Source organism: Pinus tabuliformis, chromosome Q (genome assembly GCF_031772625.1).
Source record: "Pinus tabuliformis cultivar Carrire ecotype Pingquan chromosome Q, CPIR1, whole genome shotgun sequence".
NCBI classification, from domain to species: domain Eukaryota; kingdom Viridiplantae; phylum Streptophyta; class Pinopsida; order Pinales; family Pinaceae; genus Pinus; species Pinus tabuliformis.
In genome coordinates this window covers 1,075,454,758-1,075,526,846 of record NC_142296.1, presented here as the reverse complement: position 1 = coordinate 1,075,526,846, position 72,089 = coordinate 1,075,454,758, and positions in this window count along the sequence as shown.

Here is a 72,089-nt window from a genome sequence, read left to right as displayed (position 1 = left end):
ATGACAATAGAAACTACAATCATTTGGCTGGTCGATTTGATAATCGCAGGAGTTTCTTCAATGGCCAATGGTTCTCTTGCCATAACTTTGGCCACAAAGCAGCTCAATGTGTTGCCTATAAGACAAGCATGACTAGAGAAGCTCAAAAACAAAGAAGTATGACTGGAATTATGAAAAGAACCTATAACAACTTTTCCGCCCTTGAAAATGAAATTGAATGTTCTATTTGAAATAACTTCGGTCATGAAGATTCTGAATGGAGGAGCAGGTTTCGGCAGACAACTCAGAAGGAACAAGCCTCAAGTGCCAGAACATGGAGAATGAAGGAACCACAACCAGAAAGATGTGGGATAGCCTTTTATGCAGAAGGACAAGAAAATCAATGGTACATCGACAGTGGATGTTTGAAGCATATGACAGGTGATAAGTAAAAACTTCAATCATATAGTGGTTTAGAAAAGGGAAAGAAAGTTTCTTTTGGAAATGATACCCCTGCAGTCATAAAAGGAAAAGGCACTGTTCAGTTGAAAGAAAAAGTCAAAGCTGGAAATGTTCTGTATGTTGATGGCTTGAAGCGTAATCTACTGAGTGTCAGTCAGATGTGTGATCAAGGAACTGAGGTAATATTTCGATGAAATGGATGTAGTGTTCGTGATCTTGATACAGGAAAAACAGTGATCAAAGGCATAAGAACTCCAAATAATTTATACATATTTGAAGAAGGACAACAACAATGCTATTTGAGCAAGAATGATGAAAACTGGTTATGGCACCGAAGGTTGGGGCATCTAATCTTTTCACAGATAAGGAAAGCATGTAAATACCAGGCAGTTCGTGGTCTTCCAGACATTAGAATTCTAGACAATACAATATGCAAATCATGTCAGTTTGGTAAGCAAACCAGAACTAACTTCCCTGAGAAGGAAGGATCAGTGAGCAGGCCTCTTGAACTAGTCCATACAGATATATGTGGTCCATCTAGGACAAAATCACCTCAAGGAGAAGAATACTTTATATTATTCATTGACAACTTCTCCAAGATGGTTTGGATAGGACTTTTGAAGCACAAATACAAAGAATTCGAAAAATTCAAATCGTTCAAAGCCTTGGCAGAAAACAAATCAGATCACAAAATTAACTGCCTCAGGTATAATAGAGGTGGGGAGTTTACCTCAAATGAATTTTTTGATTTCTGTGAAGAACATGGAATAAGAAGGGAATTCTCTACAGCTAGGACTCCTCAGTAAAATGGAGTGGTGGAAAGGATGAACAGAATGGTTCAACAAATGGCTCGTGCTATGCTTGATGAGTCTGGAACACCCGCAACCTTCTAGGGTGAAGCTGCATTTACTGCGCTTGTTATTCTCAAAAAAACAAATGTCCGTGTAAACAGCACTCAAACTCCTCATGAGCTCTGGTATGGTGAGACTCCTTCGGTAAAACATTTCAAAATCTTTGGAAGCAAATGCTATATTAAGAATAATGATGAACATCTTGGCAAGTTTGAACCTAGAGCAGATGAAGGCATACTTCTTGGTTATTCTCCCCACATCAAAGCATATAAGTGTTACAATAAAAGACTTGGAAGAATTGTTGGCAGCATTGATGTAGTGATTGATGAAGAAGGAAATATTCCTAGGCAAGTAAATTATGAAAATATCGAAGAGGATGAAGACTACCCTTCAAATCAGACTGATGATGAAGAAGAACCTCAAGAGGCACCACAGGAACAGATAAGGATAGAAGAGAAGACTCCATCCAGGTACGTTCAGAAGAATCATCCAGAATCTCAGATTTTGGGGCAGAAAGAGGTAAGTGTACAAACAAGAAGAACAATTCCAGAAGCCTCAAGCTATTTGGCATTTCTCTCCTCCACTGAACCACAAAATGTAAAAGAGGCATGCAAAGATGAATGCTAGGTCAAGGCAATGGATGAAGAACTTGAGCAGATCAAAAAGAATAACACTTGGGGGTTGGTTCCTAGACCAAAAGATAAGAATGTCATGGGGACAAAATGGATCTTTAAAAACAAGTTGAATGAAAATGGGGAAGTGATTAGAAACAAGGCCAGACTTGTTTGTAAAGGGTATGCTCAACAAGAAGGTATAGACTTTGAAGAAACTTTTTCTCCCGTTTCTAGACTTGAGGCCATCCGAATGTTCCTTGCTCTCTCAAGCTTTCAGAAGTTCAAAGTATTTCAAATGGACGTGAAATCAGCCTTTCTGAATGGAGACTTAGAAGAAGAAGTGTACATTGAGAAACCAGATGGCTTCATCCTTGGGAATAATCCAAATCTTGTCTGCAGACTAAAAAAGGCTCTCTATGGTCTTAAACAGGCTCCAAGGGCTTGGTACTACCGTTTGGACAAATATCTTCATCAACAGGGTTTTTCGAAAGGATCAGCAAATAGCAATCTTTATATAAAAATTGAAAATGACAAATTGCTAATACTTGTTGTGTATGTAGATGATGTTATCTTAGGCAGCAATGAAGAAGCTATGAGTCAAAGCTTTGCCTTGGTGATGCAGAAAGAATTCGAAATGTCTTTGCTTGGAGAACTGACATATTTTCTTGGATTGCAAATCCAACAAAATGAAGGTGGTATCTTTTTGTCTCAAACCAAGTATCTTAAGCAGATCTTTAAGAAATATGGCATGGAAGATGAAAAACCAGTATGTACCCCTATGGTTACAGGATGCAGCCTCAGTGCAAATGATGAATCAGCAGCAGTGCATCAACCAACCTATAGATCCATGATTGAGGTCTTCTTTATTTGACAGGTACTCGACCAGACATCATGCATGCAGTGGGAATAGTTGGAAGATTCCAGGCAAATCCTAAGGAAACCCATCTTCAAGCAGTAAAGAGAATTTTCAAGTATCTTCAAGGAACTCAAAACTATGGCTTATGGTATCCTAGAGATACAGATCTCACTCTACATGCTTATACAGATCCAGATTGGGCTAGAAGCATGGATGACAGGAGGAGCACAAGTGGTGGAGCATTCTTTATGGGTTCTAGATTAGTATCTTGGTTCAGCAAGAAACAAAGTTTTATTGCTTTATCTACAGCTGAAGCGGAATATGTGGCTGCTGCATCTTGTCGCACTCAACTCCTTTGGATGATGCAAACCTTGCAGGATTTTCAAATCACTTGTACACCACCTATCTCCATCTTATGTGATAATACAAGTGCAATCAGCATTTCAAAGAACCTAGTTATGCATTCAAAGACCAAGCACATACCTATCAAATATCATTTCCTCCGGGAACAAGTGCTGGAACAAAAGGTCAAGCCGGAGTATGTTCCCTCTAAGGAACAAGTTGCTGATATACTCACCAAACCACTGCCCAGGGAAACTTTTGAATACCTCAGACATAAGCTGGGTGTAGTTGATGCATCATCTTGCTGTTAAATCTTTTCTGTTTCAGAGAAAAATGGGGGTACGCGAGTTTCCTAAGGAGGATCCACGTACATACGCAGGTTTGTGCAGAGACAATTGCGTATATGGAGGTTTGATGGATATCAGTAGGGACATGCTCTAGTTGAAGATAATCTGGTATGGGTCTGACAGAGACCATTTGGCATAGGTTCAGGGGGAGCAGATAAGCTTCTAATGATGCATTGTTGGCATTATCTCAGAAGCTTTTGGTTCTAGTTGACAACTGTTGTTGGATTCAGGTGGAACAAATGCAGAGGGAGAAGAGAAGGAAATCATGGTTGCTGATCTAAATGGTGATTAACAGATGTTTCTGCTATCAGTTATTGTGACTTTCATAAGCCTTGCTCTAGATATTTCGTCTCTATGTCATGTATCTCTTTTATGGTGTCAAGGTCATGTAACGACCTATTTTTGGTTCCCCACTATGCCTGGGATGAAGATGTAATGTATTTGGTTTTCACATGTAATTCTCTGATGTATCCCCACTTGGTTGGGTGGATGATCCCCACTTGGTTGGGTGATGGATGTATGTATTGAGTCTTTTGGTGATAGGAAGGTCTTTTATGATGTATAAGTCATCATTCTTCTTGTAAAACATCTTTTTGTAGACCTTGCTTATAGTCAGGGGGAGCATGAACAACACACTTCAATAGAGCAGAGACTTCAGCATGTACTGAGAGGAAGCATGGACAGAGTGGTACACCTTGGCATATACAAACGGGGAGCTCATTCAGAGATTTCAGCAGGTACTCAGGGGGAGTATGGGCAGTGGAAAGTTTATCTAGGAAAGAGATTATCTTGGTCCACCCTTTGCACTTGATGACAAAGGGGGAGAGTGATTGGTTGTTGTTGCCATCAAGTCCAAAGGGGGAGATTGTTGGCATTATGATACATATGTTGTACTTGATGGCAACCCACTCATATCAGATGATAAATTATAGTGCAGCAAAGTTCACACACTTTCATGAAGATAAAAGTTTCTTTCATGTAGAGAAAACTTCACGCACTTTCATGAAGATAAAAGTTTCTTTCATGTAGAGAAAAGTTCACGCACTTTCATGAAGATAAAAGGTTCTTTCATGTAAAGAAAATTTCACGCACTTTCATGCAGAGAAAAGTTTCTTTCATGTAGAGAAAAGTTCACGCACTTTCATGCAGAGAAAAGTTTCTTTCATATAGAGAAAATTTCATGCACTTTCATGCAGAGAAAAGTTCCTTTCATGAAGAGAAAAGTTCACGCACTTTCATGGTTGGCTCATGGTATTAGTCCGACAGTTTTTGATCATATGGTTTTGGTCCGTGGTATTGCATCCAAAAGTGTTGACCCCAAGTATTGGGTTCATGGTATTGTGTTATTATGGTTTTGGACCGTGGTATTGTGAAAGGCCTAAGACTATAAAAGAGGAAGGAGATCATTTGGCAAGGCAATCAATCTGAATGAATTGAATATCTAATAAGTGCTAGATCTGAAATATTTGTGATTGGGGTTATGGTGCAGATCTGGATCTGAATGAAGGAGGAACCTTAGTGCATAAAGAAGGATAAGTTCTATTGATGGGTTCAGTGAAGTGAAAGAGCATATACACATTGGTTCAGTGAATGATAATGGAGTATACCCAGATTGTTTGATGCAGATATAATTGATGATTGATTGATGTTCATGGATCCAGTCTGAAAATTTATGAAACGAGGTCCCTGGAAGAAAGAGAAGGTTGTAGCCTTCAGTAGGCCAGCACCTACATACTAGTATCTTGGCTAGTACAAGAGCTAAGTGGGTTGTAGCTCCCTTCCAGGAGAAGCTGGAGAACGAGAGAGGGTTGTAGCTCTCTGCAGGTTGCAGCCTGCGTACTGGTAAAGGACTACGCCAGTACATTGTAAAAATAAGTTTCTAATTAAAAGAAGATAGAGAAGAATTGCAGCAGGTGGTTTTCACCATCATTGGGTTTCCACCTTATATCTTATGTTCTTGTGTGTGTGATAGTCTTCAGATCTTTTTTACTGTCTCTGGTTACTGGTTATTTGATTCTGATACACATATTAATAATCAACTTCTGAAAGATAAAGTAAATTATAAGTTTGCATTATATATGCGGGTTTCCTTCTACATAGGTGCGTATATACGCAGTTTTAATTAACTGAAGTAGCGTATATTATCTGGATTTGAAGGAGGGAATATTTGACTTGATAATACTAATTCACCCCCGCCCCAAAGTATTATTTCCAACATATATCATGTTTTAAATGTTAAGGTTCTATTTAAAAATTAGGTCATGATCGCGGGCCTAGTTGAGAAGGGATTAAAAGGTGGAGGAAAAATGGAAGTCATTGAAAATACCCTTTTCTCAAGAATAGGAATATGGATGATAGTAGGGTAGAAAAATCAATGGCCAACATGGAAGATGACATTGTCCCATCTTCCATTTGTTTCATAGAATCTCTCCTATCTCTTAACATAATATTGTTAGGTATGGAAGATCTAGAATCTATAAGTTTTTGTTTTATTAGATTTTTCTCATTATTTAACAAAATTTGAACCTGGAATACATTAACATAAAACATTTTGAAAATTCACCTTTTGGGAAAAACCAAAAATAGATGTCAGTGGGGCAAACAAAATCACAATAGATGTGCCACATGATATGATAGCTAATGTGGCTATCGATGTGGCATGCTAATGGGACAATATAGATATGGTTGGATAATGTTTCAAATTGATATGGCATGCTGACTTAGAACAAGTTGTATGAAGAAGATGATGTGACGAAAATTGTGATACCTAAGTGAAAAAGATGATGTAGAATTTAGATCTCAAAATCAAAAGATTTGGGAAAAAGGACTTTCTAGGTTTTTTGGATCTGAATAAATTTGAAAATTGTATTTCTAGATAAGTCTAAAAGAATTGAAAATATAAGTATCTAGATGAGTGGAAGAACATATGATCAAATATGGTGTATTCGTGACATGGCAAGGAAAATTTCGATGTGACATAGATGATGATGTGTTCTAACATTAACCGTACATGGTGGTGACATGGAGCCAACAATGGGGATGACATGGGGGTGATGATGTGAGGTATGAGATCTAGAAATATAACTAGTTGTAAATAAGGGCCTTTCTTGGATCCAAATGTTGATAGAATCTAAATGCATCCAAAAGATATAAAATATATTAATTTCCTTTTTCTAATAGTCACAGAGAGCTTTCCAATTTGTTTAATAGAATCTAAATGTCCATAAGATTTTTAGTCCATTAGTTTAGCATTTCTTACTGGTATTTCCTATTGATTGATAGAAACCAAATCTAGAAGTCAAAAAATATAAAACTTTTGGAAAATGCACCTTTTAGAAAAGCCTATATCCATATGCTAGTGAGGAAAATAGCATGGGAACTCATGGCTTGGTAGGTATAGTTCCTATCTTGAAGAGAAGACATAATGTGATGGCAACAATGGGCAGAAAATCACTATACGTTGGCCATGTGTTAAGATGACATGGGAAAATATGGAGTGACACATTGGCAAGATTACCAAGTGTTATCCATGTGTTGGTTGTATGGATGTTGAAATGGTATAAAGTGGAAAATCATTTGAGGGCCATAACTTTGTGTCTATAGCTTGGAATGAGGAAAAATTTATATTATTGATTTTAGGCATATGTGGTTCATTTCTTTTGAGTTTAGTCTTAGAGTATTCACAGTAGAAACCATATTTGTCAACGTTTCAAATCCCAACAGGGATCCATCATTGGAACCAATTTGAATGATGATAGAAGAAGAGCTTTGTGATAGGATAAATAGTTAAAGAGAATATTTTTATTGAAGGTCGGCTAATAATTTTTATTTTTATTTTTATTTTTATTTATAATAATTATTAACAGTAATGAAAGTTTTTATCACAATCTTTAAATAAATTGCTTCCTATTATTTTTTATTATTTTTTATACATTTCATATTAGTTGAATATTGCAATAGTTAATTAATTGAATGAATTTTATAAAAAAAATTCTTGATTTTATCTTAGATGATGTGACTAATTAGTTCATTAATTCTAATTAAAAACTAAATTTTATTCTAAATAATAAATAATAATAGTCATTATTATTATTACTATAAATAAATTATTATTATTATTAATTTTAAAGGTTTAATAATAGATAATAATAATAGTTAATTAATTTGAATATAGTTTAAATTTTAATTATTATGTTTTCAATTCTAAAAGAATATAATCAAAAATTAATTCTTATTATAATTAATTAATAATCATTATTATCCTTATTATAAAATTCTTTATTAATAATCTTTATATTCTTTATTTTGAAATGATAATTATTATTATAAATATTTAATAATAATATTTATTACTAAAACTATCTTAATGAGTGGAAGAGGATGGTGATGACAAATAGAAAATTGTAGATGGTCCCAGAAGAAAAACTAATAATGATAATAATTGATACCCCACCTTCATAAGGTGACTTTGGGGGTCTTGTATGCTACCTTTTACCACTATATTATTTACTTATTTCTTTGTAGGTTTTGATGATTCCCTATGGTAGGAATATTAATTCATTGTATATCATTTTCTCATCTTTTCATATCAAGTTTGATAGTTCTACAACAAGCTCAAGATAATTAAATTAGTGATGCTTTTTTTTCTTTGTTTTCTATACAAATTTTAGTGTCTGTATGTGTATAATTTGTTATATTCATTTTTCTTTCTTAAACTAAATTAGTTATTTGTGACATCCCCTCACTTGAAGAATTTAATGTAAATATTGTATATAGGTGTTTTCCTTTCGGAATGTGTAAAATATGAAATACATATGAAGAATTTAGTTATCAATACTTTATTATTGATAATGAAGTATTATAAATCTATATTTATGATTTTTTTCTATAAATAAAGAGGTTTGGAAAATTAATTTTGGAGTACATTTGGATGAAAGAGTTGAGGCTGCAAATTGGCCAATAAGACTAATTACCCATCAATAATTCCTAGGCATCTAATCTAGATGATTATATTTCTTGTCAAATTACTAAATTGGCCAATTAATTGTTTCCCTAAACCACATGATGTTGCCTTTATAAGTGGGAAGCAAAGAATCATTAATGAGCTAGTAAATACCTACCACCTGTTGGTTAGGTAGAGGTAGTTACCAACCACCAAAATAATGGAAGATGGGTAATGCATAAAAATATTTTTTTCTTCTTGCTTTTGTCTCTCATGTTGTAGAAAAGGAGAGACTCAAGAGAAGCAAGTGAGAAGAGGAAAAACGAGCTATAGACCTATACTTGAGGTGAAGAGAAGCAAGTAAGAAGAAGACAAAAGAGTTGCAGACCTATACTTTAGGGGATATCTTTACGAGGAAGTATCAAGGTTGGAAGGAGCTAAGTACTCAATTATTAATTTTCCACATATTTTTCAAGTCACTATTTAGAACTTTTAATTGTGTATGATCTTAATGTGAACCAAAGGAAAAGAAAAATTAAAAGTTATGTTTATTTTCTAGTATTATTTATTTCTGCATCGTGAATATTTAAAAGTCTTTACAATAATATTCAAAATAAATCATTTATGTTATTATTTTTACGTACCTAATTTTTACATAGAGGTTGATACATGGAAGTAGATATGTTGTTCATTAGAAGAATATATATAACATTTTCAAAAGAATAAGAAAGATTAGAGAAATAGTTAAAAAGAAAGATATATATATATATATATATATATATCTATATATATATATATATATATATATATATATTCTTATATATATGTGTGTGTGTGTGTGTGTGTGTGTGTGTGTGTATATATATATATATAATTTCTTTTATCATATATTGAACAAGAACAAATATTTGTAGCCATTTATGTAAACAAAATTACATGTCAAATTGATATCAATATGCTATGAGCATAATTAAGAGAAAATTTTAGTGTTACACACATATAGATATTCATTTTCTTAATTACAAACATAGTTCAATAATTTAATTTCATTATATATATATTTTCAAAAAAAATATTTTGGAAAAGAAATAATGTTAGAGGCACATTCAACCTCAAAGAAATTTGCAAGCAACAAAAAAATTATAGAACATGAAGGTTCTATCCATAATGGAAGAAAAAAAATTTATTACAAAAGAGGCTTACAATATTTAATAAGTTACTTCCGCTCATGAAGAATCATATATTACAAAGTCATTGAAGAAAACTAATTAATAAACACTTCATAATATTAAAATCCCATTAAAAAAAATAAAAAAATAAAAAAACTCCCATACTGGACCATTCAATGAAACAACACAAAAAAATATGAATTTCAATATGGCTAAGAGAATAATGTAACAACCCCTGGTTTATTTTCTATGTAAAATAAATATAAGACCAAGGTCAAGGGACATATATTCCAAGCTTAACGATGCACAAAACATCCTAGTGGGTGTCCCTTTTGGTTTATTTATGGCTAAGAAAATTGGCAAAGGCATTGGAAAAGGAAAAGAGGCAATATTTGGCATTTTATTTATGAGAAATAAAGGAAAATAGGAGAAAAGGAAGGTGAAGAGACACAAATTTGCATGAAAGGGAAATTAGATCAAAATGAAGGAAAATGAAGAAAATAGAGGACTCAATGATAAAAGGGATTTTGAGGATCATTTCATGGCTTTTGACAACTTTGTGGTGGAGCTCTCATTTTGTTCTCTCATTCTCTCATACCCTTTCACACTTAGATAATTCTTGGAGCATGCTTGGTGCACTCTAGTATTCATTTGGGTTTGGAGAAAGAAGGAAAAGGAAAAGAAGGGAGTGCAAGGAAATAGTTGGATCAATAACTACAACTAGATTTCTTAGTAGGTAACAAGTTGCATGTGTTACTTCCTTTCTAATTCATGGATGCATGATATATGCATGTGATTAATTGTTTATGTGTTATCATTCACACATATATTTTCCTAGATTTAAAGTAGTTTTAGCTTTTCCTTTCCATTTGCTAGATAACCATGGTGTTGTGGGTTTTTCCACTTGTTGGCTTTTTAATTGCTGCTAAGGTTCCTGATAGCTATGGGTTGGAACAAATACTCTAGAAGCCCTAAAACAACTTGGGTTGACTTACGAGTCATAGATCCTAGTTTGGAACAAATGCTATAGAGCCCTTGTTGGGTTGAGCTACTAGTCCCTTGAGCTAGATTGGACAAACGCTCTTGAGCCCTGGAAGGCTGTGGGTTGAGTTACTAGTTCTTGGATCCCTAGATAACTTGGGTAGAGACTGATCTGGTTGGTGTTAGTGATGTATGATCATAAAAGTGGAATCACTGTGGTTGAGGGTTGAGGTGGCTTGGCCTCTGGAAGTCCTAGTTGGGTTCTCTTGGTTTATTCCATAAGATCCCACATTTTATGGTTGGAATATGGCACAAGGATGATCGGCTCAAAGAAATATTTGGTTTAGCCCATTCTATGGTTGGGTGGTACATGGAAGTCCTTGACTTGGTTGATATTTTCATATATTGATTAGAGATATTCTTCTACTATGATTTATATATACTTGTATCGATTATATTGGTGATATTATGGCCGAGTTTCCATGATTCCTATGCTAGTTATCGTTTGGTTATATCATGCGTACCATCTATGGCTCCTATCATGAATTATTTAATTATTGATTGGTTGATGAATGCATGGACTAAAAAGTGTTGTTGCGGCTATGTGGAGGGGGAATAAAGCCTTCTTGGTGAATCACAAATGAGTCTCAAACTAAAATGATCAAATATTCATTCATGACTTCTAACTTACATGTTTTCCATGTGTTTGACGAAATGTCTAGTGTTATAGCCATTTTAGGTCAATTTTCTGATTCAAGATTGAATGTTTAGGTTTTCTCTCATGTTACTTATGAATCTAGAAAGTCTCAGGGAATTCTAGGCAGGGGTCTCAAGGTTGGACTAAAAAGGTGACACAAATATCGGGACTACATGATCAGTATTGAAGTGTTTAAGCCATAAACACATGGAGGCAAGCCTGTGAGTTCAATTATAGTCTCATAATGATGTGCATGCCTTGTTGTGGGAGTGGTTGTGGGCCCAGAGTAGAGAAAAAGGGTTCCAACTTAGGGTTTGGTCACTTTGGGTGGTTTTTCAAACTCTAAGTGACCTATAGTCCATGTAGGATGTCAATACATGGTTAGTCAGTAGGACCTACTTTCTTAACTGGAGCTAGGAGGTTGGGTTAGGTCATAGTGACACTCGACTCATGTTTACCCTAGAAGGCTTGTGAAATTGGGTAAATGTGAGAGGAGGAATTACAGGGTTGTATCAAAGCTAGTTTCCATTCTCTTTGGGCTATATCTGATACCACAAGGTGGTATCATAGCCTCCATGTTCAAACGATTGGACTGGATGGGCTAAATGTATATAGTTATGCATGCATAGTAGGTTAGATATGCATCATGATGGTCGTTATGTAGCTTGTGTCATCCTGATGTTATTTATGTGTGATGATGTTGATATGTTGGCTGAGATGGAGCAAGAGATGTAGATTATCAGAGCAGGGTTGAAATGTTAGACCTTAGGGTAAGAGAAGATATCATGTGTAGGAATTTAGGTATGATGGTTAATGATTTTTATTTGCATTATGGTTATATACATGCATATCATTCTATTATTGTTGTAGTTACATGCATGATAGATGCAAGTTGATCAATGTCATCATATGCACATCTGTCTGATAGTCATGAATGACAATAACTTGTTGTTACATGCATTGCAATCATACACATGATGGTTATGGGAATTGTATATAAGATATTGATGTAATATGTATCATGCTATTTTGGATTAGCTTGTGCAAATGGTTATGGTTATGATATTCAAGTACAAGTCGATACATTTGTGATATTGTGTTGTACTAATATGGACTAACTTAAGCAAATGTGATAGCCTCCTCTGAGATGAATTGAGGTATGAGTTTGATGATGTAATATATTTGGTTTATCTAACATGGCATGTTTTTAGGAAATAGAATATCAGGGATGAATAGTAGAGTAGTGGACTACGGTTCACATAAACCCCTTTCCAAGAATGTCGTGAAATCTATTGAATGGAAATGTGGCATGATTATTTGGTATGTTTTCAAGTACAAAATGTATGAGAAATGAAAATCAAGTTTTGGCAAGTGTGGTTAAATTTAGTAGAGCTTTGGAGAATCCATTTTGATAGTTCGACATTGGATATCACACCATTATAGTAGTTGTCGCATTCTACCTTAGTGTGGACCATGGATAGTAACAGGTTATGTTTACAGGTTGTTTGAATATTTGATCAATTGCGTGATATGTGTATGTGTCTATAAGGTTTCATGAAGGAATGATCTAGTTCTAATATGGTTGTACTAACACAATATGTGTTGACACAAATGATATGCACTTGAGTTCAAGTGGGAGTTAGTTTTTATATTATGACTAATGAATGTGAGTTGATTATGACATGGTTGTTAGTCTTGGTAAAGGCTGACTTCAAATTAATAGACACAATGTCTTGATCTTTGGAACATGTGAATGACATGTGTGAACAATTGTAGGGCACATGCTTGGTATTAGAATGACAGGGTAATAGTTGATTTGTTTATATAACTAACAACTGGGTGACGTGATGATGCATAATAAGACTCAATTATAGCAAGGAAAAAGGTAAAAGAGAGGAATTGCCTGAGAATCGCTTTGGCGATGTTTTGAAACCACAATTTGAAATGAATGAGTGATTTTCATGAATATAGGAAGTCTTCTTAACCTTGAATTTGTGTAACATTATGTGGATATGTGTTATATCCATGCACATGTATTTAGTAGATATAACAATTGGTTTTTAGCTATAGCTATATTTTTCAAGGAACTGGAGTGGCTTGAGAGATGATATATGTACATTATCTGTTAGAGGTCAGCGTGTTGGGTACAACAAGGTAAGGTAACTGTTATATTGTTATGTTTAATTATTCACTGACAAATGTGTGTTTATGGAATTCTGATGCAAGGGATTGCATAGAAAAAGGGACTACCATGAAATATTGAAGAAGTCCTGGGTCGAGGTTTCCCTTGGAAGCATTGGGAACCCATGGGGTTTATTCATGGTGTTTATTGCTAGTTCTGTTCTTTTGGTATTTTGTGATTTTTTTACACTTGGTTTTCAATATTATTTATGTCCAGTGCATGACCATGCCACTTTGTTTGCACTTTCATATTTCTATTGGTTTTCATGGTATTATTCTTGTTTGTTTCTTGTTCTTTCCTTTTATGTTTTGAGGGTCTTAGGAACTGGTTGGGGGAAGAGGAAAGCTAATGGAGCTCGAGAAGAGCTGAATGAAACCCAATAGGTAATATAAGACTGGGATGAAGCCTGATGCATGAGTAAAGGGAAACTAAAGGAAAGAATATGACAACCATTTAGACTGGTTGGGTCCATTGGGATAAATGAATGGTGGTAGGAAAATCATGAGAAAGGCAACAAGAAAGGTAAAGTAAATCAATTTGAGGCATCATATGCCTTGGCAATGTTGGGAACTATTGTTATCAATGTTGTTAATGTTGTGCACGGTTAAGGGGAGTTCTCTTAACCTTGACCTTATGACATTTGGTAATTATGTTGTGATCATGATTATGGTGATGTATACGTATGTATGTCAGTCTATGACAGGGTTGTTAGGGATCATTCTTGTGGAGGAATGATTACTTATTCAGGCGAATGGCATGAAGAGGTTCCTAGTTTTATAAGAAATCAAGTGGGAAGAGTAGCCCTAATAGAATTATGAGGTTAGCATCACGTGGATAAGGTTTGATATTATAAGATTATAAGTATGCCTATATTTATGTTACAACAAGCAACATTGAAGGATACATCAGCAACATGAAAGCAATGTAATTTGTGACATGATGGGAGAATAATGGATAGTGGAAAGAACTGCAAACATAGGGTTTGAATTGTGGATGCACACAGTAAAGCATGCCAAAGACACTAGAGGTAAGGTTTCTAGGTAGAAAGAGTGTGGTCTCTGAATGTGTAGTATTGTTGTTGCGTACATGTGGTGCTATGTGCATGTTTTGTGGGTAGTGCTATGTACATGTAGTGTTGTGCACATATTGTGGAGGTAGTTTTGTGTACACTTGGTGTTATTTACATGTTATACATGTGGCGTTGTCTACATGATTGTATATGTGGTTTTGTGTACATCTGGTCATTATAGGAAATTTCGGCATAAAAGCTCCCATGAAATTTTCACGTAATTTCCATGTCATAATATGTAAACCAATCAAAATCCTTTAAATTTGAAAATAGATACATGTAAATATTTTTAAGGGAAAAGAAAAAACCGACTTTTTTAAATTATATTTTTGGCTTATCTCCTTATAGGTTTACTCAAATTTCAATTGTAGATACTGATTGGATGCATACATAAATTTTGCATCCAATGAGTACCCATTATGCATACTTTTGACAACACCCTCATTGATAAAAAATGAAGATACATTAAAAAACATGTTGAAAATGTTTTTTAATGTATCTGCATTTTTTATCAATGCAGGTCTTTTCAAAAATATGCATAATGGGTACTCGTTGGATGACTAATTTAATCCCGCATCAAATAAGTGTCTACACTTGAAATTTGAGTAAAACATAATGATATAATAAAAAATACAATTAAAAAAAGTAGTTTTCTTCTTTTCCCTTCAAAATTCATGACTTTAATTTTATTATTTTAACGATTATTTTATTATTTTTCCTTAGGAGGCCAATTAGAGGCTGAAATATCGTCTAATGGTTGTATACATGATTACACATGTGGTGATGTTGTACTTGTGGTATTGTTTACATGTCATGCACGTTGTGTTATGTACATGTTGTACTATGTCATGTGTATTGTGTTTTCATTATATAGTGACATGTGTATTCATTGTGTTGTACTATGTGTATGTATATGTATTGTGTTGTACAATGTGTGTAGGTGTATGTGTTGTGTTGTACACCAGGTGTAGGTGCATGTATTATCTAGTGTTGTAAGTCAGGTGTAGGTGTATGTATTTTTTGGTACAACATATGTGGGTGTATGTTTTTTGATGTGCACTATGTGTATGTGTACATTATTGAAAAGAGGAAAAGGAATTGGGCGCTTGTCAGGTTTTGAAACTGATTCAATTTGTGTACGAAAAGGATAAAGAACAAAGGTAGAAGAAAAGAATTACCCGAGGGATAAGTGTCAGTATTTTATTTTAGTTTTTATTATGCATGTGATCTATGATTTTGATTTACGATGGTTGTGTTTTGATCTAATTAGATGTGATACCTTTATATATGGTGATTAGATCAAAGAACTAGTTTGACTTGCTATGACAGGTTTTAAATCAAATTGCAGGTGTACCTTATTGATGAGCTACCAATGAGGTATGATTTGAATTTATTTCAATTCCTTTGGATCCATTGGAAATTATGTGCTTGGTATAGGAAAGCATGGAAAATTCCCAATTTTGGGAGATTGAAAATTCCTAGTTCGAGTAGTTAGATTGGCCACCAGAAAATGTTAGTACCAATAGTCAAAGGAATTGGAAGTTTTAACAATATGATGGTAAAGCATTCAGGAGCAGGGCCATTATGGGACACTAGTACCCAATAGTGTCCATTAATTTCCATGAGCATGCTATGACTAGTATGATGGTTTTTAGGTAGGGATATGCCTTGGGTTTCAAACATTCCAATGCAAGGTAACCTCGCGAAGGGATGGATCGGCCGAGGAACTATGTATCAGAGAAGGGGATGCCCATAAAACTTGGAAGGTGTGTGACTTCATGGAAGGGGTTGACTATATTACCAAACGGACTGTGTAGTAGAGAAGGGAATGGCAGGGAATGAGTCTTTTTTGGTCATTGACATTACCATATGGAATTAGAAGCACATTGAGAGTGTGCCTTGGAACAATGATCTCATAACTGTTCACTGAGAGAATAACTAGAGCATCGATCATAGCACTAGATATTTAATGCAGGTTTCAATTTGGCATTGGATTCAAGACTTCTTGGGAAAGAGGTGAATCCTGGTATTACTTTTGAGGGTGGAGGTGTGAGCATTTAGATTCCCTTATCTTTTATGTGGGCACTGTATCCTTTTATTTTCTGGTTATATAAAATGTGCATATACATATGTGTATATTATTGTAAATACTATATCGAGTTGTTGTTATAAAGCTATGTAGATAGTATGATTATTTGTTGGTCGAAGAAAATGTTCATGATTATATATGTGGTTTATATTGTAAATACTATAATTGGTTGTATTATAAAGCTCGAGTAAATGATATGATTGTCATGTTTTCAGAATTGGTCAGTGTAAACACTGTAACGATCTGGGTTGTAAAGCTCCATGGGTAGTATGTTTTGTTTTCAATGGTTTATTGGTCATAGGTTTCAAAGAACATCGAGGATGGTGTTCCCCCAAAGGGGAGGGGTTTGTAATAGCACTTGGTTGATTTTATATGTAAAAAAAAATAAGACCAAGATCACGGGACACATATTCCAAGTTGAATTGTGGGAAAGACATCCTAGTGGGTGTCACTTTCTGTTTATCTATTAATAAGGAAATTGGAAAACAAAAGAGGAAATATCATTTTATTTATGAGAAATAAAGGAAAATAGGACAAAAGGAAGGTGAAGAGGAACAAGTTTTCATGCAAGATAAATTAGACGAAAATGAAAACAATTGAGGCCTCAATAATAGAAAGGATTTTTAGGATAAGTTCATGGCTTTTAATGGATTTTTGGTGGAGCTCTCATTTCATTCTCTCATACTCTTGCACACTTAGAGAATTATTTGAGCACTCTAAAATTCACTTGGGTTTGGAGAAATAATACAAAGGAAAAGTGGGGAGCGCAAGGAAATAGTTGGATCAGTAGCTATAGATGGATTTCTTACTTGGATCAGTAGCTATAGGTATTAGGTTACATGTGTGGTTTCCTTACTAATTTGTATATGCATGGAATATGCATGTGATTCCTTCATTAAATGTTGTCATTGGCATCGAGATTTTCTTGGATTGAAAATGGTTCTAACATTTCCCTGCCATTTCTTGGATAGTCATGGTGTTATGGGTTTTTCCGCTTGTTGCTTTTGTGATTGGTGTTCAGGTTCCTGATGGTTTTGGGTTGGAACAAATTCTCTAGAAGACCTAGAATATCTTGCTTTGAGTTACTATTCTTGGTGACTATGTTAGGGCAAACTTTGTGGAGCCCTTGGTGGGTTGAACTACTAGTCCCTAGAGCTGGGTTGGACAAATCATCTAGAACCTTGGAAGGTTGTGGGTTGAGTTAGTAGTTCATGCAGCCCAGGATAGATTTAGTAGAGACCGATCTCATTGGTATTAGTGATGTCTGACCATAGAGGTGGAATCAATGTGGTTGAGGGTTAAGGTGGCTTAGACTCAAGAAGACTGGCCTCTGGAAGCCCTGGTTGGGTTGTCGTGGTTTATTCCATGAAATACAACATTTGTGCTTGGAAAATGGTGTAGGGGTGATTGGAACAAAGAGAGTTTTGGTTTAGTCCAATCTATGGTTGGGTGGCATGTCTAAGTCCCTAACTTGGTTTGTATTTTCATATATTAATAAGAGATATTCTTATACTGTGATTTATGTATACTTGTAGTGATCATGTTGGTGATATTATGCCTACATTGCCATGATTCCTATGCTAGTTACTTTTTGGTTATATGCTAGCTATATGATGTGTAACATTTATGGCTTTTGTCATGAATTGTTTAGTTATTGATTGGTTGATGAATGCATGGACTAATAAGTGATGTTTCAGTTATATGGAGAGGCCATAGCGCCTTCTTTATGAACCTTAGATGATTTCCATACTAGTATGATTAAATAAGCATTCATGACCTGTAGCTTACATGTTTTCCATGTGTTTGGAAAAATGTCTAGTGTGTTATAGCTAGTCTGGGTCAAGTTTCTGATTGAAGGTTGAATGTTTGTCTTTGTTATCATGTTATTTTTTATTTTAGAAAGTCTCAGAAAATTTTGGGTGGTGGTATAGAGGTTGGTCTGAAACGTGGCACAAATCCTAGGACCACATGCTCAAAACTAAAGAGTTTAGGCCATAACCGCATGAAGGAAAGCCTATGTCTACAATTATAACCTCATAATGACATGCATGCCTTGTTGCGGGTGCGGTTGTTGGACCAGGGCTGAGGAATGGGGTTCCATCTTAGGGTTTGGTCATCTGGAGTGGTTTTTAGCCTATGAGTGACATGTAGTCCATGTAGGATGTCAGTATGTGGTCAGCTTATAAGCCCCACTTCCTTAATTGGAAGTAGGAGGTCGGGTAAGGTCATAGTGACACTTGTCTTAGAATGCTTACCTTGATAGGCTTGTGAAATTGGGTAAATGCATGGGGAGGCATCATAAGATGGTATCAAAGATATCTTTTGTTCTCTTTGGGTGATATATGATACCACATGGTGGTATCAAAGCCTCCAGGTTAAAAAAAATTGGACTGGATGGGGTAAATGTATATGGTTATGTATTCATAGTAGGTCAAACATGCATTGTGGTGGTCATTATGCAGTTTGTGTTATCATGATGTTATTTCTATGTTATGATGTTGATATGTTAGTTGAGATGGAGGAGGAGATGCAAATTATCAGAGCGAGGTTGCAACACTGGACCTAGGGGTAAGAGTAGGTATCATACGTTGGCAGGAAGGTATGATGGTTAATGATTGCTATATGCATTATGGTTATATATATGCCTATCATTCTATTTTTTTGTGGTTACATGCATGATAGATGCTTGTTGATCAGTGCAGTCATATGCACATGTGTTGGCTAGTCACGAATGGTAGTAACTTGTTGTTACATGCATTGCAGTTATACACATGATGCTTATGGCCATTGCAACTAAGATCTTGATGTTATATGTATCATGTTAATCACAATTGACCTGTGCATATGGTTATGGTTATGATATTTAGGTACGAGTCGACATATTTCTGATATTGTGTCATCTTAATCTAGACTAACTTGTGCTGATGTGATATCCTTGCCTGAGATACAGTGAGGTATGAGTTTGATTATGTCATCTGCTTGGTTTATCTAACATGGTATGTTTACAAGAAATAGAAGATCAAGGATAAAGAGAAGAGTAGTGAACTACGACTCACATGACTCCCTTTCCAGGCTTAACGTGAAATCTATGGAATGGAAAAGTTGCATGATTATGTCATATGTTTTCAAGTACAAAATGTATGAAAAATGAAATTCAAATTTTGGAAAGTGTGGTTAAATTTATTAGAGATTTGGAGAATCCATTTCTATAGTTTGACATTAGAGATCGGGCCATTATAGTAGCTTCCTTCTTCTACCTTAGTGTGGACCATGGATAGTAAGGGGTTATGTTTGCAGGTTGTTTGAATGTTTGATTAATTGCATGTATGATTATGTGCCTATAAGATTCCACGAAGGAATGATCTTGCTTTGAGATTATTGTACTAACACAATATGTGCTGAGACAACTGATATACACTTGAGTGAAAGTCGGTGTTATTTGTTGTACTATCACTAATGAGTGTGAGTTGATTATGACATGGATGTTAGGCTTGGTAAAGGCTAAATTAAATTTACTATAAATGGCACCTTGATCTTTAGAACATGTGAATGACATGTGCGAATAGTTGCAGGGAAACATGATTTATATTAGAATGACAAGGTAATATATGATTTATTGATATAAATAATAGTTGGGTGTTGTGATAGCACATATTAAGACTCAATTACAACAACAAAAAGGTAAAAGAGAGGAATCAGGTGAGAATAATTTTGGCTATGTTTCGAAACCATAATTCAAAATGAATGAGTGCTTTGCATGAATACAGGAAGTCCTCTTAACCCTTATTTTGTATGACATTATGTAGATTTTTCAATATTCATGAATGTGTATTTGATAGGTATAATAGCTAGTTTCTATTTGTGTCTGGATTCTTCAAGGAATTGGAGTCCCTTAAGAGATGCTATATGTACGGGTTCAGTTACAGGTCAATGTGTTGGGTACAACAAGGTAAGGTAACTACTATATTGTTATGTTTTTTATGCACTTTCAATTTTGTGTTTGTTGCAGTATGATGTAGAGGATTACATGCTGAAAGAGAATTCCATGAAATCTTGAAGAAGGCTCGGGTTGAAATTTTGCTTGGGAGCAGTAGCAACCCATGGTGTTGAGTCATCGTGATTTTTGCTAGTTTTGTGATTTCAGTATTTTGTGATTTGTTTCCACTTGATTTTCATTTTTGTTTGTGTCTGGTTCATGGCCATGCCATTTTGTTTATTGTGTCGTATTACTATTGGTTTTCATGGTTTTCTTCTTGTTTGTTTCTTATTCTTGCCTTTTATGTTTTGTGGGTCTTGGGAATTGGTTGGGGGAAGATGAAAGTTAACGGAGCTCAAGATGAGTTGAATCAAACCCAATAGGTAATGTATGACCCAAATGAAGCTTGATGCATGAGTAAAGGGATGTTAAAGGAAATAATATGAAATCTAGTTGGATTGGTTGGGTCCATTGCTATAAATAGAAGGTGGCACGACAATAATGATAAAGGTAACATCAAAGGTAAAGCAAATAGATTTGAGGAATCAAATGCCTTGGCTATGTTGGGAAATGTTTTTCTCAATGTTATGCATGATGTGCACAATTAAATGGAGTTCTCTTAAACTTGACCATATGATATTTCACAATTATGTTGTGATCATGATTAGGCTGATGTTTATATATGTATACATGTATGTATGTATGATGTTTTCTGAAAGGATCGTGAGGGATCATGCTTTTCGAGGAATGATTGCTTATGCATGTGAATGGCATGAAGTGGTTCCTAGTTTTATGAGGAATCAAGTGGGAAGAGTAGCCCTGAGAAACCTATGAGGTTAGTATCATGTCGATAAGATTTGATATTATATGCTTATAACTGTGCCTATGTTTATGTTATGGAAGGAAACATTGAAGGATCCATCATTGTAATCAAATAAGTGTGGCCTGTTGCATGTTGGGGAGAAGCATGGATAGTGGAAAGAGAAACGAACTTGGGATTTAGATTGTGGATGCACATATTAGTAAGGTGTGTGAAAGACACTTGAAGCAAGGTTTCCTAGTAGAGACAATACTATCTTCGAATGTGCAATACTATTGTTGTGTACATGTTGTTTTGTTTAGATGTTGTGTAGGTAGTGTTATGTACATGTGGTGTTGTGCATATAATGTGCAGGTAGTATTGTGTAAATGTGGTGCTAAGTGCATGTTGTGCAGGTAGTGTTGTGTACATGTGGCATTGTGCACATATTGTGAGGTAGTGTTGTAAGCATGTGGTGTTGTGTACATGTGGTATTGTGTCATGTTTATTTTCTACTCATTTCATCATGACATGTGTATTCATTGTGTTGTACTCTATGAACATATATGTATTGTGTTGTACGTCAGGTGTAGGTGTATGTGTTGTGTTGTATATCCAGTATAGTTGTATGTATTGTGTAGTGTTGTACGCCGGGTGTAGGTGTATGTATTGTGTGGTACACCATGTGTGGGTGTATTTGTTTTGATGTACACCATGTGTATGTGTACGTGATTTAAGAGAAGAAAAGGCACTAGGTGCTTTCTAGGTGTGGAAACTGATTCAATCTGTGTACGGAAAGCATAAAGAACAAAGGCAGAAGCAATGAATTAATCGAAGGATAAGTAATAGTATTTTTTTCAGTTTTTATTAGCATGTGATATATGATTTTGAATTATGATGGTTTCATTTTGAGCTAACCAGATGTGATATGTTTATATATGATGATTTTATCAAAGAGCTAGTTTGACTTGCTTTGAAAGGAGGTAACAAAAATTGCAGGTGTACCTTATTGACGAGATATCAATGAGTAATGAATCATATTTATTTTAATTCATTTGAATCTAATGGAAATTATCTACTTGGTACAGGAAAGCATGGAAAATGCTCAGGTTTGGGTGGTTAAAGAAACCCTGTTTGGGTGATTCAAAAAACCTTGTTTGGGTGGTTGGATTAGCTGCAACAATGAAAGGAATTGGAACATGCAACAATATGATGGTAAAAATACGAGAGGAATTTTAGGAGCAATAATGAAAGAAATTCGAACCTACAAAAATATGATGGTAAATCATTCAGTGGCAGGACCATTATGGGACACTAGTATGCAATAGTGGCCATTGATTACCATGAGCATGCTATGACCAATATGAAGGTTTTGAGGTAGGAATATGCCTCAGTTTTTGGAACTTACGATGCAAGGAAACCTTGCGAAGGGATGGATTGCTTGAGGGATTGTGTAGCAAAGAAGGGCATGCCAATGGAACTTGGAAGGTGTGTGATTGCACAAAAGGGGGTGGCTAGATTACCCAAGAGACTATGTAGTAGATAAGGGAAGGTCGGGGAATTTTTTTTTTTCACTATCATTTCCAGATGGATTAAAAATCACATTGGGAGTGTGCCCTAGAACAATGAGTGGATAATAGTTCATTGAGAGAAAAAGTAGCACAAGGATCATAACGTTGGACATTGGATGCAAGTTTGAATTTGGCAGTGGATTATGGAATTCTTGGGAAGGAGGTGAATCCTGGTAATACTTTTGAGGGTGGAAGTGGGAGCCTCTAGACTCCCTTTTTGCTAATGTGGGCACTGTATCCTTTTATTTGTTGGTTAGAACAAATGTGCATATGTATATGTGCAGATTATTGTAAATATTGTATCACGTCGTTGTTATAAATACCCATGGAAAATATGATTATTTGTTGGTTGAAGAAAATGTGCATGAGTATATATATGGTTATTATTATAAATACCATAATGAGTTGTATTATAAATCTCTAGTAAATGGTATGATTGTCATGTTTTCAGCAATGGTCATTATAAATACTACAACCAGTTAAGTTATAAAGCTCCATGAGAAGTATGTTTTGTTTTCAATGCTTTGTTGGTCATAGGTGTCATAGAACAACGAGTATGGTGTTCCTCCAAGGGGGAGGGGTTTGTAACAACTCCTATTTGATTTTATCTGTAATAAAAATATAAGACCAAGGTTATGTGATACATACTTCAAGTTGAATGGTGGGAAAAATATCCTAGTGGGTGTCACATTTGGTTTATTTATGGCTAAGGATATTGGCAAAGGAAAAGATCCAATAATTTGCAGTTTATTTATGAGAAAGAAAGGAAAATATGAGAAAAGGAAGGTGAAGAGAAATAGATTTTAATCCAACGGAAATTGGAGGAAAATGAAGGAAAATGAAGAAAATAGATGGCTCAATGATAAAAAGGATTCTTAGGATTAATTCATGGCTTTTGAAAACTTTTTTGTGGATCTCTCATTTCATTCTCTCATGCTCTTGCATGCATAGAGCATTCTTGGAGCATGCTTGGAGCACTCTAGTATTCACATGGATTTGGAGAATGAAGGAAAAGGAAAAGTAGGGAGCACAAGGAAATAATTGGATAAACAACTACACGTGGATTTCATGGTAAGTAACAAGTTGCATGTATGATTTCCTTATTTATTTTTGGATGAATGGTATTCCTTGGATATGTCATGTCATTGGCATGGAGATTTTCCTAGATTGACAATAGTTTTAGCCTTGCCTTGCAAATTCTTTCGAAGTACTGTATGGAAGGAAATGAAAAGTATCTATAAGCTAAGGGAGTTGTGAATAACAATTAGTAATGGGATCATATATGTTAAAAATGAAATGGAGGAAGTTGTTATACATGTCAGACATAATTTAAAAACAACACAAGATAGATAAGAAAGGTACGCACATCCTAAAATGGTTTCAAAGGAATTCAAACTTGGAGATCATGTGTATTTAAAAGTGAAATAAAAAAAAATCACACTTAGACTTGGTATTTGTGCCAAATTATCACTTAGATACTATGGAAATTTTGAATTTTTAGCCAAAATTGGACTAGTTATGTTATGAAACCGGCTCACAAAAAGATAGAAAAGACATATCAATGACTTTAAAATAAGCCTCTTCAAGGGGAAAACCTCCTTTACATTACACAAATAAACAATTATTGGCTGACACAAATGACAAGAGCTCCTTCCTATATATAGGAGTCTAAGGGGTCCCATAGAATGAGAGCCTACATAATAATAATATTGTATGGGCACAACAATAAAAATAGTGGGCTTTTATGGGACATAATAATAACAACATGGGGACTATATGGGCACAATAATACAATAAGGGGGTTGTACTAATAACAATTATGGGTTACACTAGTAGCATAGGGACCTAACATGCCCCTCTCCTTCAAAAAGTTTTGTTCTCAATGCTTGAGTAGTTATCGATGCTTTTGTATAAAACTCTCATCCTCTCATGTGGAATCTTCAGCGGGTAAGTTCTTCCACTTGTTGAGATATTCTAAAATTGATCAATTTCTTGTTTCTTTTCTTTTAAAGATGATGTGATGGGCAGTGAATGATATCCATAAAGTGCCATAAGTGGGGTCATTTTTTCTATAGTATTGATACCAAATGTTATGAAACTAGCTCACAAAAAGATAGAAAAGATAGATCAATGACTTAAAAAGTAGCCTCTTGAAGGGGGAAACGTCCTTTACATTACACAAATGAACAATTCTTGGATGATACAAATGACAAGACCTCCTTTCTATATATAGAAGTCTAAGGGGTCCCAATACAATGAGAGCCTACATAAGAATAATATTGTAGGGGCACAAAAATAACAATAGTGAGCTCCTATGGGGCATAATGATAACAACATGGGGACTATATGGGCACAATAATACAATAATGTGGTTTTAATAATAAAAATAAGGGTTACACTAGTAGGGACCTAACAAGTTAATTACCAAATCGCCCTTCGAGCAGACATAAATGTTACCAATGTTTTTCAACTCTCTTTATTAAAGAAGTATGTACATGACCCAACTCATATAATTGATTGGAATTCGATACAGGTGGAACCAAAGGGAGTGTTACTGGAAGAACAACTACATATTCTAGATATGTTAGTCATGCTCGTTAATAGAGACATATCTCAATTAAAATTTCAATGAAAACATTTCAGAGTAGAAGATGCAACTTTGGAGTTGGAGGATGATTTTCAAGAAGCATATTCCTATCTATTTTAATAAGATGGAATGATTTCCAGAAAACTATGATCAAACACCTGGAGGGTGTCAAATTCAAGTAGGGGAGAATGTGGTATCCCCTCACTTCATGATTTAATGTAAATATTGTATATATGTTTTTTCCTTTTTGAATCTTTAAAGTTTGAAAAATATATGAAGAATTAAATTATCAGTATTTCAGTATTTTGTTACTAATAATGAATGATTATAAATATGTATTTATGATGTTTTTGTTTTTAGAAATAAAGAGGCCTAGAAAATTAATGTTGGAGTACGTTTAACTGAAAGAGATGAGGTTGAAAATTGGTGAAGAATATTGATTATCCATCAATAAGTCCTAGGAATATAATCTTGATCATTATAATTATTATGAAATTGACCAATTAATTATTTCTCTAAAAGACAAGATGTTGTCATTGGAAGTGGGAAACAAAGGCTTATTAATGAGCTAGTAACCACCTACATCTTGTTGGTAAGGTGGAGGTATTTACCAACCAACAAAAGAGCAATAGATGGGTAATGCATAAAAATATTTTTTTCTACATACTTTTGTCTGTCATGTTGTGGAAAAGGAGATTGAAGAGAAGCAAGTGAGAAGAAGACAAAAGAGTTGCATACTTATGTTGGGGCTTATATCTTCAGGAAGATGTATCAAGGCTAGGAAGATCCAGGTATTCAATTATTAATTTTCATGATATATTTTTCAATTAGATATTTTAACTATGTATGATCTTAATGTGAACTAAAGAAAACGAAAAATTGAAAACTATGTTTATTTTCTAGTATCATTTATTTCTACTCTATAGATATTTAAAAGTCTTTAGTGTAATATTCAAAAGAATCATTTATGTTATTCCTTTTACTTAAGTAATATTTACATACAGGTAAATATGTATTTCGAACATGTAAAATGAAAAACATGTGAAATCGATATAAATATGTTAGAAAAATTAAGGGAAAAAATCAACATTACAATGTATAGATATTCATTTTCATAATTAAAAAGAAATCTCAATAATTTAAACTCATTATATATATTTTCATAAATTGTATTTTGAGAAAGAATTCATTTCAGAGGCACACGTAACTTCAAAGAAATTTACAAGCAACAAAAACGTATAGAACCCGGAGATTCTATACACAATGGAAGAAAATGTTATTATTACAAAAGAGGTTTACATCCTTTATAAGTTACTTCCACTTCCACGCATGAAGAAACATATATAACGAAGATATTAAAGAAAGCTAATTAGTAAACAATTTAGAATTTGAAACTCCGTAGATGTGTCTTTGTACATAGTATTCATACATACGCATAATGAGAAACCAAGTGTTTGGAACGCTTGACATCAGAAAATGTAACTGAATGTTCAGTAAGCTGTAGAAATAATCCCACAAATATTTGGAAACATCGTAGGAAAATAGAGAATCCTCCTGGATATATATAGAATGGGTACCTCTAGAAACGAAAAAATAAATAAAATAAGCATAAAATATACAGGATGTTATAAAGAATTAAAGAAAAAGAATGAGAAAGATATTTCTCATAATTACCTGTGAATATATTAGGATTTTGTAAAAATCTCCCAGCTATCTATATATGAAACAAGAAATAAAAGAAATTTGAATAATTCCAACAGAAATAAATTTTATCTATACATGTATATATATATAAAAATACATAAAAGAATAGTAATGTACAAAGAGGGTAAATTTAACCTCTATTACTATAACCAACCGGGGATGAAGTAAAATCCATATAGGAAAAGAAAATAACCCAATGTACTTTTCCATAAGAAAATGAAATAGTAAGAAAATGAGTCGTAAAGCCATAAATTAATTACGAAAGCCTAACTAGAGATTTGACTATTAAAAAAACCATACACGACCATTCAAAGAAACAACACAAGAAAAATATGAGTTTCAATACATTACAAAGTATGTAACGAATATGCATGAAAGAATAAACTTTGGTCATTAATAATAGGTAAGGCTTACTTTACGTATTGAATCTAATAAACACATATATATCAACACAAATTGCACTCAGTCACAAGGAACAAGACCGAGGCCTATATATGACCATAACAAGATTATAGTTAAGGGGAAAGCCATAAACCCAAATGGAAATTAACATAGTAACAAAATGAGAGAAAATCCTTAAAAAAATTAGGTGTAATATGTATAATAGAACAATATTTTCTAACCCTAATAGTAAATGAACTTAGAAATGAAATGGGTATAATCCGTAAAAGAAAACAACTAAGAAAATAACCCACTAATAGAGGAAATCTGTAAAATAGAACTAGAATTACTATAAATATGTATTCGAGAGTGAATCTCTGTATATTTACCTGGAAATTTGAAGAAGTGATTCAGCTAAAGTTCAAAAGTGCAAAACCTTGGAGCCTCTCTAGTCATTCGAACACAAATATCACACAGCCAGCAAGGATGTGAACGAACCAAAATCACCAAACATTATAACCCTACTATTATACTTGAGAAATATTAAAGAAAATAGAAATTACTAAAACTTCATTTCAAAGTATCACCTGAGAAGTACTATTAGAAGAAGGGTACAGAGAAAGAGTCTATTATTATAATAATAACCTCCGGAAAACGTTTGAGGTCGATGACCAAAGTTCTATAGTAAAACCTCAATAGAGAATCACTGCAAATATAATACAAGAACCCAACAAGAACAATGATGAGAGGATTAGTCCTCTAGAGATGAAAACCTTAATGAATTTAAGAATAGAGATATTTGAGTGTAATGGAAAGTGACACATCGGTAAAACAAATTAACTCTTATATAAACCCTTGAACAAATCAATGGATAACTACCTGTTCAAAACAATTAACGATATGATGAATGGAAAAAATAAAACTCAGTTTCTTTCTTCACATTTTTAAGAAAAATAACCCTTGAAAAATTTAGTCTCAGAGTTGTAGGCTACATAACGTAATGACAAAGTGAGAAAACGGATAGGAACTATCAGGGTATTCATTACTCCATAAGTTAAATCCCAAAATTCTAAACACCTTCAATTTCTACAGATCACATCACAACCATTGAATCGGTAGGTGAAAAGGAAAATTCATGGAGTTGCAAATGACCAACACATTATATGCATGCACATGGGAAGGGTCTAGAGAAGATTCGTATAAAAGACATAAACCATATTGAATTCGATGTATAAACCATGGAAATAATACCACATGGAAATGGCGATTGTGAAGTGTAAAGATTAATATTGATGAATGCAACACAATATAACCAAACAAACACATATGTGGCGTGTCCAATGTAATTGATATATGAACTACGTTTATATAAGATTAATGTATAAAGGATTTTCTTAAAGTTTACCATAATTATAATGATGGTATTATTAATATATATTTGGACTACGTAAAAGAAAATAGTGATGTATATAACTCAAGTTTAATAGTAAACGAAAAGCATATTTTTCTTTTTATTTGATAGACCTGTTGGCTTATAAAAGAGAATACATTGCCGAAAAGTATCATATGTAAGTTATAAATGAGTTTAGAAGTTGACGGACCAGATTCAAAGAGAACACCAAAAATAACCATATAAATAAGAGAGAATCTAGTATACAAATATTTGAATGACTAGGAAATCATGTAATTTTTGTAAGCAGGAAAAATATTTTGTATTGATTACCACTGACCACAAAATGAGAATAAAAGGCATATTTTTGTTTTTATTGGATAGACCTGTTGGCTTATAAAATAGAATACATTGCCGAAAACCAAAAATAGCCATATAAATAAGAAAGAATCTAGTATACAGATATTTGAATGACTAGGAAATCATGTAATTTTTGTAAGCAGGAAAATATTCTGTATAGATTACCACTAACCACAATATGAGAATATTAATGAATAACGGTTAGAGAGTTAAAAAAATAATAATAGTGGAAGTTTATAAAAAAATATCAATATAGGAATTTCGAAGAGAAGATGTTATAAATAAATGAGAATCCAATATCATAAATATTTCTCCTATCTAGTATAGAAACAAATTACATATATCAATATAGGAATTGTGAAGAGATGTTATAAATAAATGAGAAACAAATATCATAAATATTTTTCCTCTCTAGTATAGAAACAAATTAGTTATATCAATATAAGAATTGCGAAGAGAAGATGTTATAAATAAATGAGAATCCAATATCATAAATATTTCTCTTATCTAGTGTAGAAACAAATTAGAGAAGATGTTATAAATAAATGAGAATCCAATATCATAAATATTTCTCTTATCTAGTATAGAAACAATTAGATCTATATATAAGTTATTGAAGGAAATAACTCTATGAAAGATATGAGTATACAAGAGAATAATATAGGTTCCTATACTGTTAATTGAGTTCTTCTAGTCTTTAATTTTTTTTTTTATGTTAGAATAGGTTCATTACATTATTAAAAATTAATAAATATCTACATGGCTTCAACAACTCACAAGGCTTATATGTGTACTGAAACTACCATCACAAAACATTAACAAATTATACTAAAAATGGAAAAAAAAAAATATCAAACTACAAACCAAAATTGTAATAAGTATCAAGTGTGACCATATCAAATTTAAATAAGGTTCAATGTTATGAGGTGGAAAGTATCTTGGTCGGGTTAGGGTATCATTGATCCCTATGTGACAAATAAAACTATTTTTACTAGGGAATAGGTATCACTTCAGGCAATTAGGAAAAGGCATATGCAATGTTGCAAGGACCTAACATTTTCATAGATGTAAGAGGTATTTTAATCAAGCTAGTTAAACACTCTAGCATGATTATTAATCAAATGGTTAAAATGATTTTCCTTAAGATACCCTTTTCTCCTCAATCCTATATCAAAGTCGATAATTGGAAGACTTCTTCTTTGATATAAAATATACCATGTTATTCAACAATACAATAACAGAGTGAATAAGTGGGAAAATGTGGGATTAAGATAAAAATAAGGGCGGGTTATGGTTAATGATGTGTTAACTCATAGTCATCAATTAATTACTTTGATATTGACATGTATATCTTAGGTTTATGTTGTAGCAGCTACAACCACCCTCGAAAGCTTTGGCCTACACCCAATTTCGGAACCTCCCTTGAGAGTTTCACTTCATGCCTACACACACTCAGTTTCACTCCGTGAGCTCGTGTGAGTCTTCGAATCCACCTTCCTTGTTCATTTCACCCAATTTTTTGCATGCTGATGTCAATGTCATGCATACGACCATGTTCTCGTCATGCTCACGGTCTTCGCTTCATGTGTACATGGTGTGTTCGCTATGAAAACATATGTTGGACTCACACATGGAGTCACATTCACTGTCGCGAAAGCGTCATCACAGTCGACCAACAATCAATCACAAATTTCACGCATGTTGCTTACACTGTCGGTCAGTCAAGTTGAACATGCATGTCTAGATGGTTTGAGTCATCTCGTCATCGAGTCATGTAAGTGTGTGTTTGCAGGATCACATATGAATCTTTCACTCGTTCACACACTTAGTCATTTTGTTGAAGTTCTGACGACTGGATCATCACCCCGCCATCAACTCGATCGACTATCACCCAGAACAACACAAAAGAACCAAGAAAGTAATTCGAACCTGCGCTTCCCGCAAGTAAATCAATTAGCCTTCATGCTGGTCAACCAAAGAGTTTGACTAGGCAGCCACCCCGGGAGTCACTCCCCTCAAAAATTGTGCAGAGGGTACACACCTTTCTCACTCCATTACTCAGAAAATTGTGCAAACAAGCTAGACAGACACCTAGTGCCCGTCCTTATTTCCCTTAGAAAATTACGCAGTTTTTCTAGCTATGCCTCCTGACAGTTGACCGACTACTCACCAGGAAAATCACGTAGTTTTCATTAGCAAGCCCTTGGCTGCCTAGTAGTCCATTCAACTCAGAAACTACGTAGAGGTGATCAGCACGCCAGCTTCCCAACATCAGCGTAGTTTTTCCTGACAGCAGCTCCCGACAACTGACTACCAACTCCCCTCAAGAATTGCATGATTTTTACTGCTAGTGACCCAATAGGTGACTATGAGTTCCCTCTAGGAATTATGCAGTTTTTGTTGCCAGTGTCCCAGCAGTGAGCTGCCAGTTCCCTCAAGGAATTACACAATTTTGGCTGCCAAGTTCCCACTGCCCGCTTGTTCTGGAAATGGCATAGATATTACCTACCCAACCTTCCTGTAGCCTAGACTGTTCCTCCCAAAAACTATGTAGTTTTATCCTCGAGCTGAGCCAGAACCCGCAAACAGTCGTTGTCGATCTGGATTGACCATCTTCATCACCCAGTGACTCTTGTGCATTTTTCATCAGCAGTTTCCATAGCCTCCATCCTGCCTCGCAACCTTGATACCTCTCTAGGTCACGTGAATCTGAAATGATCATGCATCATGAAAGATTAGGATGTTTTTGGATTTGATGTCATCTCGTCATGGGTGACTGCAAATAAAGGTACACAAACGAACATGGCATGACAATGGATGGGATGAATGAAGGGAGCACATGCAGTAGGATAGGTTCACCAATAGATGAACAGACGATGCAAACAAAGAGATATGCTCACGAATGGATGATCATGCAATGATATGTTCGCGGACAGATGGACGAGAAAACATGCAAGATGTGCTCACAGACGGATAGACAGACGAACATGCACCTTTCGAGAACAAATGAGCCTATCAAGCTTACCAACATACAAGAAAGGAGTAACATGGAAAAGCAACTTCAAGTGAACCAACGACCATCGAAGTCTCCGTGCACTTTGCCATGCGGAGGTTAAGCTCTAACACACCATGAGGAAATCCATCTCCCAACAGCACTATGGCTCAACATGCACACCAATACCAACACTTTCATGTCAATTCATGTCATTAGTCAGGTCATCCACGTCTCTATTGTGGGCTATACTGTCAATCAATGTAAAGTAACGTGGAAGTCCAATAGACCCACTTGTTGTACAAAGAGTCATGTAAAGTTGAAAATTCATGGAAGTCAAATTGTCATGAGGGTAGTCGAACAACCACAAGGTTGAGTTTCACCCTTGGCTATAATTACCCCGTCATTTGTACATGCAAAGGACTTTTCACCTCAGCTCCTCCCACATAGCCTTAAGAGTCTGTAATCTTTTATTTGAGGAGTAAGTAGTGGCTCGAAGGCCATTGCCACAGGGTTAGTGATGTATGGTGTAACGATGCACGTCCTGGAACTTTCACTTAATTCAAAAGCCTGCTAACAGGGAAACATGTTTTCACACATGTATTTTAATTGTTGTAAGATTAATCTTGAACACTTGTAATGCATGTTGATTTAATATGTATTTAACACTTGAACACATTCACCTATTATAATACATATATGTTAATGAAAATGTGTTGTATATGCTGTCAACATTGTCTCTCCGATGTTGGTTACCTCCACAGACATTAGACAGACCTTTCAAATAAAACTTGTTATAACAACTGTTGCATTCATGTCGACTCATCCACTTAGTGTTGTATGCGGTATTTTTCCTTTTGTTTTGTGACTGCCGCATCCGTGTGACTTGTTCTTCTGGAAGTTGTGCATGTCTCGTTTTGTTGTGTGTTCTTAATAGAGTTGGATATTTTTCCCAACCAACTTCGGACTCACTCCCGCCCTCTCCCTCTACAATGAAAGAACCGTTGACACCAGTAACACTAGCAATCACCAGGCACGTGAACCACACTTCTCGAAGACAAAGCAGACCATTGTCTTGTGCTGACAAGCAAGAGTTGAGGAAAATCCTTAAGATAATGGCAACTGGGCCATCATACTAGATGGGACTCACACACCAAATGGTGTGAGGTCTAGTTGGGACTTCATACCAAGGTGATCCCCTGAATGTTAGCGGGTCCAGCATTGTCAACATTTCTGGAACTAGAAGCAGGGTAGCTAGCTGTATATGGTTGAACATCCTCTCACACTCACTCATCAACCATCTAGTCAAGGTAGTAACTCACACTCCCTCTCACCTATGCGTGACTCTGTAGTTGGTTACTTCTCACCTCCCAGGGTCAAACACAAAATTCCATATCTTCAACTTCGCTCCGTCCATACCATCACTTGCTAGTTCGTGAAATTAGTTGGACGGATCTCAGGCATACAATATATTTCATACGCATCAAGCAAGCTAAAAGGTATTCCCACCGGGGTTGGTGTACCATCAGTAGAAGAAGAAGTTCTTGCCCCACTTGAATGTCTAGTAAAATCTATTGAAGAGGGACAGGGACCTTCGGTCTTCCAAGAAGGGGAATGAGACACACTTGTGATCTTGGGATCAAACTCTGATATAGGATGTGGATGGGAAGGCAATGAAGGAGGCAGATGTGGCGATGAATCAACAGACTCAGAGTTGGAACAATCAGATTCTAAGGGAGAGGAGAATGAAGAAGAAGAAGAAGAAGAGATGGCTGACCAAAATCTGGAATGGATGACTCGGGGAGCATTGGCTCTCCCGAGTGTCTTGCACAAGATGTCAAAGCGAGCTGAGATAATGAACATCAAGTTTAACCCTGACAGCACGGTGAAGGTAGAAGATCTCTTAGACAACTTCTACCTATAGCTGCAGACCCTTGAGGTATGGTATAACAATGTAGCATGTAGATTGTTTCCATGTACCTTGGATGGTCACACAAATGCATGGTATCAAAACATTCCACCGAACTCCATACGGAATTGGGGTGCATATTAACTCGTCTTCCTTGAAAATTTTCCTGATGAAAAGACCCCAGCCATGCTACTCAAAGAATTGGGAAGCCTAAAGATGGAGGGAAAAGGAAAAGTAAAAGCCTTCAATTAGAGGTTTACACACATATTGAAAAAATTTGCTGCAGACACCAAACCTCATGACACCATCATTGTTGATTACTACACATCCACATAGCTAACCGGCATTGCGAAGTTCATCAAATGAGCTATGAAACCAACACTTTTAGAAAACTGCAAAGAGGCTATTGCTGTTGAGAAAGACCTGTGCACAATTGGAGTCATCAAGGATGATGAATCAACAAAGGACTCTAAAGATGCAAGAAAGAAGTCCCAAGTGATGGCAAGCAAGTGTAGAGACAAGGAGGCAATTGATATTAAAACCCTCACTCGCCTCATCAAGAACTTGACTACAGAAGTGTCCAAGCTCAAACAATGGAAAATGGACACGTTTCCAAGCAGTCACCTGCCTAGACAGAGACAGGGAAGCATCTCATCAGGCAGCAACCGGTACCCTCCAAAAACTGCAAGGAGCTCTGTGTTCCAAGTTGAACAGTGCGCAGATCCAAAGTTCTGCTCATTCCACAAAGAACATCACCTCGAGAACTCTTGTTCGGAATGGAACCGAATCGGGAAATCTGTATGCAGTCATAATTTTGATAGGGAAAATAGAATGCAGGAGACACTGGAAGACACTGATAATGAGGAAGAGGGTACACGTGATGAAGCACCAAGTCCTAGTCATGTGGTGAATGCATATCAGTGCTTGCAAGCAATGCCAAAGACGAACACTGAGAAGCAGCCCCAAAATAAAAATGATCGTTACAATCTCAGGAGCAAAGGGGCTCCCCTTACACTTGGGGAAGCATAAGAAAAGATGAGACTGCTGATGAGGAAGGTTGATCCATTGGTCACCCCAAAGCGGAAAACACAAAACAAGTCCGGGAAGAGAGTGGCGGATACGAGTACATCCATGAGTAGCAAGTTGCAGAATACTCTGTTAGACAACATGAACATTTGTTCTACCCGAGACACCTCGGTGAGTCTACCACCTCTGGACTAAAACATTGTAGACGACATGAAGAAAACTCAAGCAAAAACCAATTTGTTCGAGTTAGCTAATATCCAAAGTTAACGAGATATCCTCTTGCACGCATTGGGATAGACAACAACGGATAGCGCAACCTCTACTAACAAGGGAGCAAGCACACCTCCCAGATCACTTTCTACTGTGATCAATACACTCCGGATGGAAGAAGCAAAATCAAGTTGCCATCCATTCCTGGTATCATTTGAATTTTTTAACTGCAATGTTCACAATTACTTTGTTGATTTTGGCGCGAATCTAATGTCATGCTATTCACCATTACGAAATAAATCAATGCACAATGGATTGAGATATCTGCGTGAATCATCCATCTTGATCGAACATTGGTACTAGCCATTAGTGAACTACGAGATGTCATCATACAAATTTCTCATGATAGTTGAGTCCACCAATGCATCAACATAGTAGTTGTGGACATACCAGAAGCATACAGTCTATTACTCACCAGAGACTGGTCCACCAAGCTAGATGAATATGTTTCTACAGACTAGTCCCACATGTGGTTTCTATACAAGGGCAAACGAATCCAAATCTAGGTATTTTTCAAGAGGTATATGAAGCACAATGTCACTCCCTTTAATGATGAGAATGAACCGTTGGCCTTCGAAGAACTCATGTTTGACAACTGCCTCCTGGAAATAGTATTGGGCTTTTATCTTACACAACCAGCTCCAACCCCAGTAGACATGGAGTTGGGACTCCTTCCTTGCCCAACTGATGGTAATGAAACATGTACATTGCATTGTACCAATAGTAGCAGTAGTAGTAGCAACAATACTAGAACATCCGACGGTCTGTGTACAGACTAGTTGTAGACCATGTACTTTGATGGATCAAAGACATAGGACAACTCAAGAGTTGGGTGTGTCTTGATCGACCCTTACAGTAGGAAGCATCTAGTTTCAAGTTACTTGGAGTTCGACTGCATGAACAACATTGTTGAGTATGAAGCACTTGTGTTAGGCTTGCAGAAAGCAATCGGCCTCAACGTGGTCATGCTCAAAGTGGTAGGTGATTCAGAGAGACTGGTACAGTAGGTACGTAACACCATTTACTGTTTGTCACTACATCTGAAAAGTTACCAGCAATAGGTATGGTATATAATGTCTAACTTCCAACAATTTAACATTATTGTTTTACCACGTACGCATAATGCAGCTGCCAAGGCTCTGGAAAATGCGGCTTCGAGAATGTCACCGATTAGGGATAGATTTAGTATTGAAATCTTGTACAAGCCTTTTATCCCAGACAACATAACTAATTTGCATGTGTTTAATGATGATCAACAGAAACTGCAATTGATTGTCGACGCTGACGTCTTCAAATATGCAACAATAGATGATTACGAGCACGATCGCTCTCTACAAGCAGAAGCTAGTAACAAGAAAGGCCACCTTATCACAAAAGGTGTGGCAACATTGGAAAAGCTTTATGACTTGCAAGAACATTTTCAGGGGCCAAGGAACAATAAGACCCACAGTTCCACCATGATGCACGAACTGATCAACCTAGGAACAAAACAAGATCTAAAGTTTTCCAATCTTGGTACATGTTGCACACAGCAAGAGTGACAAGCCTTTGTCCACTTATTCAAACAATACCGACATGTGTTCACATGGACGTATGATGATCTCAAAAATTATGATACGCGGATCATCCAACACATCATTTTGATCAAATAAGGGGTCAATCCATATCAAAAGAAGTTGACGAAAGTACATATTTCACTTGAACCCCTCATATAGAAAGAGTTTACCAGGTTGCTGGATTCACAGATCATATACAAATTTCGTCATTCCACATGGGTTTCAAATATTGTTCCTGTGTGCAAGAAGTCCAGGGAATCCACTTGTGTGTTGATTTCTGGAATGTAAATCACGCCTCAAAAAAAGACAACTAATAGTATTTGGGGCACAGGTATTTTCTTTTCTAACGATTTCTCAGGATACAATCAGGTTCTTATAGCAGAACCTGATAGACTTAAGACTACTTCCCATACCAAGTGTGGTGTGTTTGCCTATAGATGAATGTTGTTTGGTCTTTTAAATGCAGGAGCAAACTTTTAATGTGCCATGGACATCTCTTTTCATGGACTCATTAAACAGAGCATAGTGGTATACCTCACTGATGTGATTATGTTCTCAAGAAGATGAGAGCACCACAAACGCCATCTGAAGAAAATCTTTGAGCGATGCCAGAGATATGAGATTTCATTGAATCCCAAAAACAACGTATTTTCAGTGTCAGAGGGAAACCTCCTCAGACACATTGTTTCCAAAAGAGGGATCACGGTGGATCTGGACCGGGTCCAGACTATTACACAGATCCTTAAGCCAGCCAACAAGAAATCCATGCAGTCCTTGTTGGGCAAGATAAACTTCCTTTGGAATTTCACCTCGGACTATGCGCAAATAGTCAAGCCCATGTAGGATATGATCAATAAGGATAGAGTTTATAGCTGAGGCAAGCGGGAAAAGTATGCATTCGCTGGGATCAAACACACCATTGCAGAAGCACCTGCACTCTATAGCTCAGACTTCAAGAAAGATTACCTGCTATACACCTTTGCCTCCGATAATTCACTAGCTGCACTACTCACTCAGAAGGACGAAACAAATGATGAATGTACCATCTCCTTCATGAGCACAAGCATACAGGGACCAGAGCTTAGCTACACTGCCATTAATAAGTAAGCACATGCAATGTACAAGGTGATGAAGACACTTCAGGTCCTACTTGCTGAAGAACCACTTCATGGTCTTCGTCCGTCACCCAACAGTCTACATATTGCTTGTAGTACAAGAACTAGGTGAATGACGTATGAACTGGATGGCATGCTTGCAAGAGTATGATATTGAAATCAAGCTAGCTCACACAATCAAAGGACATGGGCTCTGCCAACTTGCAGCTGAAGCAGTACATGCTTTGGAGAGCGAAGAAGAGCTCACCAACTAGGAGTAGGAAATTGGGATGTATGATATAAGGCGAGCAACACCCACTAAAGACCAAACCTCTTGGTACGCAGATGTGTGCCAATACCTTTAGCACAAAACCATACCCTCTCTCTTTTCCATCATATAGAAGATGGAATTATGCCTCAAATCCTTAGCATATCAGTCGGTGCATGGAGTACTTTACAAGAAGCAGAGTAACAAAGTTTTGCTCAAGTGCCTAGAGGCACATGAATCAGAGAAGGTACTTCAAGATCTGCATGATGGACCCGCTGGGGGTCACTTTCCGGGAAACACCATTGCACACAAATTTAGGTGAGGCAGTTTCTTCTGGACCACATTATTCAAGGATATGCATGCTTATGATTGCAAGTGCCCAGTCTGTCAGCGATGCACTGACAAAACGTGAAGATCAGCCACCCCACTACACCCTGTTGCATTGACCGAGCCGTTCCAGCAGTGGGGCTTGGACATCATTGGGGAAATGTTCCCACATTCGTCAAAGCAACATCGCTACATCCTAACAACAACTGACTACTTCACCTGGTGGACAAAAGCAGTTCTGCTCAAACAAGTGAACGAGCAGGAAGTCATCAGCTTCCTCCAGGAGAACATCATCTCACGCTTCGGCATTCGGGTATCACCTTTTTTTATAATGTAATGTACTTTTCATCTTTGAAACTCTATGATTTTTCATTAAATAATGGTATTGTGCATAAACATGCATCTAACTATTACTCGCAAGGAAACGGTCTTGCAGAATACACGAATAAAAACCTCAGTCGTATTATCAAGAAGACTGTTTTCTCTAAGCAATGCAATTAACATACCACCCTGATGAATGCATTATGGGCTGACCATGTAACTCCCAAGCCTTCTCTGAATACCTCACCGTACTTCATAGTTTATGGTAAAGAAGCCATCCTTCCAACAAACATCTACTTTCCTACACTTTAGCCTTCCAAAGAATCCCAAGGCAAGCCTTGCCAACTAGTTCAGTGTAGGATGGATGCTCTCCATAAGATTCAGGAAGAAAGGATGAAAGAAAAAGAAAAATTCACACTCCACCAAAACCATATTAAGAGATGGTTCGATAAGAAGTCTGTAGGGAAAGATAACTTTGGTGTTGGCGACTTAGTTCTGAAATGGGATAAGTCCCATGAAGACAAAGGCAAACATATGAAGTTCCAGTCCCTATGGATTGGTCCATACACAGTCCATGAGAAGCTTGGCCCACACACGTACCATCTAAAATCACTTGACAGGAGGGTTGACAACATTCCTGTCAATGGCCAAGATCTCAAGCATTACTTCCAACAGGTTGGGTCGCGCCCCGTGCCATGTACATAGTCTGCTTGCTGCTTATTGTTGTTATCTTCTTTACTTTGCTTACTACCTTTGTTTTATTTGGTTTGTTCTGCTTTCTATTTTTGTTTACGTTTATTTTGTTTTCTTGATATCTTACTATTTTTATTTATGGAAATAAGTGTTGCAAACTACTACGTTCTGGATTTTGAATAGAGTATGTGGCTGAAATTTGAAGAGGCTTGTGACATTGCAGCACTTGGCTAGTCTTGTGTCTGTCTTCTCTATTCTTGGTTATAACCTTCATCCAATGAAGTGTTGACAAAAAATATGAACCATCTGCAAGGAAAGTTTTGGTCCAACCATGAACTTATGTCCACACTGGGAAGCCCCATGCATGTACTCAACCTTTTGCTCTATGTGTTAAAGCTCATCCAACTAGTAGAAATGGAGAAGGGGAAAATATAAATGAGAAAAACTATGTCAGAGGTCTTACATACTTCTTTGAAGGAACAACCTATTTTCTCTCAATAACTTGAGATCCCTATTCTACCCCAAAAATAAATAAGTGCCTATGCATAGTCCTATTGAAAAATACAAAGGCAAAAGAAGAGAAAGGCTTCTTGCGTAGAGAGTTGAAGCATGCAACTCCACCAGGGTATTAACCAGGCTCAATGGTAGTGGAGCAATGCATGTGTTCCTGTGTGACTCCACCAGGGCATTGTCCAGGCCTACTGGCAGCGTAAAAACACCAGAGATGAAAACTTATACTCTGAAAATTCTCAACCCGTGCACTAAACTACCCTTCCCAGATTTGAAACATTGTGATCAAGCTGAACTTTTGATTGTGTTTGACTGAGTTGGAAAAAGGTGAACCATGTTTGTCGATGGGGTAAGTGGGGAAGCCAAAGTAACCCACACAATGATTCAATACACCCTGGAAGACCAAGGCCCTGTGCTATTAATGAACCAAAACAGAGAAGCTGGAGTTCTACTAGTGTGTTGCCAAGTTTTGTAGTGGCTACAACCACCCTCCAATATTTTGGCCTGCACCCAATTTCAGAGCCTCCCTTCAATCGATTGAATGTCACCCAGAAGAACACAGAAGCACCAAGCAAGTAATTTCAAGTTGCACTACCTGCAAACAAATCAGTCAACCTTCATGCTAGTCAACCAGAGAGTTTGACCCGACAGCCACCCTGGGACTCACTCCCCTTAGAAATTGCGCAGAGGCTGCAAACCTTGCCCACTCTGCTGACTAGGAAAATTTCACAGATAGACCGGACAAACACCAAGTGCCTGTCCCTGTCTCGCTCAGAAAATTACACATTTTTTCTAGCCATGCCTCCTGACAGTCAAGCCACTGCTCACCAAGAAAATTGCGCAGTTTTCATAAGAAAGCTCTCTGCTGCCCAATAGTCTGTTCAGGTCCAAAACTATGTAAAGGTAATCAGGAGGCTAGCCTTCCAACATTAGCACAATTCTTCCCATGAGAAGCTCCTCGCAGTTGACTTCCAATTTCCTCCAAGAATTGTGTAGTTTTTGTTGCCAAGCTCTAGCCTTTGACTACCATTTCCGCTCATGAATTGTGTAGTTTTTGCTGCCAATGTCTCGAAAACCAGCTGCTAGTTCCCTCAAGGAATTACGAAATTTTGTGTGCCAAGCTCCCACTGCACACTCATTCCAGAAATTGTATAGATATTGCATTCTCAGCCTTCGTGCAGCCTAGACTGTTCCTCCCCAAAACTACACAGTTTTGTCCTCTAGTTGAGCCAGACCCCGTGGAGAGTCACTGTTGATCTAGATTGCCCATCTTCATCACCTAGTGACTATTGCAATTTTCATTAGTAGAGTCTAGAGCCTCCATCCCACCTCGCAACCTTGTTACCTGTCATTTTCACCTGCATCCAAAATGATCATGCATCATGGTAGACTACGAGTTTTTTGGATGTGATGTCATCTCCTCATGAGTGACTGTAGATATAGGTACACAAACAAACATGGCACAACAACAGATGGGATGAACAAAGGGAGCACATGTAGCAGGACAGGTTCACCAAGAAATGAGCAGACGATGAAAGCAAAGATATATTATCACAAATGAGTAATCATGCAAAGATGTGTTTGCGGATGGACAAATGAGAAAACATGCAATATGTGCTCACAGATAGATAAACAGATGAATATGAACCTTTCGCGAACAGGAAAACCTGTCAAGCTTACCAACATACAAGAAAGAAACAACGTGCAAAAGTAATATCAAGCAAACCAACGACCATCAAAGACCCCACACACTTTTCTATAAGGAGGTGAAGTTGTGACACACCATGAGGACATCTACCACCCAACAGCACTGTAGCTCGACAAGCACACCAGCAGCAGCACGAATGTACCAACACTTTCCTGTCGATTCATGCAATGAGTCATGTCTTCCACATCTCTACTGTGGGCCATACTTTCAATCAATGTAATGTAACGTGGAAATCCAAGAGACCCGCTTGTTATACAAAGAGTCATGTAAAGTTGAAAAATCATGGAATTCAAATAGCCATGAGGGTAGTCAAACATGCACAATGGTCAGTTTCACCCTTGGCTATAAATAACCCCTCATTTGTACATGCAAAGGAATTTTCACCTCAGCTCCTCCCATATAGCCTTGAGAGTCTGTAATATTTTCATTGAGGAGTAAGTAGTGGCTCCAATACCCTGCAGACGGGGACAATGATGTATGGTGTAATGATGTGTCTTGGAACTTTCACTTAATTCAAAAGCCTGCTAACAGGCCAACACGTTTTCATACATGTATTGTAATTGTTGGAAGACTAATCTTGAAAATTTGTAATGCATGTTACTTTCACCTGTTGTAATACATATGTGTTAATGAAAATGTGTTGTATATGATGTTAACGCCATCTTGCCCATGTTGGTTACCTCACCGGACATCAGAGAAACCTTTCACATAAAACTTGTTGTAACTATCGTTGCACGCGTTAGGACTCATCTGCTAAGTGTTGTGTGTGTTACTTTCCCTTTTGTGTTGTGACTACCGCATCCGTGTGGACTATTCTTCCAGAATTTGTGCATGTCATGTTGTGTTGTGTGTCATTAATAGAGTTGCGTCTTTCTCCCAACCAACTTGGGACTCACTACCACTCCCTCCCTCTACAGTGAAAGAATCATTGACACAAGTAACACTAGCAATCACCAGGCACGCAAACCTCACTTCTCGAAGACAAAGAAGACCACTCTCGTGTGCTGACAAGAAAGTGTTGAGGCAAATCCTTAAGATAATGGAAATCAAGCCATCATACCTGATGGGACTCCCACACCAAACGGTGTGAGGTACTTCATACCGAGGTGATCCCTTGAATTTTGGTGGGTCGAGCACTATCAACAATTTATTACAATGTGGCGAGTACCATTAGAATCATCGTATTTCAGGTGGCATATTATCTTATTTATTCCTTCAAGCAATTGAAATTCAATAAAATGAAACTAGTCTCATGTGCTTGCATGCTATCGAATCTACTTTTACATGATTATGTTCCATCATTTATTATTATTCAATTTCATTGTGGGATAATCACATTAAATGTGGAAAAAGGCTAATGATTTAGGAAATTTCTTATCCATACTAGTATTTTCTCTACTTTGTGTTTTTTTATTTGGCTCATTTCTAGATGACGGTAATCATAATTGGATCATTATATTGTTTTTCATCCACGTTAATGCTTTTAGAGTAAAAAAAGTGGATGAATCAACTCAGAGGACCAGTTCTATCGAGGAGACCTAGTTTGGAAAATTTGGGTTTGAAACCTTTTAGAAATAGTTTCAGAAACGAAATGGTGATTTTTCAAGGGTATTGTTTTTTCTCTTAAGGAAACAAACTTATTACAATAATACACAAACAAATAACTTTCAAACAGTGTAAGAATCACCTCAATAAGAGTTTGTATGAAACTTTTATGCTACTTGAAAGTTGACCTTCATATTTTGACAACCACAATTCAAGGCGATGCCAACATGAGCCCCCATTATTCATGGGAAAGTGGCTAGACATGTGATCATGATGAAGAGAAATTTATAAGAGTCCATATTGTAACCCTAGTAAAGAGTTTAAGGGGTAAAACATAACCAATAGTGGGATATCTAGATGTGTTATAACTGGGCTACGAGGAGGAAAACAGGTTCCATTCTATTCAAGTGCATTTTTCCCATATATCAATAGAGTAAATAAGAGTGTACAGGGAGAGAAAGATGACAATATTTTTGTATTGTGATAGTCCATGGGCCATAGGTATCACTTCTTTGTACTTCCATCGATTTTCAATTTAGAGAAAGATAGCATAACAACCTCATCTTCTAGCTAGTTTCCTTCCCAGAAAGGTTTATGAGGTCATATCTTATATTAGTTATGGCTTTTCTATTTTATTTTCTTATTATCTATTTTTTGCATAGTTATAATTTGCATGCATATGTAATAAACAATAATTAACAGATCTAGAAATATAATGAGAAATAAACCCTCATAGTGTAGATTTAAATTTTTTCTATTAATATGCTTATTGTGACAAACTATCCATTGGAATATCCACGACAATTATACATTAGATAAGGACATACTAAGGGAAACACTTCCCTAGAAGAGAATTAGTCTATTATAAATGGTTTCTATCCATGAAAACTTAGGCAAGCTCAATATGTATACTCTCTTGGGTTAACCATTCACTAAATTAGATTTGGGAGTTTGTATAGTTCTCTATAGGCGAGGAATTTGTTGGATTCCATAGACATAACAAGTATTTTCTACACAGTAGATAGGCCATTATATGGATTTTAGTGACTTGCAATAGATTTGCAAAGCATAAGCATGAAGAGAATATGTATTGCAATATGGCTTCTCTCTTTTCGACCTTAATAACAAAATTTATGAAATAAAGCATCAAATTGTAGCATAAGTTACAAAAATTGAGGGAGAAATAGTGGAAAAAATGAAATAGTTAGTAGTGTTGGAAGTTGAATGTAGTCTTCTCCAAAATTTAACTCTTAACTTCATACAGGTGATAAAGTAATAACATCAAACCCAATAAATTTAGTCAATTTGTCTTAAGAGGGAATAAAATGAGTAATGATATGTGAATGAATTTGATGAAGAAATGGAACCTATAATCTAGGGAAATGAACCAACTAGTAGATGTTTGGGAAATGCTACTAGTTACTATGTGTTGATGGTCAAAAAATTCCTTCAACAGAAGTGAGAATTGCTTGATGACAAATCCCAATTAGATATACTCTAATTTAGGGTAGTGATTTCCATCTGTATGTGAGCATAATTGCCACTAAATATATTTCTTCTATAAAATGGTACTTTCTCATTAAAGGTATTCTAAATAATAAATGAATTCCTATTTTATTGTGAAAATGAAATATTTTTCTAAACCTAATCTAATAGTGGTAAAATGTTGATTATAAATATAAATTAATTGCAAAAAATAAGAAAAGAATCCAATACCCTTTACATAAATGAAACTAACCTATTCAATTATCATACATATCTAATAATTCACATCGAAACGATATTGAATATGTGCTTTCAATCATACCCATAATGTACTCACAATAATTTTCTATAAAAGCAATTAACAAATTTGACAAGTTACAAGAATCTATACAAATCATAAAATCAACAATAATGTATAATTTCTCAAATAAACCATGAATCAACTCTTACTTTTTCCATCCTCCGGAAGAAATTCCGCAATCTGTAGTACAAGAAAAATCCTTTAGCCTTTAAATCCCTTATTGAATTTAATAACAATTTACATGTTATAATTATAGATTCTCCCAACCTCTTGCGAGAATTTCTACAGGAAAGTATTCTTGACAATAAGAACTTTTCAAACAATTTAATACCCCTTTATTTCTCTTGCTAAAAACATGCAAGGAAAATACAAATTATTGAAGAATCTTCATCCATTTTAGCCTAATACCAATACAAAATAGGACTACCAAAAGTCTCAGCGTGGTTTCAAAATATTTGAGACCCTTCTCTATAGAAAATGCGCTTTTTTAAATTCTATTTTAAACACTACATGTAATCTTGTTCTTCTTTTTATTTCCTCCTTGGTTACAAATTCTTTTATTTTTAGCTCACGCTTCAATAATTTTTATTTAAATGGCTTCAAAAATATATTAAAACAAGTACAATATTTTCTCCAAATATAGAAGTATTACAAGATTTCTTCTTTTTCTATTCTAAGGACTTTTCTCTTATAACACATCTTTTCTCTTATAACACATTTAAAATTGTTATAGACATGATTTCACCTAACTGAGGATAGTGAAATTGTACTTTTTTCATTGGACTATGAACCTATTCATTTTTTCAACTCACCAACTTGTGTCGTTCTGCCTACACTCCTAGTCATCCTGATTATTTTTGTTTTCTATTAAAATGAAAAATGTACAAAAGTAGAAATTAGTATGCATATCAGAAATAAATTATGAAAAATGAAATGAAAAAAAAAAATTATTTACACATACTTACAATAAGTTTTGATTCAATGATTTATCCCCTGAGATGCCATTTTGTCCAATTCAGTCAACAAGAATATACGAAGTCAACCCAAAAAGGTTGTAGTAAATGCACATAGTTAGTTTGAAATAGGTGAATGTTGTTTCTTTAGTACTATGAAAGTGTGAAAGTTAGTATTAAATTCATCAATTGAATGATAATGAATGGTTTCCAACGTTTCCTAACTCAATGTATTTTGTCCGTGAATAGAATACGGTATGAATATTGGTATACGAAGTATTCTTTTGATATTAACCATATAAGTAATTTATTTATTAAGACCTCAAACATAACTTACACATTAGCAAGAACGTGTCTACAATAGATGGATGACATGTCAAATAAGCCTAGGTGCCATGTATACTAACCCTTGCACATATAAGTCAGGTGAATTCGAATTGACGGATTATGTGGAATTCCTTCATCAAGATCCCCCATAGAGGTTAAAATATCCAAATATTTCGATGGTTCAGCGAATGACTCATAGCATTGGGATTGAATCAAAATTTGGTATCAAGTGGGGTTTCAATAAAAATTCAGACAAGTAAATTCATATAAGTCTCTGGATATGGATATGAAACCACTACCTGAGATGGGCATGTCATCCATACACATTTAATACCACATCAAAATGAATCATTAAATATATGCCACATGGAATGACATCGAATATCAAATGTTAGCATGAAATGTCATAAATTCCATGTCAGAAAAAACACAGATTCATCCTTTAAAAAAATTCAAATCACATCCTAATCAGAAAAAAAAAAAAAAAAAAGATAATAGAAAAACACTTTTATTAAATTAAGCTCTTGCACACACACATACAAAATACATGACATTGTCCCATTATATTGTAATGGGATCAATAGACCCGATTTAAACATAAAAACCTAGAAGATAAATATTCCTACTCAAGTACAACTCACTCACATAGGAAAAGAATGAGTTCTAGAACATCACCTCAGAACTCACACAATCAAGAACATTCATTTCTTTTTTATCTCTAAGTCTCCTCCTTAATGGAGAAATTAAGTATTTACCATACCTAACTTGTCTCTACATAACATAAACTTATCTTTACCTAGAGCCTTTGTAAAGATTCCTGGCACATTATCAATATATTACAATAGATCAAATTAATTTCCTTTGACTGCATTTTTTCCGCAAACAAGATGATGTTTTGTTTCAATGTGTTTTGATATTACATGATAAACTAGGTTTTTTTCTAGTTTCATATAGTTTTGGATGTCACATTTGATGACCATTCGTCTTTCCTATTTTTCTCCGATGTATTCAAGAATTATTCTTAGCCAAATTTCTTTACAAGTTGCACTGCATAAGGCCTTGTATTCAGCTTCATTGGAAGGCAAAAAAATACATGGTAGTTTCTTATTGATCCATGACACATACCAAATCCAATATTGGATGCATAACTATAGGTGGACTTCCTATCATTTGGATCTCCCACACAATCAGAATTTGAATAGCGTGTCAAGTCAACATTCAAATCATTAGTATACTCAAATACCAAAATTATAAATCTCCTTCGAATATTGAAGGAATCTCTTGGCTTATTCATAACGACTTTCATGTGGCTGAGACATGAATTGAATAAGTATGTTGATTGAATATTTAATATATTCTCTAGTTATAGGTAAGCAATCCAAACTTCCCACAAATTATCTATACAATGCATCATTCACTTCTTTTGTTTCGTCCTCACCGCTAATTTTAACATTATGTCCAAATGTGATAGATACTACTTTACATCCATTCATATTGAATATTATAATTAACTAATGTGTATATGTACTTTATGCAATAAAGTTTCTACCATTATCTCTCCAAACCTCAAGGCCTAAATAGTAATGTAACTCTTCAAGATCCTTCATTTCAAATTCCTGTCATGCACATCTTTTGATATTTTCAATTTAACTAGTAGCACTTCTTGTTATGATAATATCATCAAGATATATAGAAATAAAAACAATATGCACTTTTTCACCCCTCTTGATATAGATATTTGGATCTCCTTTACTTTTAGTAAAACCTTATTAAGGGACGAATTTATCAATCTTCAGATACCAACGATTGGGTGCTTGTTTGATTCAATATAGTTCTTTCTTTAACTTGCAAACAACATGTTCTCGCCCTACTTCACAAAACCTGTTGGATGAATAAGATAAACGTTCTCCTTTAATTCACCATTCATAAATGTTCACTTGACATCTAATTGATTAATCTTTCAATTATGCTTAGTCTCCAACGCAATCATCATCTAATGGTGTTCATTTTATCTAAAAGTGAAAAGGTTTAAGGTTTCTTCATAATCTATCCCTTCTTTCTATGAATAGCCCTTTGTTACCAGTGTAGATTTATATTATGAATAGTTCCATTAGCATTAAATTTAGTTTGGAACAACCATTATGAGCCTATGGGAACTTTATCCTTAGAAAATTATGTCATTTTCCATGTACCATTTTGAATTATAGAATCATATTCTTCTTTCATGGCACCCATCCATTGTTTATGATATTTTTCTTGCTCATAATTTGAAGGCCAACTATATTATAAGCTTGATTCAACAATGCATTATATATATAACTGATTGGAAAGGAAAATTTTAAGGATGGAAAATTTTCTTGAAGTTTAAAAACATTGGTGAATCTCACCAATCCCTAATATGCAAACTATAAAATATTTATTGACATATTTGTAAAATTATTCAAATTTATAATGATTTTATGTAGAGTCTCTATATAATGTTGGTGATTTTTAAGGTAAAATGATTTTATATTTTAAAATTTGGGCGAATCATCTTTTATAAAAATTAGAAATTGCCGAATCTTTTTAGTGGAAAAATCATGGAAAATTAGCCCACTAGGCGAATATTAGCCCCTAAATTATTACATGTCGATTGGTGTCCGAGATTTTACTTGATGGTCTGTGTAATGGTTCATGGTTTTTTGGAGTTTCTCCACTTCTTCTTGGTGTTCTAGTAGGTTCAATTCTTCCTTGTTCTTCATCAAACTTTGTTCTTCACCTTATTCGACTTTGATGTCTTCAAGTAGCTTCCAGAAACTATGGTCTACCTCTTTTGGAATTGTGTATGTACATTCATGAAATATGACATCTCCGCTTGCAAGAAAAGTGTATCATTAGATCAAACATTTTATAAGATTTATAAATAGAGAAATAACCAATAAAGATTACTTGATTACCTTCATATCAAGGTTTCTCTAATTTTCTTTAGGAACATGAAAACATGCTGTACTTCCAAATATTCTCAAATGACTCGCTAGTAGTTTATAGACAAGAAATGCTTCATAGGTTAGATCGTGCTCTAGAATTTTTGTAGGAATTCTATTTTTCAAATATAAAATAGTGTTGATTGCTTTAGCCCATAAACTATTAGACAATTTTTTACCTTTTATCATAATTTGAGCACATTCAATCAATGTTATACTTTTCCTTTCTTCTACACCATTATTAATGAGCATGTGGCACTATAAACAGTTACTAAATTCCATGGTTATTGCAGTAGTTGTTGAATTCCTATGATGTGTATTCTCCCACTTGATCTGGGTGGAGAATCTTGACATATTTCTTTGTTTACTTCTCAACCGTATTTTTAAATTCCTTAAAATATTCAAAGAAATCATTTTTTATTCTAATAAAGTATACCTATATATATATATATATATATATATATATATATATATATATATATAGATATATATATATATATATATATATAGATATATCCTTTTTTTTTTTTTACAAAAATGGTTATCCTGTATTAATTACAAAAAAAAAATGAGGCATGAAATGTTAGATACATAGATGCTAAAAAGAATGACCAGTCCAGTGGAATATTTCTCATTGTGTGACTTATACGTACTTTAAAAAGTTCAAATATTCCTACTACACTACTAGTATAACATCTTACAAAATTCCTCTTGATATGTGGTCTAATGGCCACCTCTAAAATCCTGCTGAACTACACCACTGACCATAAACCCATTCTACTTGAGTTGTCCTTGGATGGAAATCTGGGCCCCATTCCCTTTAGATTCAGTTCTCTATGGATTAGTCAAGAAGGCTTCCAGGAGGTGGTCTCCTAGGCCTGGAACCGGCAAGTTCAAGGATCCCCCTTCTTTGTGTGACAAGAAAAATTGAGGGGACTTAAAAAAGAGCTCAAGGAGTGGGCTAAAAGGTTGAAAACGCCCACCACAAAAAGAAAGGAGATGCATGACAGTTTAGCAGGCTGACAATTAACAATGGAGAATTCCGATGTAACTCAAATCCTTCTTGAAAAAGAAGTAGAGCAGCAAAAATATCTCCATAAAGCATGCAGGGATGAAGAAGAGTTCTGGAGACAGAAGTCCAAAAATCTTTGGTTACGGGCCGAAGACAAAAATACAAGCTACTTCCATAAGCAAGCTGAAGCACGCAAGCACTTCAAAATAGTAAATGAAATTCATTATCAAAACACTGTGGTTAAGGATTTTGAAGACATAAAGCGAGCAACCCACTTCTTCTTCAAAGATCTTTACGCAGCCCTAAAAGAGCCTCCTATCGATTCTCAAGCGTATCCGATTCATCTAATTCCTCACTATGTTCAAGATTCTGACAATACTATGCTGACTGCTTCGATCAATATGAATGAGATTAAAAAAGCATTGGATTGCATGGAACTGGATAAAGCTCCGGGCCCTGATGGGTTCACAGCAAGGTTCTACCTCACTTGCTGGCCTACTATTAAAAAAGATCTTCTGAGAATTGTCCGAAAATCTTAGACTTTCACCAAGATTTGAGGTAGTACCAACTCGGCCTTCCTTGCCTTGATTCCAAAAGATAAAGGTGCCACGGACTTCAACAGATACCGGCCCATCTCTCTGTGTAATACAAGTTATAAATTGGTTGCAAAAATAATAGCCAACCATCTTAAGAAAATTCTACCGGTCATCATCCCTGAAAACCAAGGAGGATTCCTCAAAGGTAGAAAGATTCTTGACAACATTGTGCTGGTGCAAGAAGCAATTCATTCAAGTTTTCATCGAAAAGAGAAAGGCATGGTGATTAAGCTAGATCTGACAAATGCCTTTGATAGGGTGAGACATGATTTCCTGTTTTCTGTGATGGAGAAATTTGGCTTCTTAAAAGCTCTCATAACATGGGTGAAAGCCTGCATTGCCTCTCCTTGGATAGTGCCTTTGGTTCATGGTCATTCAATGGAATTCTTCTAGGCCTCAAGGGGGCTAAGACAAGGTTGCCCATTGTCCCCGCTTCTTTATGCCATTCAAGCTTCGGTGCTCAGCTTCCAGCTAGACTACTGTCAACAGATTCAAACTCTACCAGGCTTGAGGATGGCTCACAAGGTTAAAGACATAAATCATGCCCAGTTTTCTAGTGATACATTATTGCTTAGAGGAGCCAGCATAAATTTGCTAGGAAATTCAAGGAGCTGGACATTTATAGGGAGGTTTCAGGCAGCAAGATCAACTATCTAAAAAGCACGATCTATGGCTAGAATTACTCGATCAAGGAATTGACAGACATAGCAAGGCTATTAGAAATGAAAGGAACCCTGAACTAGGAGTCATTTAAGTATCTTCAGATCCCAATATTCAAATCAAATCCTAAGGTATTTCACTGGATGCCCCTGCTAGAAAAGCTAAAAATCAGAATACAAGCTTGGGGAGCCTCATGTTTGAATAATGTTGGGAAGGTAATCCTAATGAAATCTATTCTAATAAGTCTGCCATTATATCAAAACTCCATTCTACTAGCCCCTAAAACCTTTATTAATAAAGTGGATGGTCTCCTGAGAAGATTTCTGTGGGAGGGAGGGGAAAATAATGAAAGAAGGCCCATTTAGTAAATTGGGACACTCTTAAGAAGCCATTCTTGGAAGGAGGTCTCCAAATACCAGATATGGCAGCCCAAAATCTTGCTCTGGGCTCCAAGCTCCTTTGGAACATTGTTTCTAGGAATCCTAGTTGGAGCAAGAGAGTTCCGTGGAAAAAATATTTTCATGGGTAGCGATTGAGGTGTTTGGACCAGCCCCTAAGAAAAACCAAAGGATCACCGGTATTCAAACTCTGTCTCACAACTATGAAACATTTCAGTCACAAGCTATACTGGATCACAGGTAATGGGACAAAAATAAGAATTTTGGAAGATTTGATCCTTGGAGATCAGCCCTTGAATCAGATGGCAGAACTTGTAAATATCAGAGTTTGGCTTCAAGTGAGAAATCTAGAAACCCTATGGGACATCTCCAATTGGACAGATGATGAAGGAAAACTTTGGGATGGTTGGAATCTGGGGGAGGTCCCTCATTGGCTGGATGGTGAAGCCACTTTATTGCTGGATCTGCTCTAAGGAAAATCTCCCTTAAAGGCATCTTCTAAGGAAAAAAGAAGGTGGGGCTCTCTCTCAGGCTCATACTGAGTAGCAACAAAGGTATGTTGGTTGTTCCAAACGTTCCCCCAGAGCCAACTCAATGGAAATTTATTTGGTCCTTTCCTGCTCTCCCCAAAATTGACTTCTTTTATTGGACTTTAGTGCATAAAAGTATCCTCACTAGAGATAATCTGAGAAGGTGTGGAATGGAAGGTCCCTCCAGGTGCCCTCTATGTGCTTCGATGAAGAAATGGCTAATCACCTGTTTTTATTGTGCCCCTTTGCTCAAGAAGTTTGGAGGGGTGTCCTAATGTTAGGATCTGACAAAATAGAGCTTCCCAGAAATATTCCAGACCTGCTAAGCAACTGGGCCAAGTTATCCCCATTCTATCTCTCCAAAAAAATCCTTCTCAAGACTGGCTGGATGTGGATTCCAAAATTCACATGCTGGAAACTGTGGCTGGAGAGGAACAACAGATTCCTTAGGGAGGAGAGTTGTAAACTAGTCAAAATTATCTCTAAGATCAAATCTCTATTGGGTGAGGCCTTAGAAGCCAAACCCGCCATAAGAAATGGTATACTTTTGGAAAATGAGGAAGATCAATGGCTAAAAGAGCTAGTCCCAAACCATCAAAATAGACCCATTCCCCCTGCTAAAGCCCCTTCTCATTGGGAAATTCATCTGGAAGAATAGGAATTCATCAAATGGAGATCAGCTTTAGATGATCACTGCCTTTTCTTCGATGGGGCCTCTAAAGGTAACCCAAGAGCGGTAGGTGGTGGTGGAGTTATCTTGAGTCTAGGTGGCTCAACTAAGCTACGATTTTCTTGGGGTCTGGGGCATGAAACTAACAACAGAGTGGAGGCTCTTGCTCTGTGGTAGGGTCTTAATCTCACTATCAAGAGGAATATCCTCTCCATCTCAGTCTTTGGAGACTCTAGACTAATTATCCAGGCTATGAACTTCCAAAAGATCCCTTCTCAGGTTCATTTAGCCCCCACACTAAAAAAAAACAGACTTGTTTTGTCCAAGTTTCAAAAAATCTCCTTCTATCATATTCTGAGGAAGTTAAACTCATAGGCGGACTTGGCAGCCAATCTAGGCTCTATCCATAGAAGGAGATCTATGTTAGTTAATGAGGTTGAATTGGAATGCAACATTCCATAACTCTGGAGAAGACTGGGCCTCCTCTCCTATGAGTAATCCACTGGATCAGATTTCTCTCCATCCCCCAAAGCTTCGGGACAACCAATTTTAGCTGGCAGTTATTAGGAGATGCAGACTCATCCATAAGGAAAAATGCAACCTCGTCATTTTCGATCTCTACTCCATGCTGGACTTCACTGCTGCGTCTCTCTGCAATCAGTCGGGTAGGTGCTGGGGGGTTCACGAGGGCTCCTTCAAAGCTAGATTAGGGAGCAAAAAGGCCTCTGCAGCATTCTATGTTGAAACAAAAAGCAATGCCGACAATCGTGAGTACAAAGTAATGGATGACCTAGAAAAGGAAGTCTAGTGCATTGGATCTCCTCTCTGCAAGCAAGGAAGCAGAGCTAAGACGCGGCATGCAAAAGTAGTGGAAACCCATGATGGCATTTTGAAACTAGATCCATTGCACATTCAAGCCACTATCTGTAATCACAGTGTAATTCCTTCAACGAATATATCTAAATGTACTCTCCTCCCCTCCTATTAAAATGAAAACAAAATCTATAAGAAGGAAATACATAGTAGCCCTGTCAAAGCCCTCGGCAGCTGTTTTGCCGAATCTTAAATAAAAACTAGTCGTTATTGTCAAAAACAAAAACATCATACAAACTAATAAAGGAGAAATACATATTTTCACTTCATTGGTTAATACAAAATGATTCAAGGATTGGTGATGCTTCTGCATTGTTCGTGTTCACTTGTTATTGCTAGGCTTGGTTGATATATTTTTCTTCTTCCATGGATTGGATGTTATCTCTATTGTTTAAGTCTGAAATTTCTACATATTTCCTTTCCAACAATGGGACTCACTATTCCATAGTTGTAATGTGACGATGATGGTAATCAATGACTTTTTAGAGAGAAAATATCACCTTTTCAATGTGCTTGCAATGCTCATTTATCTAGTTGAGTGCCTATCTAACTAATGTTGCATCATCCTGCAAGTTGTTGATCTCAAAGTTGAAGGCTTTCTCACTGTTCATTTAAGCATATTTGTATTTCCTTGGTTCATTCCAAATCAACTTTAAGGATTTCAAAACATCCATTGTGGGATTCAGAGGATTTTAAATGATCCATTACAATAATCTCATGAGAAATGGGTGACAAAAGGATAAAGGATAGCAAAGGGTTGAGGGAAGGAGGAATCTAATAATAAGGTGAGATAGAGAATGTAAGCGAGGGGAAGGATTGAGTAGAGGTCAATATTGATTATTCATATAATGTGGGAGGCTTGACAGATAAGAAGCTCTCCACATAATTACAACAAAGGATAGATATGGGGATTTGGTCTATGCATATCTTGCTTTGAAGATAGGAAGATCTTTTGAGAAGGGGGAGATTTGACCCCAGAGTGCATTTTCATGATCATGATCACAAATATTTTTAGCTTTAGAGGTTGGTGTAGACTGGAACCTACGAAGGGAAGGTCAATTGGCAAAGCTAGGTTGACATTAATGCTCAGGGTCAAGGCATGGGAATTGTCTAATCTTCTAGGTTGATTCTTACCTCTCCTTGGGTTCTTTGACATGCTCTATTTGCATGGTGATAACCTACCCTATTGTTTCCTCTTAAGATGTGATAGAAGGAAGTCACCCCCACATGCACTAGTTGTGTTTGAATGTGGGTTATGATTTGACCAAGCTTAACATTGTTGGGACTTATGCCTTTGAATAACCAGTTAATTAGAAAGGAAGTGTCCCCTAGAACAATAAGACTACCAATGTGGAGCTCACAAAGAATGGTGATGCCCAAGAGGAGAATATAGGCTTCCACTCTATTATTTGATTATTATCTAAGTCCCCATTCAAATGATACTCATTCCTCTTCTTCAAGAGCTATGATAACTCCCCCAATGTCTATTTTCTGTGGATTATTTTTAGAATCTCCACTGAAAAGGAGATAGGCCCTTTTCTCTCTCTTTTAACCAGACAAAGAAGTCTTGATCCTTTAGTCTTATTATGTAGTTTTAGGGAAGAGGGAAACTTTTGGGAGGGCTGTTGAATACTTGAGTGGTTTTTGTAAGGGAAAATTAAAGTCGTTGAATTTTTGCCTCCTGTAGACTTTGGAGATCCAACTTGTTGTTACCTTATTATAAGATAACTTTAGTTCTAAGTCCCCATACTTTAGCCAAAATCATTCTTTTTACACACTTTTCGAAGTTGAACATGTTCTTATTTGTTACTAGCTAGATTTACCAGCAATTGAATTCTAGGATACTAAACTAAAAAAGCTCAATAAATTTTTTATTTCTAAGAAGGAAGGGATAAATTGTATTCCAATGAGCAAAGAAATATTCTAGATTCAAATAAAAATTTTGATGGAAGTGTAGAAGTAGTTATAGGGACTTATAACATGTTTGAGAGAAGAGGAAAGGAATAAACAAGTGTTGTATTTTTTTCTTCTAAATTCAGGTAGACGGGACATCTAGATGGACCTGGTATATTACGTTTCTTATATTTTAATCTCATTCATTTCCCTGGTATTCTTGAATTATGATATATCATAAGAGGGAGGGCCTTTTTTTGCAATTTCCAAATTGAAGTGCAAGATTTTAAAGGTATTTGAGACTTGAGAAGATGTTGTCGATAGTTGTTCATATGTTTTTGTTCTATGACATTTTTCCATCATTCTAATCCCTTACTGATTAATCTCTCAAGGATTTTCACTCCTAGGTCTATATTCATAAGTTCAGGTTGACTAATGTTGATCCAACCTCTTTCATAGGCAGCTGTGATATTTCTCCTACTAAGAAGGTGGATTTTTTTTGTGTTTGTCTTACCTCCTTGCCACAAAAAAAATCTTAAGAAAAGTTCAATATGATTTTGAATGATGGTTAGTTCTTGAAGGATCATGTATTGATAAATGGGAAGAGTAGATAATAAGGATTTTATTAAGATGATGCAACCTACCAAATTTAACCACCGCATCCCCCAATATAGAATAATTTAACTTCATATTATATATTATCTCTTCCCATAACTCAACCTTCATGATTTTCTTAAACATTATCATTCCTAGATACTTGAAGTGAGTCCATTTAGATTTGAAAGGAATTCCAAATATTTGAGAAATTTTCCTAAGAGTTCTAGGGGGGGTGTTCCATCCATATATATTACTCTTAATTTTGTTAAGTAAACCTCCTAATGGTTCAATACAGAGTTCGATATTGGTCTTGATTCTTCTAGCAACTGTTGGTGAATCTCCCCCTATTAATAATGTGTCATCAATGAATTAAGAATGGCTTAGGCTTTTCAATCCTCTAGTGTAGTGGATGTTGATGATGAACCCACGTTTTCTATCTTACTCAAGAATTTTGGTCAAGTATTATGCCAAAAGGACATATAGGAAGGGTACGAGGGGGGTACCTTTTCTTTATTCCCCTTATGCATTGGAAGAGGTGACCCTATATTCCATTTACTAAGGATACTATCCATGGCTTTTTGATACAAGTACTGGTCAGATCAACCATTTCATTAGCAAAGAAAAAAGAGGAAGGATTGCCTTACTCTGTCAAAGGTATTGGCCATGTTGAGCTGAAGGATGATGTGTTTCTCTTCTCTAGAAGTATTTGAATGAATTTATTCCTCTACTAAGAGTATATTTTATAGTATCTATGTTTTCCAAATGAAGAAACCTTCATTTTCGGAGATTAGATGGGGGAGAAGGACATTGAGTTGGTTTGTGAGGATTTTGGACAATATTTTGTAAGAGTAATTGCACAATGAAATATGCTAGAATTGGTTTAAAGAGGAGGGTCTACTTTATTTGGGAATTAATGGAAGAAAGGTTGAAGTGGTGTTACTTCGAACTTTGAATTTCTATTGTTCCAATGGATAATTTTGACAAGATATTTTTTTATGAACTCCAAATAAGATTAGTAGAAGGACATGGGGAATCAATCTAGACCTAGCACTTTGTCAAGGTGCAAAATCCATACTAATTTTTGCATTTATTCTTCATCTATTTGTGTGGATAGAGAATCATTAGATTCAACTGTTACATGTTTTCATATCGTTATAATTTTTTTCTCAAAATTGGCTAGTTCGGGGTTTGTTGTCATAAGTCTATTGAAGTGGAAATATGCTTCATGTTTGATGAATTCTAGTCCTTTTATGAGCACATTCTATTTTCTGCAGAATGATTCGACAATGTTTTATTTATTCAGGCCTTCATTTGATTATGAAATAAGGCATTGTTCTTATCAACTTCTTGGATCCATAAAATTCTATATTTGATACTCTAGTCCTCTTCTCCTTTTCTGTTAATTTGATCTGTCTACCAATATAGCTCCATATATTTTTCTTAGAGCTATGTTATCTCCTCCTCAGTTTCCATCCATTTTTACACTTTTATCATATCCATTTGGAAGTAACTCTTTTCCTATATTGACATTCTATAACCTATTTTTGCCCGGATCTTAAGGGAATATTTAACAAGATTTGATTTTATCACACAGAAAAATCTTGGAAAACTATGTATACTTGTGTACCAAGCCTTTTTAATAATATTCTTTACTTCTTTGTATGTGGTCTAGAGGTGGTTGTAATAGAAGGGAATGGGGCGGATATTTGTTCCCTAATCCAATTTTAAGTTGATGGGCTTATGGCTAGATACTACTATAGAGTGTATCTTAGAAGATACAAGGCCAGACCTTGGAATTAGGTCCATATGGATAGTGAATCAATCCAAACTTTATTTGATGTTTCCTCATCCTATTTGTCTATTGATCCATGTAAATTTGTTTTTCTTTTGTTTGACATCTGTAAAGTTGTGACCAATATTAATAGTTTCTAGCTTGTATCCACTTGGATCAAGGAGGTAGAGACCGCCTCCTTTTTATTTAATGCTCATAACAAGGTTGAATACATCGCCTAGTATAACATAAGGACCACCATCTGATTCTATACTTTTTTTTAGAAATTTCCAATATTTGTCTTTGCCCTTATAATGCATAGGGGTGTAAATGTTGTAGATTGTGTAATTTTTTCCACTTACATTATTCTAAAAATTTTCCTTTATCCAATGTTGTTCTCTATGTATATTTTGGATGTATAGAATTGTATGGTTTCACATAGTGCATATTCCTATTGATGCATCTCACATGCTGATTGTTATCTCTTTGAAATATTTTGAATTTTTCTTGATTGGGAATGTCATTTCTTCCTGATTTGTTATAGTCTCTTAGATTAGTAGGCCTATGGGCTTTTATAATAATATCAAATATTTTACTGTATTCGTTTTTGTAACATTACCAAAGCCTCTGCAATTCCAGGACATCAGATTCATTATTTACCTTGTGAAGGGGTGACAAAGCCCTTGACTCTCCCTCCTTAGGGGTAAGGTCCTTTCAATGATATTCCTTTCCTTAAGAATGAGTCATTGGTTGATGGATGCCCATTTCCATGTATTCTTATGTTTACTGATCACGAACCTCTCTTTTTTAGTTAAACTTTTCCTTTGAGGTGCTTATGGTGGTAATGGCGATTCTTTTGATTTTTGTTTTGGTTAGGATTCCAATAAAGGAGGGTGATGAAGGATTTGAGGAAGAAGTAGGGTGATTAGGGAGGAGGAAGATGATATCATCATGAGCCACATCTTAAACTATTATTAGATCAACTAGGGAGGGAGTTTGAAGAGGGATGATCCGATCAGGATCTATGAATTGATAGCTAATAGAAGGATGGACTGAGGAAGGTGGATCTTCTAATTCCTCCACAAGGTTGGTGTTGGAGGTTTGAAGGTAACCTGGGTCAAAAGGGAGGCTGAATAAAATTCAAAAGTATTAGAGGAGCTAGGCATGGAAGCTACAAATTTAGACAAGGGGTTAGCATTTGAAGAAGAAAGAAAATAGGATGCAGGGTGAGGGGTTGACGAACTAGATCTAGGATGTCAAGGCTTAGGTTGTTTAGTAGATTTGATGGGGTTGTTATTGTGGCACCTGAGTGTTTCCCATTATTCATATTGGGCATTTTGAGATTCAAATGTTGATTTTTTGGGACATATGTTAGCAACGTGACCATATTCATAATATACCTTGCATTTGAAGGGTGGTTATTGATATACAAAATACTCCTCCAATTATCGAGGTTCACTACTTTAGGGAACCCTCTAGCTAGATTAAATTCTATGCATATCCTTGAATATGCATGCATGTTCACCTATGGTTCACTCTAATATATGTATTTCTTTATTGTATTCCCTAGGTTTCTTATTGATTCATTCCCCCAACAATGGAGAGGGATGTGAGGTAGATGAACCATGACCAACACAGTCTTAGGGATGTCAAGTTGTATATCAAAGTCTAGGGTCCATATATTCAAGTATAGACCCCTCAAATCCATGCAGTATGGCCCATTCCTAAAGATTATGTCTTTGTCTTCATTGGATTTGAAACAGAAGGTGAGGTATAATCTTCCAGAAAATCAGGGTGAGATTTTCTTGTTGGTTTTTGCAGACCTCTTTCTCTCTATTCATTTTTGCATAAATTTTGGAGTGGGAAAGAGACCAATGATTTTCCTAACTAGTCCTCACTCGACAAGGAAGAGAGGTTCATTTTGAGCAATCAACAAGGGTAGATCAATCTTATGTATGGAGTATAATAATTTAAAAAAATTGAAATAGATGGGCCATCATGGGGTATGGCAAGAGATGAAATGAGATACTGGAATGTAATTGTAGTTGGATTGGGAGGATGAGGAATGGGTCACCCCACACCCCCCCACTCCCCACCATCTCCCTCCCCCCCACACCATCAAGAGGGAACTCAATAGGGGTGGGGGGAACCAGTAGAAGAACGAGATTAGGAGTAGAGTGGTTGTCAGAGCACCCTCAGAGCCCAATCGTGCTTGTTATCTCCCACGTATAAATAATTTTATCATCAATGAAAATAATAAAATATGAAGCTCCACCCAATGATCTAGTTTGCATGGGTCCACACATATCACTATGAATTAGCTCAAGAATTTCCCTCTTTCTATTTTCCTTTCTCTTGGCATTATGGTACATCTGTTGTCCTTTATGGCAATGCACATACAGGTCAGTTTAGAAATGATAAAGGGAAACTCGCATTGTAACAGGTCTATTCAGAGTTAACAGAGTAATGGTATATAAGAACATGATGATGGGATAGAGGATTATAGATCAGAATCAAGAAATTGAGGAAAGAGAATGTTTTAAGTTGTATATGCTATTTAACCTAGTCCAAGTAGCGTATACACACAGGTACACATAATAAAAGGAGTGTATATGTATGAACATAGTTTCACAGAAGGAAAAGTTCATATTGGACGGAAAATTAAGGCTAAAGAAGACCAAGGGTCCATACCATGGTATTAGCCTGCAATATTGAGTAGAGTAATGGTTACTTGATCTCGTCTAACACTACCATAGGTTCTAAGTGTTGTTTTGATTCACGGTATTGAAAAAGGCTCTAAGTATATAAGGAGGAGAAGATCAAAGGGATAGATGTGCAAGTGAAAGGGTTTTCCATGAAAACTTCCATCTGAGGTATATTTTGTGTTGTAAGGGTTATGGTTATGATATAAATCTGAAACATCTTGTGCACCCTTGAATACAATGTTGGATCAAGACCATGAGACCTGAAATGACTTATCATTGTATGATCTGATAATGGATAGGCTAGATCTACATGCTAATGCATGCTTTATCATTTAAATGTTATGATCTGGGTATATCTGAAGTCTTGAAAAATTGCGAAGTTATAAATAATTATTTGTAGATATATACAAAGGTTCACCTCAGTGAAGGTGAGTATACACGCGGGTTTGGCACTTCTGAATAGAATATGGAGAGGAAGGGCTTATTGTTCAGAAATGACTAATCTATTTGATCAATGATGTTGTTTTACTATTGTTTTTTAATGATGTCTTCATTAGATCTGAAGTAAAACTGATTGTATAAGGAGATTGAGTCTGACTGACTTATAGATTGAGTAAGAAGGGTGATCTTTGCTGCTATCTGTTTAGAACTCTGTAATATGATAGTAGATCTTCAGAATGTCTTTCGCTAGTATAGTTTTTAGTTCATAATTTTTATGATTCGGTATCTCTAGAGCTATATGTTGGTTGGGTTCGAGAAAGTAGCGTATACACACCAATTATCCTCATTGAAGTAGCGTATACATTTTGATATATGATTTTTGAGGTTGCAGGTGGTTCTGGTTGTTGATGCAATGTTCTAGGTTCAAATCTGTGTTCTAATGACAGTGATCTTACTGTTCAAATTGCTTGATTGTGTTTTGCTTCAGAATTGATGGGTTTCAGTGATTGGTTGATGTAGTTGTATTTGATGGTTGTATTACAATTGTGGTGATTGATTTTGAGCTTCAATGTTACTGGTGGGTCTAGTATGAAAATTTGATGAAACGTGGCCTACATATTATGTTGATGTGTACCAAGAGTATCCAGCGTAAAAACTTATGAAACATGGTCCCTGTAGAAAGAGTGAAGGTGGTATCCTTCTGTAGGTCGGTGCCTACGTAATGGTACAATTTTACACCAATACAATAGCTAGGGGGTTGTAGCTCCCTTCCGATAGCAGCTAGAGAATGAGTAAAGGTTGTAGCCTTTTGTAGGCTAGTGCCTGTGTACTAGTAAACATATCAGCTAGTACAAGAGCTAGGGGGTTGGAGCTCTGTTCCTATAGAACCTAGAAAATGAGCAAAGGTTGTAGCCTTTAGTAGGTAGATGCCTACGTTGTGGAAAAATTATGCACCAGTACAAAACATGTAAACACATTTTATAATAGAAAGATTGAAGACTGAGATGAGAGTAGTGGTGGGTGTTTCCCATATTAGGTTTCCACCTGAAAAATCTTGGTGTTCATTTGTGCTCCTTATGTGAGTTGATTTGTTCTATTCTTACTGCATCTGTTTATTGCTTAGTAATTGCATCACACTCTGATTTAAGTTCAAGAAACAGTGAACTAGTTGTTTTACAATTTTATTATCTATACAATGGTTTCATTCACTATAGTCGTGGACATACACTGTTTGGTTTATGTAAAATCACGAATAATGTTTGAAAAGGAAAAATTATTATTGTGAAAGTTTAAATATTGATTCCCCCACCCCTCGGTATTTTTTCGAACAATTGGTATCAGAGTAGGTCCTTTAGAAGAAGCTTGATCGCTTAAAATAAGATCTCTCAAGATGAGAAATCACGAAGGAATGGGATCTATCAGACCACCAATTTTCAAAGGAAATAACTTAGCATATTGGAAGATAAGAACTAGAGCCTATCTTTAGTCACTTGGAGCTTATGTTTGGGAAATTGTGGAAGGAGGATACCAATATCAGACAACAGTCCCAATAGATCCAGTGGAAAGGAAATCATATGAAACTAATGCCAAAGTTGTCAATGCATTATTAGGAAGTCTATCAGAATCAGAATTTGTCAAAGTCATGCAGGTAAACATAGCAAAAGAAATATGGGACAAAATCATTCAGGGCCATGAAGGACACTCCCAAGTAAAATGCGCTAAGCTTGAAACTCTTAGAATTCAATATGAAACTCTCAAGATGCATAGTGATGAAAGTATTTCTAGTTACTTTTTACGAGTCTATGAGATTGTAAATCGTATGAAGGATCTGGGTGAAGAAATAAAAGAGGCTACTATAGTACAAAAAATTTTAAGATCTCTATCTTCTAAAGTTGAGATAAAAGTATTTGCCATTGAACAGAAGTAGGATCTACAATCTGTTACTTTTGTTCAACTTCATGGAATTTTAATTTCCTTTGAAATGAGGAAAGGAGGTCCATAAAAAATCATAGAATCCGCTTTCAAAGCCTCTACAAAGGGGAAAGAAAAGGAAGATCTCAAGAAATCTGGTTATATATCAGAAGAAGATGTGGTAAAGTTTGTGAAGAAAGTTCAACTAGGTACCGGAAGATTTAAAGCTAAGCTTCCCTTCATATTTTTTGCTTGTGTTAGAGTTGGTCATTATGTTGCTAAATGTCGTCATAAAGATAACCATGACAAAGGAAAGGATTCTACAAAAGGTAATAAGAAACTATTTGTTAATAGAAGAAATTATTATACTCATCAAGATAGTGATGGCTTGTCTAATAGTGATGAAGATGACTCTAAGAAAGATATTAAACTACTCATGTCTTACGAAAATGATAATTTCATGGATGCCTTAGAGGAAGAAGATTTTCTTGAAGAAATCACTCAACTCAAAATATTCTTGGAAGAAAAGAATATAGTCATAGACACTTTGACACATCAACTCATGAAATGGGAAAAGAACAGTGAAAAATTAGAGTACGAAGTAGTGGGTCTAAGAAAGGAACTTGAGAAGACAAAATATCTAAATCTTAGTTTTGTTAAAGGATTGGAAACCTTAGATGAAATCATTAAGTTTCAGCGTTATCCTCTTATAAAGGCTAGTCTTGGATACACTAGAGAAACATCCCAACCAGAAAAGTCTTCAGCCACCACGAGAAGCTATCTTAATGCAGCAAAAACCAATCAACAATGCATCAATCCTCATAAAAATCCTAAAGGTACTCCCCATGTAAATCCTACTCATTTTACTCCAAGGGTGAACATCAATAGAAGCACCAACCAGTAGGTGAATAATACCAAAAGATTTTATGATTACATAAATTTCTTCTTTAATGGAAAATGTTTTTCATGCCATAACTTCGGTCATAAGGTTGCTCAATATGTTGCTCACAAAACTGTCATGACCAAAGAAGCAAGAAAAAAAAGGAGCGTCACAGGAATCAAGAAGCACTCTTATAACAACTTTTCACCTCTTGAAGATGAAATTGAATGTTCATTTTGCAATAACTTTGGTCATCAATAATATGAATGTAGGAGCAAATTTTGGCCAGCATATCAAAAGGAGCAAACATCATCAAACTCCAAGGTATGGAAAAAGAAGGAATTACAGGAAAAAAGATGTGGCATAGCTCTATTCGTAGAAGGATAAGAAAATTAGTGGTACATTGATAGCAGATGCTCAAAACACATGACAGGTGATAAAGATAAACTCATTTCATACAATGGTTTAGAAAAGGAAAAAAATGTCTCTTTTGGGAATGACACACCAGCTGTCATTAAGGGTAAAGGTTTTGTTTATCTAAAAGAAAAGGTTAAAGCTTGAAATTTTATGTATGTTGATGGTTTAAAGCATAACTTATTATGTGTTAGTTAAATGTTTGATCAAGGAAATGAAGTTGTGCTTTGGTCAAAACAATGTGTGGTTCGTGAGCTTGACATAGGAAGGACCATAATCAAAGGTACGGGAACTCCATTAAATCTATATATACTAAAATGAGGTCAAGAACAACGTTATCTAAGAAAAACATAAGAGAACTAGTTATGGCATAGAAGATTGGGGCATATAAGATTTTATCAAATAATAAAATCGTTCAGGTTGAAGGTTTTTCATGATCTTCCATATATCATCATCCTAGAAAATACCATCTGCAAACCATGTCAATTCGATAGGCAAACCAGAGTTCAATTCAATGCTGAAGAAGGATCGGCAAGTAAGCCTCTTGAACTCATTCATACTGATTTGTGTTGACCAACAAGGAAAAGGTCATTTCGTGGAGAAAAATATTACATTTTTTTCATTAATGATTTTTATAGAATGTGCTAGATTGGTTTACTAAAACATAAATATGAAGCATTTGAAAAGTTTTAAGCCTTCAAAGCTTTAGTTGAAAATTAATTAGATCCAATAATAAAATTTCTTAGATCTCATCAGGGAGGAGAATTCATATCAGATGAATTTTTTGAATTTTTTGAACAACATGGAATAGAGAGACAATTCTTTGTTGCCAAAACTCCTCAACAAAATGGCGTGGTGGAAAGAATGATTAGAATAGTTCAACAAATGGCTACAGCTATGCTTGATGCGTTTGAAACTTTTGACACCTTCTGGGGTTAAGTTATGCATACTATAGTAAATATTCTCAACAAAGCTCATGTACATGTAAATAATGATTGAACTCCATATGAACTTTGGTATGGTAAGCTTCCCACTGTAAAACACTGCAAAGTTTTTGGAAGCAAATGTTTCATCAAAAATAATGATGAAAAACTTGGTAATTTTGAACTGAGAGAAGACGAAGGAATACTTCCCTATTATTCATCTATAAGTAAAGGGTACAAACATAATAATAAGAGACATCGAAAAATTATTGAATGCATTGATGTTGTAATCGATAAAGCATGCAAAAATCCAAAATTGGTCACATCAGCAAATTGATATGATAATAATGAAGACCATGAATGCTTTCCCATATAAAATCGAAATGATATAGAGGAAGAAACCAATGAAGCATTAGAATAAGATACATTTGATCGGGAAAAGGCTCCATCTAGGTATGTTCAAAAGAATCATTCAGAATCTCAAATTCTAGGAGAAAAAGGGTCTAGAGTACAAAAAAGAAGAACTCTTGTAGGATCTTCTAGTTATCTAGCCTTATTATCCTCCATAGAACTACAAAATGTAAATGAAGCTAGCAGAGATGAATGTTGGGTTAAGGCCATGGATGAAGAACTTGACCAAATTCAAAAGAATGATAATTGGGAATTAGTTCCTAGATCTCATGATAAAAATGTTATAGGAACAAAATGGATATTCGAGAGGAAGTTGAATGAAAATGGAGAGGTAGTTAGGAATAAATAAAGGATTGTTTGTAAAGGTATGCACAATAGGAAGGTATAGACTTTGAAGAAACTTTTGCACCTGTAGCTAGACATGAAGCCATAAGAATGTTTCTTGCTCTTTCAAGTTTTCAAAAATTCAAAGTTTATCAAATGGATGTAAAATCTACATTTCTTAATGGAGATTTAGAAGAAGTATACGTTGAACAAGTAGAAGGATTCATTCTGGAAAATGATGAAAAGCTTGTATGAAAACTTAAAAATGCTTTATATGGACTGAAACAAGCTCCGAGGGAATGGTATTATCGTCTTGACAAATATATTCAACAACAAGGCTTCAGAAAAGGATCTACAAACAACAACTTATATACAAAAATAGAGAATGATAAACTGCTAATTATTGTTGTTTAGGATGATGATATCATATTTGGTAGTAATGAAGAATCTATGAGTTGAAAAATTTCTTCTGTTATGCAGCAAGAATTTGAAATGTCTTTACTTGGAGAAATAACCTATTTTCTTGGTCTACAAGTGCAACAAACAAAAGATGTCATCTTTCTCTCACAAAATAAATATCTCAAGCAGATTCTGAAGAAGTACGGAATGGAAGATTCCAAACCAATATGTACTCCAGTGGTAGTAGGATGTAGTCTCAATTATAATGATGATTATGCTATAGTGAATCAACCAGAGTACAGATCTATGATTGGGAGTCTACTTTATCTAATAGGTACCGAACTAGATATCATGCATGCAGTAGGAATTGTTGGAAGATTCCAAGCAAATACGAAGGAATCACATCATCAGGTAGTAAAAATAATATTCAAATATCTCCAAGGAATTGAGGAGTTTTGTCTATGGTATCCTAAAGATGCAGATCTCACTCTTCACGCATATATAGATGCGGATTCGACTAGAAATGTTGATGACCAAAAAAACACTAGTGGAGGTGCATTTTATATAGGATCACGATTAGTATCTTGGTTCAACAAGAAACAAAGTTTGATTGCACTATCTACAGTGGAAGCAGAATATGTGGTTGTTGATTCTTGATGCACACAACTTTTCTGGATGATGCAAACATTACAATATATTCGAATTAAATGTTCTCCACCCATCTCCATCCTATGTGATAGCACTAGTGATATTAGTATTTCAAAAAATCATGTTATGCACTCCAAGACCAAGAACCTACCCATTAAGTATCACTTTCTATGAGAACAAGTTCTTGAACAAAAGGTTAAATTAGAGTATGTTCCCTCCAAAGATCAAGTTGTTGATATATTTACCAAACCTCTTCCTAGAGAAGCATTTGAATATCTCAAACCAAAACTGGGAGTTGTTTCTACCTCATTCTATTGTTAAAATCAGTTTGTTTAGATTCAGAGGATTATTTTCTATAAGCGGATTTCATGAAGCAAATTCACGTATATACGTGAGTTTTTGTGCCGGCAGTAGCGTATATGTTTTTCTAATAGAAAAAGAAGTGGTTTAGACTCAAAATCTTTTTCTGACATGGTTGTTTAGTCTGATGTTGATGGACACAGTTTGATGATATGCTTTCCTCATTAATGTTTACTTAATTGATAAATATGCCTTGATGAATGAATGTTTGACAATACACAGATAGCACGGGTTTAGGGGGAGCATTAGCCTTCAAAATATTATGCATTGTTGGCATCATGGTTGCTAAATTAAGCTATGTTCTTAGTTATTAATGCCATTATATGAAAAGGTGATGTAAAGACCTATGGTGTAATGCTATGTCCCTTTCTATCATAGTCTATTATGAATGAGTCCTTTTGGACATATGATGTAATTTGTACCCCCACTATGCATGGGAAGGATGATGTAATAATTGCACTTTTGAGTCATGTATGAACATTTGATGTATCCCCACTTGGTTGGGTGATTGATGTATGCATAAGTCATTGGTGATAGTAAGGTCATACTAACATAGTTGAGTTTTAGAGTCATGTTATTCTTTTGAAAAAATATTATGTAGACTCTGCATATGCTCAGGGGGAGCATGGACAGTATAGTGCATCTCAACATGTACTAAGGGGGAGAATATCTTGGTCCGACCTTTTGCCTTGATTTCAAAGCGGGAGAGTATATTGGTGTTACTTGATATATCTAACAGGTTCTAAGTCTTAAAGTGATCAACACAAATATGGTTGCCATCAAGTCCAAAGGAGGAGATTGTTGGCATTATGGTACATGTGTTGTCCTTGATTGCAAACCACATACAGGTTAGTTTAGAAATGATAAATGGAAACTCACATTGTAATAGATCTATGCAGAGGTGACAAAGTAATGGTACAGAAAAACAGGACGATGGGATAAAGGATTACATATCAAGATCAAGAAATTGAGGAAAGAGAATGTTTTAAGTTGTATACAATGTTTAACATAGTCCAAGTAGCATATACATGTGGGTACACAGAATAAAAGGAGCGTATACATATGCACATAGTTTCACAAAAGGAAAAGTGCCTATGGGATGGAATATTAAGGTTAAAGAATACCAAGGTTCCATACCATGGTATTAGCCCACATTATTGAGTGGAATAATGGTTACTTGATCCCTTCTAAGAATACCATAGGTTCTAAGTGTTGTTTTGGTGCATGGTAGTAAAAAAGGCTCTAAGTATATAAGGAGAAGAAGATTAAAGGGCTAGATGTGCAAGTGAAAGGGTTTTTCATGAATACTTCCATCTAAAGTATATTTTGTGGTGTAAGGGTTATGGTTATGATATAGATCTGAAACATCTTGTGCACCCTTGGATACAATGTTGGATTAGGATCATGAGACCTTAAATGGCTTATCATTGTATGATATGATAATGGATAGGCTAGATATAAGTGCTGACACATGCTTTATCATTTAAATGTTATGATATGGGTATATCTGAAGCCTTGAAAAGATGTGAAGTTATAAGTCATTATTTGCATATTTATATGCAGGTTCACATTGGTGAAGGCACGTATACACACGGGTTCAAAACTTCCATCTAGCATATGTAGAGGAAGGGCTTGTTGTTCAGAAATGACTAATCTATCTGATCAATGCTGTTTTTTTACTATTGTTTGTCATTGACGTCTTCATTAGATCTGAAGTAAAACTGATTGTATAAGGAGATTGAGTCTAGATGACTAATTGCTTGAGTAAGAAGGGTGATCTTTTTTGCTATCTATTTAGAACTCTGTAATATGACAATATATCTTTAGAATGCCTTTGGGTAGTATAATTTTTAGTTTAGAAGTTTTATGATTCAGTATTTTTAGAGGTATATGCCAATTGGGTTACTGAAAGTAGCGTATACACGCATATTGTCCTCGTTGAAGTAGCATATAAATTTTGACATATGATTTCTGAGGTTGTAGTTGGTTATGGTTGTTGATGCAGTGTTCTAGGTTCAACTCCATGTTCTGGTGATAATGATCTGACTATTCAGATTCATTGATTGTGTTTTGCTTCAGAGTTGATGGGTTTTAGTGATTAGTTGTATTACAGTTTTGGTGATTGTTTTTTAGCTTCAATGTTACTGATGGGTCTAGTATGAAAATTTGATGAAACATGGCCTACATATTGTGTTGATGTGTACCAGGAGTATCTAGTCTGAAAATTTATGAAACGTGGGTTCTAGAGGAAGAGTGAAGGTGGTAGCCATCTATAGGCCGGCGCCTATGTACTGGTACAAGTTTACGCCAGTACAAGAGCTAGGGAGTTGTAGCTCCCTTTCAATAGTAGCTGGAGAACAAGTGAAGGTTGTAGCCTTTCGTATATCAGTGCCTATGTAATGGTAAACATATCATCGAATACAAGAGCTATGGGTTTGGAGCTCCCTTCTAGTAGAAGCTAGAAAATGATTGAAGGTTGTAGCCTTCAACAGGTAGATGCCTACCTATTCGAAAAATTTTGCACCAGTACAAAGCTTGTAAACACTTTTTATAATAAGAATATTGAAGACTAAGATGACAACAATGTTGGTTTTTTCACACATTGGGTTTCCATGTGAAAAATCTTGGTGTTCATGTGTGCTTCTTATGTGTTTTGATTTATTTTGTTCTTACTGCATTTGTTTAATGCTCAGTAAATTCATCACACTTTGATTTAAGTTCAACATACGATGAATTAGCTATTTTACAAGTTTATTATCCATATGTTGGTTTCATTCACTATAATTGTGGACATATGATATTTGGCTTCTGTAAAATCGCATATATAGTTCTAAAATGAAAAATTGTTATTGTGAAAGTTGAAATACTGATTAACCCTCCCCCCCACCCTCTCATTATTTTTCCCAACACTTTCTTGCAGGAAAGTTGTCCCTATGTTGTTTGCATAATGCACACCCTTCACATTCAACATACTCATTCTTAAAGTTTGGAAGAACTTCTACCATACCCTTCTTATGAAGTGACACAAGATCACTGTGATTGATATGTTCGTACCTTTGATGACATAGCTCCTATGAAGTCATGGTTTTATATTCCATTTCTTGATGATATTTATTGTTAACATCAAGCTTGTACAATCCTCTAACTCACACTCTTCTTGCTATGATGTTGTACTTGTCCTATATATCTTTTATAATATAATGTGACTTAAAGAATTAAACCTTGAGATTTTTATATGCAATGGTGGATATAAAGATTAGATTATTCCTTATTCTAGGAACATACATCACATTTTCCATTTGTCTAACATGGACATTTGGTAAAGTTACACATACACCACAATAACCTTCAATTTCATGAGCTCTATCGTCTCCTAGATAGATGTGAGTACCATTATTTTTTTCATGGGAGAACTAGAATCAATAAATATTAACATGAAAAATTTCTACTGATAAGGCATCATCTGGAATGAATAATTTGACATTTTTTAGATTATCATTAACTGAGGCTTCTTTATCAACAAAAAATCATGAATGCATTTTATGCTTGGACTAATCAAATTTATTTTTATTACATTCTTTAGAAAAGTGTCTAGACTTACCACAATATAAACATCTATTCTTCCTATTCATATAGGTATTTTTTCTTGGTGGTGTTGTGCCTTGAAGTGGTTTTTGACTAAGGCATTCCACGTTTGTTCTTGTTCAATGGCTTTTGTTTGTATGGTTGCTTCCCCTTGGCTACCAGTGCCCAATCTGAGCTTTTATATCTACCATTGATATCGTTCCTTCTTTATTCTTCTGGTAGGAGAATACCTGTTAGTTTTTCAAAGGTGGGAACCTTTTGCCTAGCCAAAATTCTAATGATGAACATATGATAATCATCCAACATCCTATTGAATTTAATTGTTACTAGACAATTTGTCGAAATATTTTCACCAATATCACCAATAATATTAAAAATTTATTTGATTCTAGAAATAACATCCCTAATTCTTTCATTCACCTCCATCTTAATTGAGAAAATGATATTCCTTAAAATTAACACTTGATTAGTATTGGAAGTTTCATACAACCT